Below are 55,288 nucleotides of genomic sequence, written 5' to 3'. Positions count from 1 at the left end.
AATATATATATATTATATATGAAATTTAAATTTAAAAAATTTTTGATATTCTAAGGATATTCTGAGCATCCTACTTACGTATCTTTAACCCTTACGTGATTTTGAGTATCAGCCGAATCACCTATGATTTTAGTTTCGCGCTAAAATATATTGAATGCATAAGCTGCATGAACTGCCTCAGAGGCACTTTATGCAGTCTCATTCACCGAAAGAGGTCAAGCATTTGGCGGTAAGTTGAATCATGCATGCAGCGAGTGTGCAGAGAAACGGAACGAACTTCTATGCGCATCATGCAAGAAACAGAATGCGTCCTCATCTTAAGCGTCCTCACCTGAGACAATAGCATAACGCCGCCTTCACATGAAAAAGATTCTAAGCAAAACGGTCACAGTATAAGTACATATAGTATGAACATTGAACTTTTTTTTGTGGTCTCCAATTTTTAATGCGCATGCGTTGGTTTCTAACCGGAAATATGGCTGCCTTCAGTAAGTTAAAATTGCAGGTTAGGTTAGGTTAGATTAGAGGTTAGGTTAGGGTTAGGTTAGATTAGGTTAACTGGCCCTCCTTCCCATAAAGTACAATTAATCAAATTAAGTTTTACTAAAAAATTAAATCAAATTTTTTCGGAGACGTTATATTGTGTAGACTGTTATATTTGTTTACGATAAAGTATTCTCGTAATAAAGTATGCATTTGTGTACTTATATTATTAAATTACAACTTCACATTTAATTGCAATTTTTATGCAATATATTATATTTTCATACTTAATTATTCAATTACAATTTTCATATAGTATTTAATCAATTATTATAATTTACTTATTACTGTTTAATATTATTATTATTATCAATGTGAATATTATCTATATAATGATTCGTTAACATTATATTATTATATAAATATGATTTAAAAATATATTTGATATAAATAATTTTCATAACACGATCGAATTATGTCTTTTTTTTTAGAAAAATCATTCTGTAGCTTTATAAAAACTCAAATTTATAAGTCTTTCCAGAACATGGCGGTGAGTCTGGGGACCCACTACATCAAAGATGCCGACGCTCAGTGTCCATACTGTATGTACAGAATATACTGTATGTACTGCATTATCAAAATCCGGACAAATCGAACAATTTCTTTGAACAAAATGTTTTTAATGAATAATTAAATATTACAAAAATATTTTTACATGGCACTTGGGGGACATCCCTGTAGAGGGATGCAATTATTCGATATATCTCCCATTAGCTTAAAAACAGCCTCTATTCTCGGTCTAAAGCGTTCGTACGCCCGCTGCAATGTAGCTGTCTGTGCTGTCTCAATAACGGTCCTTAATGCACATTGGGATGCCGAGATTTGTTTATGATCTTTCAACTACGCTCCATACGTAATAGTCCAAGGGATTTAAATCTGGGCTGTTGGGAGAGCCAGAATTCCTTGGACCAAAACATATCGATAACATATGTCTGAGAGCCAATTTTAAATCAAATGACTCGTATGAGCCGGTGCACCGTTCTGCTGAAAAATATATGGCCTTCCGGACGCCACAGTTTCTATCTACGGCTTCACTATATCCATCAGAACGCGAAATACTTCTTTTGTGACAGTTTCCCCTTTTTTAAAGAAATGTGATGGCATGACATCACCTTGATTGGACACAACACCTAGCACGTGAACATTGGCCGGAAATTTCTGGCAACAACAGAGACATCCTTTGGAGTTGTAGGCAAGCCATCGATCATTCCTTCGATTGATTTTGGCATTACAGTAAAAATTTTTTTCGTCAGAAAAGAACCTGATTCGTCCCGACGCTTCGTTTTTCAAAGAATAGCAGATTGCAGTGAGCAACTCGGCTGAGACTGTCAGTCTCCTGGCAGTCTCAGAAAGCATCTGTCGTATATTAATATGTACGATTTGTATTGAAGATTCTCCTCGGCAATTCGACATTGTTGGCTCGCTTACACTAACAATCGATGCTAATTTTCGCAACAATAGCCCTGGGTCATCCGAAATCAACACTTGAACCTTTTCAACTATGGAGGAACTATGGAGGTTCTCGCGGTGCGTTCTTTCGAGTGACTCTTTTTCGGTGGCATATTGAAATCTTCGTTAGACTATTCTAAAGCCGTATATTTTGTCACAATGTCATAAACGGTTGATCTCGAATATCCAAAGAATCGAATTATTTCCGTTGCTGAGCGCCTTCGATCGCGGCTTTTCGATTATACTCCGCATTTGGTTTTAACATCGCGGCCATTTTGAGAATATGACTTTACTAGAAGTTTTTTCGGACGCCAACAACAATCTCTGGCGGAGACACAATATAGCGGAAAATTTAAATTTGTCCGGATTTTGGTAACGCATCCTGTACTAGGGTAAAATCACAGTGCAGGATAGGACTGAAATAGAAAATGCGTCATTGAAACAATCACTCAGCGCTATTCCGCATTTGATATTGCGGAATAGTGAGTGCGTCATTGTTCTTGTAATAAACCATCGTATTTTGATAGGTTAAAATAATTCGATGCTGATATGATGGAATGCGTAATGCCGAGATGAATGAAGCAAAATGACAAAATCTGAGTGCATAAATATAGATACCAAGATTAAAAAAAACAATGACGCATTACACGATTTCAGTGTGCCTTTTTCGTACTTTTCCATCACGCCAGTTTTGTGTGCGTTCACACGATGCGGAAAAATGATAATAAATGCGTTAAAACAGTTCAAAACATTGTTATGAGATTGTAAATATTAATTGTAAAACATTAAATACTACAACAATGATAATTGTTTTTACAATTTGAAAAATTCTATTTCATTTTAATAAGTAAATTATTAACATGAAGTTAGTAGTTTTTAAATTATATTCATGCTGGATACATCTTTGATGCATCATGTGAACATAACGCACAAAACTTGTGTGATGGAAAAGTGCGGAATAGCGCTGTCGTTCGATTGTAACAGGGGAATACTCGACTGTAGTTGGTTCTTACCGGATTCTCATCCGGATTAAACCCTCGGTGGAAACTAGGCCAGTGACGCATTCTGTATTCCGCAGTCCTATTTCGGACCGTGTGATTTCATACTTATACTCTGATGGTCACAGTATAACCAGTAGAAATAATCAGCGAAAAAATGTGTGTTCGCGCAGATATAGCTGCGCAGCTTTTGTTTTGGGCTGGATCCAATGAAATGCAAGATGACAAGAATGTATATATTACACTGCTCCCGTGTGAGCAGATATCCGTGGCAAAAGAAAACAATTTAATAGCTGCGCCATAAATATTTCTAAAAAATATGCATAATACAATATACAATATACAATATATAAAATATACAATATACATAATTATTTATTAATATACTTTTATAATTATGTTTAATTAGGTAAAACCACAAATATAATATTTTTTTTTATTTTATATCTATATTTACATAAGTAAAATTTATATTTTTGATATTTTTTTTACGAAAAATAACTAAATAAAAATGTTTGTTTCATAATTATTAATTAATAATAATTACTTAATAAATTTGATTTATTTACTAGTTTTTACTATTTTTGAATTAATTTTGTTCATTAGTTAGTATTTTTGTAAAATTTTTTAGTGTGGGATTACATTATTACTCAAGGGGCATTCTCTTTCGATCCTGGATTTTTCAAACGTTAACATGGTGGATGCTCACGTGACTTCGACGCGAAGATCAAAGATGCCGACACGGAGTGTCCTGCTGGTTATGCTGTGATATAGTCAATGAGCGCGTAGAATCCGCCTTAAGGAAAATCCTTCCTGTTGCGCAAGAGAGTTTGGAGTGGGGGCATGGGACGCCTAAGGTTATATCCACACAAATTTGCATAGCCGCATAAATGCATACATAAAGAAAATTATCCATAAATTATACTATAAACGGGGAGCACAAACTCTTGCATAACACATAAAACATGAGAATCCTTTATTTCATGGAAAGGAAGGAAATAAAGGATCTTGGTTCATTCTCTTATGCATTATGCAAGAGTCTGTGCTCTCTCTTAGTAGAGGAACTTTATGCCAGGAGTGCCAGAATCAGTGCTCTCATAAACCTACTGCCTACTGTTTCAGACAGGTTATCTACTGTCTTTTTTTTACTTTATTTTACTTGTACATAATATTTTATGTTATTGCTCATTTTACTCAAAGATTGGTATCTAATTGGTATCTTCTATTCGCCGTTATTTACGCATCTCGCGCATCCTTCTGATTGAACGTTAGTATCGTCGTATACGCTACTCGTGTGTCATTGGTCTAGCGTTCAATATTCTGTAACTTTTTAACGATAATTTTATTTTATTTTATAATAATATAATTTTATTTTATATTATTAGGGATGTCGTTGCGCAGGCATTTTACATGGCGCAGAAGAACAAAATAATTAATAATACATAATAAAGTTATAGTTTTCCATTCAATATTACTGTTATGTATAAGGCATATTATATTACAGTTGCATTGTTGAGTGAAAAATTGTAATATTAATGTTATTTTTTTTGTGTTTCTTGGAAAACAAAAAATATATTTTTATAAAATTATAAACTATAATTAAATAAAACATAAATTATAATTTCTGTTCTTCCTATTATTGAGATTATTGAATGTTGTATTATTTTTTATAATAAGTATTTGAATTATTTATTTTATACAGATTAGAATATTTTTTTCTGTTAATTTTTACAAAATTTGTAATACTCATTTTCAAAATGACTAAATAAAGATTAAAGAAAAAAAGTGAATGAGTACATTCTTTTTATTATAATTTCTATTTTATTCGCTACTGAGTTGTTTTCGGTATGTATTACAATATTTTTTTCTATTTTCTAATAGTTTTACGAAATTTCTTGAAAAAAGACTCTACCGATTTGAGTTTGAAATCTACTGCTTTTTTAGTGTACCATCTATCGTTCAATTTTTCAACGTGTGGCCAGGTGCTGCCAGCTAGGACGGGAGGGAGCGACCGAGCGTCGAGGAAGCATCGAGGAAGCGGGTGAAAACAAGCGATGCTCAAGCTGAATGAAGGCTCGTGTCGCGTGCCTTTGTTGATTGCCGCTGTTTCTCGAGAGGGGGAAGCGCGTGAGATCGATTCGTTCCCAGCTTTTCGTTCTCGGCTTTTCTTCCAAGAGATACCTCCCAAGTCTTACGCGTTAGTCGCGTAAGACGTAACAGAACGTGCATCTCCGCGAACAGGCGTCTCTTGCCTGTCACTCTCAATTCTAATAATCGCGCCGGCGCGATTATTCGAGCGACGACGATGTAGACATCCTCGACCGCCGTTTGCGGGGATGTCGACTTCGGCACGACCACTCGTGAATATCACGTCGACGACCACCGCAAACATACGGAATCTTATCTTTCTTAGGAGATGTCTTGCAGCGATGGCGCGCGACCGACCCGTAAGTTCGGCACAAAGTCGCCGAAGAAGTTGTGCGTGACCAAGAGCGAGAACGGCGACAAAACGACGACGACCATCAGCTGTATCGGCCATCGTCACAATCATCACTATCATCACGGGCATCATCGCTTCCTAGACGGCTCCTCGCAGCCCTCGGTACACAAGCGCAATCTCTACATTGTCTCCTTTCCCCTGATACTACTGTTCAATGTGCTGCGCACTCTGCTGTATCAGTTGTTTGTAGTGTTCAAGTATCTGTATACCTCCACGTCTCAGCTGATACAGCGTAGACAGACATCCAAACAAGCTTGTCAATTGGAGATTGTTGTGGGACAAAAGCCAACAGATGGGCGTTTGATCAATGGTAATCGGATAGAAGGCGAGGCCATGTCGCAAGTACCTAGACGTCCTATCGGGCCAGGACCCGGAGATCCATTGCTAGCTAAGCAAAAGCACCATCATCGCAGAGCCTTTGAATTTATTAGCAAAGCACTCAAAATCGATGAGGATAATGAGGGTACATACATTGGGACAAGTTATTTTATATATTGTATATGTGTATAAATTAAAAATTTATTTAAAAGTCTCCTTTTTAGTAGAATTTATATATAGCTTTTGATACTTTTAATTGATAATCTTATTCTCTTACTTACTTATTTACTCATTGGGACAGGACAAAAGGAAATGGCGATAGAATTGTACAAAAAGGGAATTGGAGAATTGGAGAAAGGAATAGCTGTAGAATGCACTGGTGGACACGGCGAAGTATGGGAGCATGCGCAAAGACTTCACGACAAGATGTGTACGAATCTGGCAATGGCAAAAGACAGACTTGATTTCCTTGGTTAGTATACTCGTTCTGTTGTAGTACATCCGCACATTGCCGTGTCCAACTTAAAACTATATTCCAAGCTTCTTTACCTATGATACAATGACAATTTTGTTTCTTACGAATAATAATAATAATTATTATTATTATTGATATGTATTTCCCAACAAGAGTGGATTAAAATGGATTAAACTTTTTCTATCCGAATGCGTATTTTAAATAAATGCGAATATTTCTTTTTTTTTTATTGGATTCAATTGAATGCAATTGGATTCAAAAATTGCATTTCCTATTTAAAATTTTGAATTGAACAGTATTCAATTGTATTTGCACAGAAAAAACTAATATTATTTTTAGATTGAAAGGTATAGAGATATGTTCCATGCGATTCCTATAAATGAATAAAATGCATTCAAGATTGAAAAGTATTCATTTTAACATTCGTGAATCAATATTTCTGAAAATCTGAATCCATTTCAATTATTTATTTCAATCCATTCTCATTTGCTGGGTGTACGTCCACTTTATTCGGCAACAATATCCACAGGTAAATCTTTGGCAATGGCAAGAGAAAGAATTTCAATGTGTATTTAGCATGCTCGTGTGCAATTTACTTTAATTTTTTTTTAAAATACACACGTGCGTGTGTGCATGCATGCGCACGCATGTACGTGTGTGTGTGTGCGTGCGCGCGCGCGCGCGTGTGCGTGTGTGCGTGCGCGCGTGTGTGTGTGCGTGTGTGCGTGTGCGCGCGCGCGCTTGCCGCGTATAATTTTCTTATTATAATTTCCTATGTATAATTATTATTTACCTTGAGCACAAGTCAATCTTTATTTTGCATTTTTTTTTATATTTCTATTCGCAGAAATGTAAATGAAAGAAAAATTGGCGCGAATCTATGTCGATAGACAAAGTACTGAGAGCAAAAAATATTAAAAGTCCAATCTCATTAAATGTCATGCGGCAGCATCTTGATAACAATGAAAACGCGTGCTTTTTGCTCCGAGACATTTAGCGATATTGGCATTTTGTTACATATTTGCTACATTACATACTTGCGCGATACGACTGAAGGATTAGCCTGATTTTCTTTTTTAGCTGTCTATAGCCTTACTGCAGCATGGCAGAGAATGTTTTTTTCCTTTTTGTAGTGAGTGTGCGTGAGCTGAGAAAGCTGGGTATCAACAATAATATCAACAATCGCGCACCTGGAAATAAAACGGACGGCGAACATCCGGGAAAGCATCTGAGGGCTCGCCGCAACACGCACACTTTTCAAAACGCTCGATCTTCACCCAACATTAATCATAATAAGAACACAAACAATATACACACGACAATTAACGCTGGACAGACTATGTGTACCCAGATTCCCAAGTTAAGGCCACGTTCACCAAAAAACTGTTTCGCTCATACTATTGAAGGTATTGTTTGCCTGAGATTCTGAGCCTGAGTGCGAAAGAAAGTCGAATGCAAGTAAATAACACAGTAATGCTATTTAGTCGTTGTTCATTTGGAAGAGATACTCGTTTTATTATAGTTGTATACACATTTCTCATTTGACATGTATGTACAAGGATGAGAATAGAGTAGTTGAATGTGGACTTGCCTTAATTGCTTCTTTGTATTTTTTTTAACATAGATTTTTAAATCTGCTGCATTCCACTTATTATACGATAAAGTTTTTCATAAAGCCTAAAGTAAATTTAGAACATTTATACGTTATTTATCAAATACACATTAAGACAAATTAGACGTACGATCAAAGGTACAACACATGTACACTGTCATGTTATACCCATATATATTTCACATACATATACATTCACAATCACATAAAATTTAAAAATGATGTATAATTTTTTCATAGATTTAATATTTATGCGATTTTCATTAGTGATAGCTAAAGATAATGTGTGACGAGACAATGTATCTTTATTTCTCTTCAAATTTTTCAAATCGAAACAAAAGTTTAAAAAAATCGATATATTTTTTAATATACATACATTAAAATTACCGAATTAAAGAAGAGATTTGATTTGTTTGCTAATTAATTTTTATTACCTGTCGCATGAATATCGCAAACATAACTTATTGTTCCATTGAATTTTACATTGCATCTAAATTATAATTCTGCTTTCGACTGAAGCGAGACACCACACGATACACGTAGTGCAATTGTAACTTTATTAGAAAATGCAAATAGTAGGAAGTATTTTTTATTTGAATGTACATAAAAATCCTAACATAAAATTAATTAGTTTCAACAATTTAATTATGTTATATTAGTGAGATAATATATTGCTGTTGCGATAAACATTTTTACACTCCTACTATTTATTACTAAATCGGACGATACAGATAATAATATTGAAAATAAATCCTGGCTGTGAAAATATTTTTTTCTTATTTTTATGTTTGCGATAGACCCTCTTATCTATTACACAGAAGCTTTAATCATATCAACAACTCTAGTAGCGATTCTTTTACATTATTAAACTGCATTAAATTTTTAAAAATTATCATTTTTAAGATTTATTTCTAAGTACAAGTATTGTTTCAGCATCTGGTAGGAAACTATCAGTCCCTGGTAAACGAATAATAGGAACACCCCTAAGTAAGAGCCAGACATTGCCTCGAAGTATGGGTAGATCGATGCCTATTCAACCTTGCCACAGAACCATGCCTATCAAACCGTCCTCCACACCACCCTCTGTAAAAAGACAATTGTCTGTACCGGGCAACGGTTCACCTATAAGACGTCCAGGAACACCGACCACTTCGAACAGTAACAGGAGTACGCCAACGAGAAAAGTACCTATTTTAAAAGGCGTAGATCCAAAACTCGCGCAAGTGATTCTCGATGAGATCTTGGAAGGAGGAGCATCAGTGCAATGGGAAGACATTGCTGGCCAAGAGGTATGTCACGAATTATCGTCGAATTATCGTCATCACTATTGTTGCTTGATGCAGATTATATTGCAAGAGAACATTGTCTCCATCAATTTCTAATTGTTTTGCTAAATAGATAGATAAATAAATAGATAGATATTTATTTCTTGCTTTACGGTTTTGAAAGAGGTTCTTACGTCGATCTGACATAGGTTTTTTTAACATATAAATACTTTTTCTGGCAAAAGATTTTAGTTGCTTAAATTTATTTTTTCGCTCTACACAAACAGCTCTAATTAAGTTATTCCTATGCTATTTTTTTATCTCTATTATACATTTTGTCACTAAATGTTCCAAAATTTCAACTTTGTTATGGCACAGACTTACAAATATTAAAAATTCAAGAAAAAGGAATTAGTAGTAGGGATATTTTTTTTTAATTTAACATTTTTCAAAAATATAATCACGTCATTACAAAGTATTTACAAAGTATAATCATGAAACTTTTTAACAATAATATAATTTTTATTTGAAACATTTTCTCGTATTTCCAATTATTTCCGAGATATTTGTTTCGAGAAGCATAAAAACCGATTTTATTCAAGAGAGTGCTGTACCTCTAAAATTGTATATCAGTTGAAAAAATTTTTTTTGTGATTTGGTTATCTACTCTAATTTATTTCAAAAAAATTTCAAATTTTTTTGAAATTTTATACCTGCCGATTTTTCTCGTTAGTCCAAAAAATATTTTCCAGCTATTGTGTTATTTAGCTCCATTTTGCAATTCCCTCTTGCTAAATATTTTTATTTAATTTCAACTTTCAGACCGCAAAGCAGGCTTTACAAGAGATGGTAATCCTACCATCGCTAAGACCTGAGCTATTTACCGGTCTGCGAACACCCGCGAGAGGATTATTATTGTTTGGGCCACCGGGAAACGGAAAGACATTGTTGGCACGCGCTGTTGCGACTCAATGCAACGCAACATTTTTTTCGATTTCTGCAGCTAGTCTCACGTCAAAATATGTTGGAGAAGGTGAAAAATTAGTGAGAGCTCTATTTGCCATTGCTCGGGAATTTCAACCCTCTGTTATTTTCATCGATGAAGTAGATTCATTATTGAGCGAGCGTAAAGATAACGAGCACGAAGCTTCGAGGTATGCCTATTCATGTGTTCTCTCTAGATAATCGCACACACACACACACACATCAAATAAATAAAGAAAATACCAAACAGTTGGGGCTAAATTTTGATATTTAATTTTATACATAAATTCTTATGCTTTTTTTAATTATACAGAGTGTCCCATTTTAATCGATCACCTAAAATATTTCTTGAACAGTGCATTTTAAAGAAAAATGTTTCAGGCAAAAGTTTTGGGACTTTGAGAGGGACATGGTATGGGTTTGACCTTGGCGTTATCAAAATTAGGACAAGATCACTTTGAATTTTTTAAATGGAATGCCCGATTTTTCATTATATATTCTTGTAGCTTACCTTGAGAGCTTTTCAAAACACTATAAATAAGGTCATTTTTATTAAATATCTCTTAAAGTGATCGATTAAAATGGGACATCCTATATAAACTGAACGTCAGGCTTACCATCAGATTTAAAACGAAATTATATATACTAAAGCTAAAATAACACAATTCAATTGATCATTTGTTAATGATGTTATTAGCATCTTCAATCATTCAAATATTGTAAAATATAATCTCAGTCAAGTTTCAAATTTGGAATCTCTCAATTATTCGAGGCTGATATCTTTCTCAATGATAGAATTAGAAAATTCATAGTTTCCAGATAGATGGAAGGTGCGAATTTTGGTATAATATTTTTCCCAAATACAGCAGTCTAATTAACTTATTATTGCGTGCGTGCGTGTGTGCGTGTATGTGTGTGTTGTGTGTGTGTGTATGTGTGTGTGTAGATAACATGGACATAGTGTTGATGGAAGAAACATGTATTTCAGGAGGCTAAAAACAGAATTCTTAGTCGAATTTGACGGTTTGCCATGCAATCCGGAAGAAAGAGTACTCGTTATGGCTGCTACAAATAGACCGCAAGAATTAGATGAGGCTGCATTAAGGCGATTCACAAAACGCGTGTATGTTACGTTACCTGATTCACAGACGAGGATTGTGTTACTCCGAAGACTCTTGGCCAAACACAATGATCCATTAACGCTCGAAGAGTTGAATGAGATGGCAGTTTTGACGGAAGGATACTCGGGAAGCGATTTGACTGGACTAGCTAAAGACGCAGCACTTGGGCCTATTAGAGGTAATACTAAAAATTCCTTGTATTTATTTTCAATTTTATATTATGAGTAAAGATATATCCAATTTGGTCACTCATTTTATATAGCACAATTACAATATCCTACAAATGTATTCTATCATTTTAATGAATATATGCACGCATAATGTCTAATATTAGAAATTAATTTTATATTTATATACCATACAAGTGTCAATTCTATTTAATTTATTGTATCAAATCTAACAAAAATATGAAGAAAATTCCATAAAATTTATGTTGTGTATAGAAAAGATTTGTTACTTGTTTCATTACAATATATCAAATTCATTACAATATATGTTATCATATTATTCTCAGAATTGAATCCAGATCAGGTGAAAGAATTGGATCTTAATTCCGTTCGTAATATCACAATGCAAGATTTCCGTGATTCTCTAAAGAGAATTCGTAGATCCGTTTCACCGGCAAGTCTAGCTGCCTATGAGAAATGGAACTTTGAGTATGGAGATGTGAGTCTTTGATTTGAAATAAGCCGCTCAATTAAGAAGCTCCAGAAAAATTTATGTTTCAATCGAATTTAAATCTCGTGATTAGAGAAATATTGGGGTGTCCATTGGGAAAGTTCATGCCGATTTTGAAAGAAAATTTAAACGCAGAAGATTTAAATTTTATACATTTATTAAATTTAAATCTTTTGCAGCACGAACTTTCCGGACAACTCAATATTTCAAACTATCGAAACCATGTAAAAAAAATCATATAATATCGAATGTCGACACAATAGTATAATTCTTATATTTTTATTCTACAATATCTTAGAACAATATTGATGTGTTTACAAAAAAAGAGTAGTGAAAAATTAAGAATTTGTTTCCTTTAAATCCCATAACATGCTTTTGCTTGGTGATGAAAAATCAATATAATATTTAAGGTCATTGTTATTTCACTCAAATCGTATTTCATTTATAACTTTATTAATTGTCTGAACTTTATTATACTTTAACAATGACAGTAGAGCGATCTTTTACGATAAATAAAACTTATGTTCAGGGAATGATTGATTTAACATCAAGTGTGTCTTAAAAAAATATCGCATTGATTTTATGAAATATAATACTCCATGTATTCTACATGTTATATCCAGTGATCGAACATTATAATTTACGGTTCAATACGTAGCTTTAATATTATCTTTAAGTTTAATATTAAAAAAACAGTATTGTTTATGTTTATTTATATATGTTGATTGTCCTTACGATTTATATAGTTCTTTTGTAATAGTTAATATTTGAAATCTATGATGAAATGATGCTGTTTGTTTTACAATAATTTGCATTTAATATTAGGATGCTAATTATCGCAACTAACATGTAATACTTACAATTAGAAGAAAATATGATTAAGCACAGAATCTGCAATTAGAGAGAATATATCTTTTTAAACTTGTAAATACTTTCAATATTATTATTTATAAAATTGACTCGAGTAAGTTGAACACAATGGCATATTATAATCCAATTCATTATTGCAATAGTAGAAAGATTATATTTGCAAATGGAACAGTGCACGTCCTATCAGATAATAAAAAATAAAATCTATCAATAATATATGCAATACGTATAAGAAGAGGATATTATATGTAATTGCGTAATTACTATATTCGTGCGATATGGTAGAATATACATATACAAACAGGTATCTCTGTAAAATCGAGTAGAATATTAAATTTCACTTTACACGCGTTGATTTTGTATAAAATGCACTAAAAAGTGTGTCTTCAAGTAAAGTTGATCTTCAAACGAATGTTAAACTTGTTACGTTTGATATACTATTTCGAAGATATGTTTGTTATTTATTAATATATTAATAATACGTGTTAAATTTGCGCTAGATTATGTACGATTCGAAGCAGTTTGAAATTCTTAATTTGTTATTTGTATGAGATTCGTGAATAGTGATATATTCATCGAATTCACATTTATCGTTTACCATTCGTACAACAATTCGCCAATGGAAAAATATTTTTTTTTATGAAATCAAGGGACGTGAATCATCACGAATCGCACATAATTTAATGCAAGCTTTAGAAATCACGCGGCCATCATGACGCACAGAATCACGTGTAAAGGTAAAGAAATATGATCTGGGAAAGGAGAATTGACATTCTGTTTTAATATAAAATTCTATAAGAGACAACGAACTGAGAATCCAATATGTGCTATATGAAATCCTAAGCATTTATATTTATAAGGAATCATGTATAAGCTCGATGAACATTGCTATCGTATTCACAAAAAAATGAAATTTGCTAATATATGTGTATGCACGTATGTCATGGTCAAAGTGTTAATTCAATAAATGTATACGTTGATTAGTAAGTGTATGCATATATTAGGTGTAGTAAAAAGAAATCCATTATTTTTTCAATTTCATACAAAAATTAATGGATTTCTTTTTACTACACCTAATATTAAAGTTAACATTTCGACTGTGATATATGCATACATATACATGTGTATGCGTACAGACACAAAAAATATGATATTTTTGTGACACTTATCTATTGCTTCCGATGCTCAAAAGTAAAATAATTATGCATGTATAATTAAACAAATTATATATTCAATATGGAACTATATCTTATAATACTCTGCAATGTGACACAAATTTATTGATTATTCCAGATCAAAAGCGATCATTCGTGATATAAAAATAGAATCTAACGTCCCTATAGTTTTTTAGTGTAAGACTTATCGTGCAAAGTAATAATATTAAAAACAGCAAATTATTTTCCAATGAGTTGCAAACAATTTTAAGCAAACAATGCTTCTTTGATACAATGGAAGAATAGAAAATGTTATTTGCAATCGAAATTAATAGTTATTTAATACAGATCTCTCTCTCTCTCTCTCTCTCTCTCTCTCTCTCTCTCTCTCTCTCTCTCTCTCTATCTCTCTCTATGTAGGAATAGAATACGATGCATTTGTTAAATAGATATTGCATAATAGAAAATAAAAATATAATAACAGATAAATGTATAATTCCAACAGTTTATTCTGCGACGCGACGCATAAATATGGCATTTCGAGATTCGCACTGTTATTTATAATTATAAAAATCGTGTGATGCTAAACAGCATTCAAGAGCTGTGATGTTACTGCGACGATAAACTTGATATTTTCACGGCACTTTAATATGTACTTAATGCACAAGAATGCGATATACAAATATTTTCTTTAATCATAATTCTGGGTCTTCTAGAAATTGTGATTTTATTCGTTTTTCTAGATGCGAGCGTATTTATAATGCCGCGATGAGTTCGATTTTTTTAAAATTCTAATTAACATGAAGCATGAACAGAGCTTCAGTATCGCTGTGAGTGGTGCTGACTCAAATTTTATCTCCAAATTACTTTGTGATATTAGTTTTTTATATTAATCTTTATGCACTGCCTATGTAGATTATAATATTATATATATCATATTGTGTATCGTATATATTGCAAAATATGAATTATGTTAGGTCTATTAGTTTGAAATTTATAATAATTTTGCAACAACTGTTCGTATATAAAGGTAGATTATTAAAAGACCCTGGCCTTCTATTGTGGAACACATGCTGAGCCTTGATTAAGTTATTTTGCTACTTTTATAATGTATAATGGTAAAAATTGAGTAAGAATAATCGGGTATAATATTTATACTAAATATTATATTTAATACCATTTAGTATAATGGTAAATATACAAGAGTTACAAGTTAAAAAAAACTTTGTGCTGATTACAAGATTTTTTCCCTTTTAAACATTATTTTTCTGATTTTTAACGTATCATTATATTTAGTTGTTTTATAAGTAATTGTATTGACAACTTTCAAAAAATAATTCATAATCTATTAATCAATATTATTAATAATATTGTATTAATATTATTAATAATATAATGTATTCTCTTGTGGCAAGCTTGTCAAATTACTCCTATGATTTTTACTAAAATAAATACTAATATAAAAAATAACCCGTTCCACGAGAAATGTATGATCTATTTAAACAATAATAAGATTGGAAATAAGACCATTTAAAGTAATGATCCATATACATATTATATATCCAGCAGTATTATGGAATATTTTCAGTAAGCCATGTTGTAAATTAATCAAACGTTAGATTATGCCATACATATACATTTTTATTAAATATCCTTTGGTATATATTATACTTGTTGCGTCGCCAACGACACAGAAATCCACGCGGACTCGGAATAAAGAAATCCGAACCCTGTGTCATTGGCGACATGGCATATTGTGATCGTAAGTTCGTGAGAACATTGAGAACGATAAAGATAATGACTCTTGTACTGAAACATAAAAATATAACGTATATTCTTTCACAAATTTTTTCGTCATTTTTGCTACATATATGTAGACGTATTTTTTTTATAGAGTGTGTTTCGTTTTCACGCTCACACGCCGTAAGCATTCTTTGTCTATCAAATATTGAACAAGGACAAATGATGCTTACAAGCATTACATAAACGAAAAAATGGAACGCATTAATATTTATTCACATTTGCGAACTCACGAACAATAGGATATATCGTCATACTATGGTAGTCAATCATGATAGTCCAATAGAATAATTATACATATCTATTTAATAGATGTTTATCAAAATAACTCGATTAAATCCCTAATATAAGAAATAGCATAACAGAATTGTACAGAAATGTAAAACATTCTAACAGTATTTCATCAGCGTATGGCTGATTTGAGGAATGCGTCTATGAAATATGTAATAAATGTATGTACAGTACAAATTATTTCCCTCATATTTGTGCTTCCTTTTATGTAAACAAAGTTAGAATCTTTAAAGATGCTTGAATCTCAATTTTCTTTCTTTTTTCTTTTCCTTCATTTAGTTTGTGACATTAAAAATTTTTTCTGAATTGAAATGTATTTAGAGGTAATGTTATTTATAACGTCCAAACTTTTTCGTTTATTAAATGATATTGTTATATGCGAATCGCGAAATTTACCAAAAAAAAATCGTAAACTTGAACTAAAAAGATACGAATGTTATTTTTCGCATGAATTGTCGCACAAGTGTGTTGAAACGTTTGCAAATAATTCCTCGAGAATGTCTTTCCAACTATCGTGGAAGGTTGTACAAGTATGTTGCAAAAAAAAAATAAAACCGTACTATACGTATATGTAGTTGAGCATTGTGTTAATTTTACGCTCACAATCGTGTCATTTATCATAGATTGATATACCATACATTACCATACTTCGTTCATTCTATTCAGTAATTATAAGGATCATAAGCAGATAGATTTCACGCAAGTGGAAGAAATTACTGTTGAAACAAACGGTAACACGAAATAATGCACGATATCATGTATTTTAAATATTTATTCCTTTTTTTTTCATTCAAAAGGACAATTTGTTTTTATTATATAAGATAACATTATCCTAAGCATCTTCGAGGGTTCGACACCCTGCCGTACCTAAATTATTCTTTATATAACATCTTTTGTTTCCTCTCTTACGATTTTCCTACCGATTACATCGCAGGCAACTCCGCGGTTTCTCTTAATTGGCTTTTCGTCCGTTATCGTTTTGTCGTAGCCAATCGAATCGTTACCATGCCCCTTTATTCATTTCCCTCGTTTACCTCGCATCTCGTTTATATACTGACTTTATACAAATTGGTTTTGAAATTTTTTATGGCATTTTACCGTCGGTGGTGAACTGAGGTGATAAGCATTCTCACATATTAAGCATCATTGGATATAATCCATTTCGAACCTCTTTACGAACATTCGCAATTAAAATAAAATAATAAGCTTCATTATTCTTGTGAAATGGGGATATTTATTATTCCGTTGGAACGGTAGATACTTGAACTCGATCTTTTTCCGAAAAATGCAATGGACGCGACGCAATCATACAAATCTCGTAAAACAAGTTGTTTCGCAAGAAAAACAACCATGTAATAGGGCTCGTATGTCTAGACACTAAGGTACCGACCAAGATCATATTTATTAATTATATAATTTCATCCTGTGTAATTAACTATACATAACATCATTAATTATACAATTTCATCATGTAATTAATTATATAATTTCAGATTAGAATTGTCAATAAAAGTGCAACACTCGAAGATTGCAATCAACAATGTTCAACAAACTGAAAAAGGAGGGCGATGAACGACGTCCATCCGCAACATATATTGTGTCATTACATGTTAGATAATTGATATTTTCATAGTAAAATTCTCGATTCATATTGATGTGTCACCTATTTAAATACACAACGTACGTAAAGTTTCTTCAGGAATCGGTAAAGCCTGAAAGACTAGTCACCCGAGCCCTAACGAGAATACCGGAGAGAACAAAAGAAACTATCGTTAATAGTGCTACGCGAAAAAAAAAACTTGAGTTACACGTTAACTTGGAAGACACGAAGGAATCGAATCGTGTCATGTACAGACTACGATAATAATAATTCACAAATGTATATATATTATATCACGATTTGATTGTCGATCGAATCGTTTCATACTATGTTGCAAAAACAAGATACCAAGCGATGTTCGTATAACAAGTAACAAATATGCATATGTACGTTTTCAATTTTCATACGCGTGTCTTATCTCGAGACCAAGATATCAATGACTCGTCCCTTGCTGAGAAATCCCGATGGAAGTATGCGTGCGTTTATCGTTATTATTATTTATCGTTAGACTTAAATTACATTTATTTATTTATTTATTTATTATTCTTCGGTCGGCTAGGTCGTCTATACAAACGGCGAGGAGTTATTAATATTACGATATACGACGAAGTACGTTAATACCGATATCTCTTCGGATCTCTAACTATACTCATTTTTAGCGACGCGATCAATCCCTATATTTCTGTTTCTTTTCCAAAACTATGACGAATATTTAGAGGGGGGGGAAAAAAAAAGCACATTGTTATTCGTTTCACATTCAAGAGTGTGATCTACTTAATGCAATGCAATTTGTTGATCAATTAGAAGAATTTTACGAATTAACTAATGCTCTGAAGCATTTGTAATAACAAATTAAATGGATCGCATTTTGAATATAATTTTCGAGATACTCTAAAAACATGATGGAAATTTCCTAGAAGAGACCCAATGCTAAAAATTAATTAACGTACAACGTCGCAGCAATTAATTGAGCTTGCACTCGACAAGGGAATCTCGATTCACTGATGTCTTTAGCAAAAAAAACACTCGCACGCACACACGCACACATACACGCACATGCGGATGCACACGCATACTTTTTCTCTTTCTCCCTTCTATTATTCCTCTTTGAAGAGAATTTATAATTGCAAAATTTTATACATTAACCACCGACGATAAATATCACACAACGAGATAAACTTGTAACTCGTTACAACTCAACTCTCGCACAATTTATTTGTTAGGGAGCCCCGCACACCTTAGCATACACGCGTCCAAAAGTCTAGCTACATCACAGGCGCCGTGTCTAGCTAATCGCTCTTCTACCTTATTAACTATATCCAATATTAGCAATACTCTCCTTATTACTATCTCAAATGAACATTTTTCGCGCGCGTTGTTCGTCGACAATCCGAAATTGATGAGGGAGAAGTGAGAGTCGGAGATATCAGTGGCAAAAATATTAAAAAGGTATATAACAACGCAAAATTGCCGCATACGTACGTCACTTGCGCAGCACAACGGATGCGGGGCTCGGTTGAGTGTCGGGAAGGGGCCGCGAGGAAAAGTTTGGAAATATACCTGGTTCAACGTCGCGCATACATATATGTATACAATATATGTATACAATATATATATATATATGTATATATATATATATATGTGTGTATGTATATTCGAAGCCAAAACCATGATGAAATTCGACCAAATTCTAGCACTACGACGCGCAGCGGTATTATGCGGTGCCATCGTATAAGCATCATCGCAAAGCATCATCATTATGTGAGACTTGGTGTCTCGATATTCCATGAAAGAAAAGAAAATTTATCATAACATCTTGAGCCGTTCGAACAAATCGATTGTGCAAAAACACAGAAAGGAGAGAGAAAAAACCGCTAGCATACCATAACTTTTTTTTTATCTATTTAAAAAAATTTGATTTAAATGGAACCGCATTAATCGTGGAAACAATTAGTTACTCCATCGAAAAAACTCGAATGTAAATGTTGAAATAGGTATATGTCGGAAACGATTTTCGCGATAACCCCGAGACAACTACATCGTACGTAACAATTAGCCGGTGAATGATCAGTTTCATTGCGTAGGGTACTGATGTGGCATGGTATATGTTACCATAGTGGGCTGTTGGCCCGGAGGCAAGGGTGCACTCGCTGTCGGCGGTGCTGCGGTGGCTTGCGTCGGTTGCCAGGCTCCTGCGCCTGGAGTGGGCATCCTCATGCTGTTCATATACTGTGCCTGTTGCCCATAATATTGACCATAGTATTGTGCAGGCTGCAAAAACTGTCCCTGCATCTGCGGATAGCCCTGTGGATACCAATAACTCATCTGTTGACCATAACCATATGCGTATTGTCCTGCTCCTGCTGTCACCTATTTCATGAAAACAACTTAAACTGTTATATCTCTCTATAGTTTTTATGAAATTCCATTTTACACACACACACACACACACACACACACACACACACACACATATGTAAGTTTTTATATTCTATTATTGCACAAATTAATATTTTTGATAAATATTAGGTTATTCATTACATAACTAATTTGACATTTGGATAAAGAAGAACGAATTAAATTGTCGGGAATCATCAACTTGGAATTTGTGTATTTATAATTTTGATTTATATTTTATATTGACAAGGACCCGAATTGGAGGGTCGAAATATATTTTATTCCATTTTATTTATTTTATTATTTATTTATTTTATTACATTCACATGAAAATAAAGAATTTTCTGTGTATCCAAACAGCTAAGCTCTGATGGGCTTTTTACATTTTTCACTGATGAATTCTTTCGAGCCTCATTTTATATATTTGTATACACATATGACAAATGATGTAAAACATGTATAAATTATTAGTCAATACAAGATGAAATAATTTGCATAGATTAAGAGAGAGAGAGAGAGAGAGAATGTAAACAATTACCTGTTGAGCTTGATGATTCGCATTAGGACCCACACTATTTGGATCACCATTTTCTTTACCCCAAAAACATTTAACGATGCTGCCGTTGATTTCTGTATTATGCGTCGATTCAATGGCATGTGTCGCAGCTTCCTTAGTTGTAAACTTGATAAAGGCATATCCCTTGTCTTTGAATACTCTTATGTCTTGAATGGTACCAAAAGGAGAAAAAGTTTTCTTTATCAGCTCATCCGTGATACCGTTCGTAAAACCTCCACAATATACGGTACAATTGGTCGGACTACTTTGGTTATATACCTGTTGAGAAGAAAAGGGACTAAAATTAAGATTGAATTAGGCTTCTGTTGCTTTTTCAATCATCGAGAGTGATTGAAGAGAAGAGTGACATAGAGAGTAAGATTGTAACGCTGCTAGGCGAGGTCGTTTAAGTTTATTTAAGAGGAAGAAGAAAAAAGAAAGAAGATACCTCCTCGTAGTTGGGTTTACTATTGTTGGAATGCCGCGGCCTCTCGGACCTCGGTGGCGGCGGTTTCCTAGTGGACCAGTTGGTTCTGATGCTGCGCGAACCCAGCCACTGACCGTTCATCGCGTTGATCGCCGCTTCGGCCTCGGATTTTTTCACAAACGACACGAACGCGTAGCCCTTGCTCTTGAGCGTCTGCGGGTCGCGGACGATCCTGCAGTTGCTGATTTCGCCAAAGGGCGCGAACGCTTCCTTGAGCGTCTGCGTCTCGATCTCCGGCGAGAGATCGCCGACGAAGATGTGATGGTGGTTGCTGGTGTCGAGTTTCGGCTGATTGCCTGGACTGGTCGCCCAATTAACCTTCATCTCCTTGTCGAGGAAGGAGCGCTTGTTCATGGCGGCCAGCGCCGTGGCCGCGCACTGGTGGTTCGTAAATTCGACGAAAGCATACGGATCGTTGCCGGGCTCGCGGATTATCTTGCATCCCTTCACGGCGCCGATTTGCGAAAAGAGCGCACACAAAAGGTCCTCGGATACCGAGGTGTCCAGGTTGCCCACGTACAGCGTACGTGGATTACTTTCTTCGCTCATGTTCGCACGCGCTCAGCGCTGCTTGGCGCTGTTACGGACGCACTTTCACTTTTCGCTCCCTCGTCCTCTCGTCTGTCCGTCCGTCTGTCAGTTTGTTTGTCGTTCGATCGTTTGCTCGCTCGTTCGCTCGTTCGTTCGTTCGTTCGTTCGTTCGTTCGTTGGTACACTTTCCCCTCTCGCCGAAACTATTCCGCTCTTACCCTCAACGGCCTCCACGCGTTACACGCGTCACAGTTACACAGCTAAACGGCGAGCACGACGCGACGACTATCCACGGGAAAGCGATCGTTGCGGCGACAGTGGCAACTTGACGTCACTCGCAGCTGAGCGTTCGCGATCATCAAACATTCGGACACTTACCAGACACCGATAGTTTTCCGTTAGTTTTTTCCTCGCGCACAACCGAGAATAAGAACGCTAAGCTACACCCAGCCTCTACGTCATACTAATATATAAAATGGCCGCCCCGCGCCTCACCGCGCCACGCCGCTTCGAAACCCGCTTTCCCTTTGACTCGCGCCGCGCCGGGTCGCGAGTGCAATGCACAACTATACTAATTGTAAACGCGACAAACTCAACAGCACTCGCTCCTCCGTGAATCCTGACAAATTCCGGCACCGCGATCGAACTTGCTCGCGTGTATCGCGTGCGCGCGCGCTCGCGCTCGCGCTCGCGATCAACCTGATGTGACTCTCTTGACGACTAAAAATCGGAACTACCGACTGTACCGACTCAACTCTCTATACCGACAGTATAGACGCTTAAAATTCACCCAAGAGGAGACACGTGTTTTTGTATCACCCGTCGAGCTGTCGTAATCCTAACAGGTCTCGTAATCGTACATACATTACGCGAAAACTCACGCGAACCATGCCATTGGCCTTGCGAAACTCACTCTAGGTATTCCTGGTTACTCCAAACTCCAATTTCCAGTTTATTCTTCGACGTTTATCACAACGGAAATCTCCTTGCTATGGAAATGATGCTTTATGAAGTCTTTAAAGTGACTCGCTGCACAGAGACTTTTGCATAACATATAACGCATAGTGCATAAGCGAATCAACTAATCAGAATCTTCCCTTTCCTCCCATTCCGCAGAAAAGAACAATTTCGATTGGTTCATTTCCTCTATGCACTATGCGTTATGCGTTATGCAAGATTCTGTGCCTTAAGGGCAGCCATTCCACAAAAATTCGCACAGCCGCATAATCATGCATAAAGAAAATTATCCAATCATATTTCTGTCATAAAGACAAACATAAAATACGATTAGATGATTTTCTTTATGCACACGTTTGGCTCTAAGTGGGAAGTACAGATACATAAACTCGCATCCTCATATGGACAACAGAGCTCTAACACCGAACGCTGATTGGTGAAAAACGAATAATGGGAGTAAATTTTACTCTCACAATCGACTTTTCACAAATTAGTGTTCTGTGTCAAAGCGCTGTTGCCCACATGAGGATCCGGGTTAATGCATAAGAAAATGTACCAATCAACGTCTTTTGTTTCCTTTCTTTCCATGAAATAAAGAACTCTGATTGGTTGGTTTCTTAAGTCTCATGTGTTATGCGTTATGTAAGAGTCCTCGCTTTAGGTTACATTTCCACTGAGCGCCTCAGGCATCGCATTGTCCGAGTCAACCAATCAAAACATCCCGCTTTATTTTATTAAGCCAGTTCTATATTAGTTGTAAGTTTGTATTTTGAAATCAACATTTCATATTGTCACAACAAACTTGCGATCAACTTGCAATTAATGTAGAATCGGCTTTATTTGACGCGCGACTCTTTGTGTGACATATCATAATTTTGCTCGACATTGTAAAGATAAAAGATTCTAGAGACAAATTGATCAAATTGTTAATGATAATCGAGTTTCTAAACAGAAACAGGCTCTTGAAAATTCGTTGTTTGTTGTATTAGTTATGGTTCAACCAAAGAAAGAATATCTTCAAAAGTTATTTCATCCTTATTGTTTGTCAAATGTTAAACGAAGACAAGCGATGCCCATGAGCGTGTCAGTATGAATCAGATCACGGCCAAAGTTCAATTTATTCCTAATTTTTTTCTAATTCTAGAATTGAAAATCGAACTCCGATTAAAAATAAACCGTGAATTGTGGGACTGGACCTAAAACGCTTTTCTGCCATTATTTACAAAGTCAATCCTGTTGAAAATGAATACAAATCTCTAAATATTCTTCATGTAATTCTCATATATGGTTCAAAGATCTCTTCATCCTCTTCATCTTCAACAAAATTCCTATCATGTATATTACTATTTGATTTTATTTTTGTCTTTGGACTATACAGAATATATTTAACCTTAAAACTGTTAATTCAGTCAGTTCAGTCGACTGTGGTTCCTCTCTCGCTCTATTTCTCAGTCTTTCTTTCTCGGATCTTACCATTCAACAAGAAATTTCTTACCGAACTCCCCTGAGATTGCTCGTAATTGCACCATGATGAAACTTAGGGAATCACGCGATGTGAGATGGCTCACATTTTTATCATGATAAGAGTTAGAGAATCAATACCTGTTTTCAATTCTAGAATTGAAAAAAAATTAAAAATAAATTGAACTTTATGGCCGTGGTTCGATTCATGTTGACAACGCTCATGAGCATTGTTTATATTTGTTTAACATTGACAAACAACAAGGATGAAATGATTTTTAAGTGTTGTAACCTATGTTTCACTTTACATTTTCACATTTTTCCCTACATCGATAAATTTAGTGATTTCGTATTTTTACTTGTCGTTATAAGAGGTTAGTTCGTGTCGTATGCTCCAAATTAACAGAGAGCACTTGGATCACAGGTAAGATAGCGGTTGGAACAGTTGCATTCATATGCTCTAATGTTCAGTGACACGAAGGAATTTAGAACAAGTGAGCATGTCACCTAACCTAATTCGAGTTCCACGAAGTGGCGCATTGAATGTACACATGGGTTCGTTCACTGCGGTATTTTACGAGGCTTTTCTTGCGTAAGTCGTTTGTATAGCGCTTTTTCACTCTAATTTGGCCTACTATTTGAGCTGGCACGAGTCTGTGTTCATTTTTGTGCTCTTTTTTATCGTGTCTTTCCGTAAATCACATTCTCGGTCCCATATCGGGGACCCTCGGCATCGGGAAGAGGAGAGGGGGGAAGTAGAAGCTGCCGTTAAGTGTATAATATCGCGTAATGGCTCTCTATTCCTCAATGGAATCGAGTTCTCTTCTCCTTCTTTTTCATCATCATCCAATTCCGATCCTGATGCGCATTTGGCGGGCGCCTCTTCGAACAAAAATATGAACCGAACTCACAAATATGAGCTCACTAATTTGATGGCGGAAGTCGCTGGCAGTAATGGCGGCGATGGTGCCTCTGTCTTCCCCCCTACCAATCTCTGTCGTCTTTGACCCATCAATTCGCCGCTTCCTATGGACACTGATGATGAAAAATCTAGTCGTAAGCATAGTGCTGAGATAATAAGGAGGTGAAATCGAAGGTCTTGGCCATTGGTCCACCTCATTCTAAGAATAATTTTTCGAACAACGCATCTGAATTCCACTTGAGCATCGGCGCTCGCTAAAACGAGGAATGTCTCGATTAATAAATATTCTTAAAATGACATTTCTCTCTTTGTCTATATGTATCCCAAGTATATATGTATACTTGAACAAGTCTACGCCGACGCATTTTTCTGTACTTTCTCGCGTTGTTTCTGTGTCTATCAAGAATGATATTCTTCTCATGAAGAGATTTGGCAATGGTAAAGCCATAATAGAAGCTAAGACTGCAGACGCGGCTAATCGTTTGATCTCTAATTCTGTCTTTGATAAGAACGGCTTTCGGGCTTTCGTTTCATCCTTTAAAGTTCTCCGCATTGGAATTATTAAGGGAATTAATAAGGGAATTAAGGAATTATATTGATCAGTCTATCTCGCTGGGCTGTCTCAGAGAAAATCTAATCTCAACGATCAAAGTACTTGACGTACAAACTTAAACAGACGCATGACAATCAACAGCCACTTACGCATCCTCGCGAACAGTCTATATAAAATTCGCAGGACAATCACTCCCGAAGGAAGTGATTTTATTTAATGCTTTATTCAAGATCGATGCATATATTCCAAAAGCCAGGATTTGTTACGTTTATTAGAATTGGCCATATCGGTCGCGACTGTAAAAACACCAAACCAAGATGCCTCTTCTGTGGACTCACTAGAGAGGAAGATTACTTTTGCTTAGTTGAGCAGGCGCATGCCAAGTGCATCAATTGCGAGGGAGATCATCTCGCAACTTCGCACATATGCCCTGTCATTATTAAGACTGTCCTCGGCCTGGCCGCGCAGGAAAATATTCCTCTTGTGGAAGCTAGAAAAATAGTTGCTTCTAACAGTCTCCCTCTTCCCGCCTTCTCACAACACGTTTCTTGATTTTAAAAACTTTCCTTACCTCTAAAATCATACTTTTGCTTCTTCTTCTGTGTCAAAATCCTACAACTCTCTCTATATACTACATCTCTCCTCTATGACACTACTAGTTTCATATATCATTTCCAACATCTTGACAACTCAAAGGATCCCTTTTCTTCTAACCTTCTTATAAGCTGTGCCAAGAAGGCAGGTTGTCTCCTCTGAGACATGGTCGATCGACTGTTTCGGATCCTCTCTCAGGGAAACCACCCATCTATAAAATATAATCTGTTGCAGGGAAATGCAAAATTCTTCCTGTATCATCTTTGGATCATTCAATTCAACATACAAATCAGGATACTCTCAGGATCACCTGCTTGCACCAATGACCGTAATGACACTAACTACGATGCGCATTATTATTCACTCAAAGGAACAAGTGATAAAAGGCTTTCATATTCACTAACAGAGAAATCGACTTCAAATATAGGTATGATCATTCAGAAGAATATAAACTTCCTCGAGAACTGTGAATCTCTGGTTAACATTCCTATCATTATTGGCATGATATCCCCCATTATTTCTCTGCTTCAAAAAATCTCCGAAATTCTATCCACTCTTGGTTTTTGTTCCGAATCTAGTACTGACTCTGTAAGTAATCTACATTCCTCCTCTCTTAGTAATGCTGACCTAGCAAGATATAATAATCACCTTTTCCCGCAATAAATATTTACAACCTATTAGAATCCTACCTGGAATTGCTGCGGCATTCGTGGCAAACTTCCTCAATTACAACGTACCAGCCGACAGTTTGACGTTTTCTGCTTGCAAGGTATCCTGCTTTATTCAACTACGCCTTTTAAAGTTATTAGAAAGAACTCAGAGAGCTCTGGCCAGAAAGGAATCTGTATCCTGTTAAGGAACAACATCATATTCAGTCATTTGGACCTTTCGAATCTACATCATTCTTCGGTAGAAGTATAAGTTATAACAATCAATCTTAATGATGAGCAACTAACCTAGTTATTAATTTAGTTATTAACATCTACCCATCCGAATCAACACACATTTCAAGAATGGTTCGACAAACTTTCACAAACTCTTAAACAACAAGTACAAGAACACGCTCATAACAAGTGATTTTAACATCACACCTCTTGAGGATGCTCCAAATCCGATCGTCCCGGCAAAGCGCTTCTAGGCATGGTAGAAATAAACGGAGCCTGCATTATGAATGGTAATCCTACGCTATTCACCCCGCCGGGATCAAACAAATCTGTAACTGTTGACATCACCATTACTTCTGCTAATTTAGCGCTCAGTAGCGATGAAATCACTACTGAATCGGACACCTTTGGCAGTGATCACTTCCCTATCAATACATATCTACGACATGTCTTTCTATACAAATTAATCTTTGACACGGACAAAGCTAACAAATTACACCATTATTTACTATCTACTTCCGAGGAATTTTTTAGCAAGGTTCTTATGGACTCTACTGAGGTATATGAATATTTTGCAGATCATTTACCTTGCCTTACGAGATTGCTCTTCCCCGAAAAGCAACGACTTTCCAGGTCAGTCCCGGTTCTCAGCAACGGGAAGAATCCTCCTTGGACAGAAGAAAGCTCCAAGGCCATTTTAAGTCATAGAAGTGCCGCAAAAATATATCAGCAGTGCTATCGAGAATTTCCTTTCATTCAAGAAAGCAAGAGCGTCAGCGCACTAGGACTTTATATAAGATTAAGAAGAGGCAATTGAAGAAATTCGTGGAATCATTTAACTGTAAGACTCCTACCAGTGACATATGGCGTTTAGTTAAAGCCTTTAAAAGACATAATCTATCAGAGCCTTCCAGTGTGATTTCAGATGACGACAGGCAGAATAACCTTCTGCTTATCGTCATCTGAAAAGGCCAAAGGTAAAAAAGGTCTGTTCTCCTTTCTGCCCTACGAATACTGAAAAAAGCTCAATGATTGCAAAAGATATTCACCATCAAGGAACAGTTTTCAAAGATCTAGACTCGCCTTTTTCTATTAATGAGTTCAATCTCGCTTTATCACAATCTAGAAAAAATTCCTCTCCAGGTCTAGATCAAACAGCTATGCTTTTTGCTTTGCCGGCTAAATACAAAGAACTTTTACTGAACTTATTCAACCGCTTTGTAGAGGACAGAACTATACCACCTTCCTCCAGGAAGGTGGTATAATTCCCACTTAATATGATTTACATGTACCTTTCGAATAAAGATCTAGAGTTATCACCAACCAAATTCAATTGGATCTTATTTTCTAATAGAAAGCATTCTCTTAAAAAAAATTCTACCTTCAAGATCTTTATCAACAATCATTTAATGGAGAGAGTCCTTAGCGTAAAGTTTCTGGGCGTTATTTTGGATTACAAGTTCAAGGGAGAATCACTTCAAGCAAATCATCAAAAAAGGAAAATCATTGATTAATCTGATCCTATCATTTTTGGCAGCGATCTGGTGGAATTCTCCAACTCTTACTCATCATCATCATTTAAAGCTGTTTTTAGAGGATCCATCGTTGCCAGATTTTTGTTCTTCAGAATAAGAAATCGCTTCTCCTGCAGCTAGAACGACTTCAATGCAAGGCGATTAGAATCGCCCTGGCTAACAGACAGTCACCCATCAACGTCATTCTGTTTGAAGTCAAGGAACTCTCACTTAAACTTCGCTTTGCTATTATGTCCGAAAGATATGTGTTGAAATCTATGTCTAGGAATAATATTAGGTGTACAACTTTGCTTCCGCCGTTTTCCTATAGATGGCTTTAGCGATAAGTGGTGGTTGAAATAAATAGATCATAGACGTCATACAATAAACTTGGGCAACTCTGTCAACATAACCCCATAGAAACATTAGTCGATTTGTGTCTGCATCATAAAGTTATTCTCGATTGAAAATATCAATTTACGAGCCAAATTCTCGTTATTTGCGGGAGGTTTTAATTTTTTGCTTCAATATGAAGAAATCTGCGGCTGAGGCTCATCGAATGCTCTCAAATACTTATAGTGAGGCCGCTATTAGTGAACGTGTCGTGGTTTCAACGCTTCAAGAACGGTGATTTTGATGTCGAAGACCGGCATAGCGGTGAAAGAGAGAAGGTTTTCGAAGATGCAGAATTGGAGGCATTACTTAAGCAAGACTCGTGTCAAAATCAAGAAGAATTGGCACGATCATTGGGAGTGACTCAACAAGCCATTTCAAAACGCCTCAAAGCCATGGGAATGATTCAGAAGCAAGGAAATTGGGTGCCGTACGAATTGAAGCCGAGAGATGTTGAACGGCGTTTGTTTGCTTGTGAACAGCTGCTTGAAAGGCAAAGACAGAAGGGATTTCTGCATCGCATTGTGACTGGGGACGAAAAATGGGTTCATTACGATAATCCCAAGCGCAGAAAATCATGGGGAGTTCCCGGCCATGCTTCCACGTCGACGGCCAAACCGAATATTCACGGCTCCAAGGTCATGTTCTGTATTTGGTGGGATCAGCTCGGCGTAGTGTATTATGAACTGTTAAAACCGACTGAAACAATCACAGGCGATCGGTATCGAACGCAATTGATGCGTTTGAGCCGAGCATTGAAAGACAAACGGTCGCAATACAACGAGAGACACGAAGAGCGATAAAGTGATTTTGCAGCATGACAATGCTCGACCTCATGTTGTGAAAGTGGTCAAGACATACTTGGAAACATTGAAATGGGAAGTCCTATCCCATCCGCCGTATTCTCCAGACGTTGCTCTCTCTGACTATCACTTGTTTCGATCAATGGCACACGGCCTGGCTGATCAGCACTTCTGGTCTTATGAAGAAGTAAAAAATTGGATCGATTCCTGGATAGCCTCAAAAGATGACCAGTTTTTTCGACGCGGGATTCATACGCTACCCGAAAGATGGGAGAAAGTAGTGGCCAGCGATGGACAATACTTTGAATCATAAATGTATAACCAGTTTTTTACAATAAAGCTTCGAATTTCGGAAAAAAAACGGCGGAAGCAAAGTTGTACACCTAATATAAAATGATCAAATGATTGATGTATCTTAGCCAAAATTGAATGTCCTGAAATACATCTATGTATACATATAAAAAATTAATTAATTATAAGAAAATTCAATTTAATAACAGATTTTATAAAAAGATTATGTTCAAATAGACCAAACAGTAAAAATGCTTCGTGCCAGAGTAATTCCAAATTTAAAGCTCTTAGACCCAGTTGCACCAATTTTACTTCGACTTTAAGCAAAGGCTTAAAACTCTATCTGTCTCTGTCTCTCTTTCGCTTTAAAACGAGACAGATAGATACTTTAAGTTTCGCTTAAAGTCAAAGTAATGTTGATGCAACTGGATTTTAATGTTTTAGTAGTAATTAAAATAAATAGAAAAGAGAGAGAGAGATAATATGAATTTTATAATGAAAATATTAGGTGTACAACTTTGCTTCCGCCGTTTTCCTATAGATGGCTTTAGCGATAAGTGGTGGTCGAAATAAATCAGACGTCAGATCATAGACGTCATAGAATAAACTTGGGCATCTGTCAACATAATCCCATAGAAACATTAGTCGATTTGTGTCTGCATCATAAAGTTATTCTCGATTGAAATTGTCAGTTTACGAGCCAAATTCTCGTCATTTGCGGGAGGTTTTAATTTTTTGCTTCAATATGAAGAAATCTGCGGCTGAGGCTCATCGAATGAGGCTCAAATACTTATGGTGAGGCCGCTATTAGTGAAAGAACGTGTCGTGAGTGGTTTCAACGCTTCAAGAACGGTGATTTTGACGTCCAAGGTCATGCTCTATATTTGATGGGACCAGCTCGGCGTAGTTTTATGAACTGTTAAAACCGACTGAAACAATCACAGGCGATCGGTATCGAATGCAATTGATGTTTGAGCCGAGCATTGAAAGACGGACGGCCGCAATACAACGAGAGACACGATAAAGTGATTTTGCAGCATGACAATGACCTCATGTTGCGAAAGTAGTCAAGACATAGTTGGAAACGTTGAAATGGGAAATCCTACCCCACCCGCTATATTCTCCAGACGTTGCTCCCTCTGACTATCACTTGTTTCGATCAATGGCACACGGCCTGGCTGACCGCACTTCCGTTCTTATGAAGAAGTAAAAAATTGGATCGATTCGTGGATAGCCTCAAAAGATGACCAATTTTTTCGACGCGGGATTCGTACGCTCCCCGAAAGATGGGAGAAAGTAGTGGCCAGCGATGGACAATACTTTGAATCATAAATGTATAACCAGTTTTTTACAATAAAGCCTCAAATTTCGGAAAAAAATGGCGGAAGCAAAGTTGTACACCTAATATTAATATTTATTTTAAGAATTTATTCGACTAGTCCAGCCAATACAGAGTATTTATAAAATATTTTATAAATATTCTGTGCTGTCTGGAGTAAAGTTAATTAATTTTTACATTTTCAATTCGTTATTTGTTACAAAATTAGTCATTGAAGAAAATACTTTTTATATTGCGCTTTCATTTATAAATTTTTAAAAATGTGCTGGCGTATAATGGTCTCTCTTTAATTTTATTAATATAATTATGTAAAATACAACAAATAATAATTACAAATACTGATTATATAAATAGATTTGTAATCTGTTAAATGACTAATAACAATTGATGTTTAATCTGTCTAATCTGTAGAATTCTTTGATTCGACTAAAAAATTAATAATTCAATAGTCATTAATTATAAAAATTTTTTTACGATGTTTTATTAATTTGTATACAAAATCATTAAGTTTTTTATAAAGCAAATAAAGAATATTTAAAATATCAATATTTTAATATATTAATTATATTTTAATATATTAATATTTTAATATATGAGAACATCATATGAAAAAGTAATTTATTTGCTGTAGAAGGATGAAACATCCATTTATTCTTTTAAAATGAACATTTGATACTCTATAATTATAATTTCCTTTCTAAAGCTCGATTATACGCTATCATATTTAATTGCTCGAAAATAAATTAATATTAAATCATATTGCTACTATTAATTTATTACAAGAAACATTAATTTGTTCATAGAATTTTTTTTTGTAAGCGTAGTTATAAAATAACATTTAAATATACGCAAATAGGTATGTGCATATACAAAAATTCACAATTCGCAATGGAGCCTATTAGCCTTGTTGTTATTGTTTTCTGTTACTTAAGGCTAGAAAGGATTTTTATATCAAATCTTGAGTATATATACGGTGTGATACAATATATCATTACATCATTGTTATTCGACAAGAATGTCACTGTCTTGTATTACTTGTAGGAAGACGCTTTATTGCAATACAAAGTATAAAAAAGTATAAAAAGTATAAAAAGAGTTCGAATTATTACATTGAAAAGAAAATGAGCATTCTGATGAATTTATTAGGTGTACAACTTTGCTTCCGCCGTTTTTTCCGAAATTCGAGGCTTTATTGTAAAAAATTGGTTATACATTTATGATTCAAAGTATTGTCCATCGCTGGCCACTACTTTCTTCCATCTTTCGGATAACATACGAATCCCGCGAAAAAACTGGTCATCTTTTGAGGCTATCCACGAATCGATCCAATTTTTTACTTCTTCATAAGACCGGAAGTGCTGGTCAGCTAGGCCGTGTGCCATTGATCGAAATAAGTGATAGTCAGAGGGAGCAACGTCCGGAGAATACGGCGGATGGGGTAGGACTTACCATTTCAACGTTTCCAATGTCTTGACCACTTTCGCAACATGGGGTCGAGCATTGTCATGCAAAATCACTTTATCGTGTCTCTCGTTGTATTGCGGCCGTTCGTCTTTCAATGCTCGGCTCAAACATCAATTGCATTCGATACCGATCGCCTGTGATTGTTTCAGTCGGTTTTAACAGTTCATAAAACTACGCCGAGCTGGTCCCATCAAATATAGAGCATGACCTTGGACGTCAAAATCACCGTTCTTGAAGCGTTGAAACCACTCACGACACGTTCTTTCACTAATAGCGGCCTCACCATAAGTATTTGAGCTTCATTCGATGAGCCTCAGCCGCAGATTTCTTCATGAAGCAAAAAATTAAAACTTCCCGCAAATGACGAGAATTTGGCTCGTAAACTGACAATTGAGAATAACTTTATGATGCAGACACAAATCGACTAATGTTTCTATGGGGTTATGATGCCCAAGTTTATTGTATGACGTCTATGATTTATTTATTTCGACCACTACTTACCGCTAAAGCCATCTATAGGAAAACGGCGGAAGCAAAGTTGTACATCTAATATTAAAATAATAATAGAATTGTTCTCTCTTTCTCTTGTGATTTTCTTTTTAATTTTGATATAAAAATATAAATAAATATATTATATAAAGTAATAAAATTTTAAAATTAAATAAATTCTTTATCTCCAGTTGCAACATTAGTTAATTTTAAGCGAGACTTAAAATTCTCTTTATTCCTGTCTTTTTTTCGATTTTAAAACGAGATAAAAAGAGTTTTAAATTTCGCTTAAAATCAAAGTAACGGTGCAATCGAACCTTAGTGCATTAATGCAAAAAATATTTTTAATTAAAACCTGTTTTAATAATTTACTAATTTAACAATAACTTCTCTTCATACATTACATATTCAAATGTTAATTAATTAATTCAATGTTTAATTTAATTTATACTGTGCTTTCATTGTAAAAGCTTTTTATCTTGCTACACGTTTATTTATGTGTGAAATAAAAAAAAGCTACTCTCCTGATACTGAAATATTTTCACTAACAAAACAACTTTTAAATAGAAATTGAAATTGACGAATGTGTTCGGGAAAACATTATCGCTATTTATTCCATCTTCTGTTTATTAGATGTAAAACAAGAATAGCATGCCGGGAAAGAGATAAAATAAAATAGTTGATTTCATCATCTAACGTAATTATAAATACTTTAACTCATGATTCCAATTTTTCTCACTTTTCAACAAAGTGTAGGTTCGATTTGAACTTTTTACTACTCACTGACACATAATAAAGATTTAATAAATTAATTTATTTATATTGTGTCCAATCTCTGATGTGGTTTTAATAATTTTATCTATATTCTTTCTAATGTTTGACTATGTTTTGTTGGTTTAAAACTTTTAAAAGTACACGAATAAATTCAATAATTATATAAAAATATGCTCGCCCTAATATATTTATTAATTACTTTATTTCAGAAAAAATATGAAAAAAGGAAAAAAATGTAGAATAGTACGTGAGATCTCCAGCATACTGATCTCGCATCTTACGCAAGCGACCACATAAAATTCTTACAGACTGTGTTTATAAACGCAGTATTATAATTCCCATAAAAAATCGTAAATAATTAATATCTCATAAACTATTACGTTTTGAAATCATTTTTGCTATTATATATTAATGAGAAAGGTATATAATTACTAAAATTTATTAAAACTTATATGTTATCTCGAATGCCCTTATACTGATATACACTGAGCGACCGAGATCGCTGAGAAAGCATTTTCGATCTTCGGTCGTTTCTATTAAGCGCGACAGACTGAAAGATTTTTTTCAACAGGTCTCATGCTGTCTAGTTCGTTATATGTCAGTTTGTTCTCGGTTATTCTCAGCACGCCGAAGGCGAGAATCATTAATGCCATCAAGAAAGACAAGAAAACCTATTATCTTTATATACTATATCTTTCTTTGTTTAACTTAATGTGAAGAATTTCCCTGATTTCCTGATTAGCAATCAGCTGTAGCAGAATGTGCATGCAGTTCTGGTAATCTAAGTTATACTCATTTTTCTTTTCGAAGAAATATTATTTCTTCACTATTATAGTGCAGTTGAGGTGTATACGATCTTATTAATAAAAATTTTCAAGAATCAATTTGCAAAATTCGACTCTATACGAGCCTTCCTAGTAATATAATAGAGTCGAATTTTGCAAATTGATTCTTGAAAATATTTATTAATAAGATCGTAAACACCTCAACTGCACTATAGTACACATCGAGTGAGATATTAGAAAATTTTTATTTCTTCTTTTTACAAAAAATCGCTCTGTACGAGCTTTCAGGAGCCTTTCCTGATGAATTACGAATATCGTAATCCATCCAGTATTTTTAGCCGTAATTCGATATAAAAAAATTTATCTTTGACAAGGGTCTCTCCTTGATCCTTAACGAATCAATTGGATACATTATCATAAATATATAGGTTATGAATTTAATTTAGGCGCGGAAATCTGCATTAGCTCTACGAGCTCGGTCTTCTGGAATCCGGAGTGAATTAAGCAGCTTGATTGGCTCTAAAAATGTTAATACTAAACGCAGATGAGATAACATGTAGCGGAAAAATGTGAGTTGCTGAATGATTTTCGAGGTAAAAGACCAAACGGACGCCTTCGATTTGTAATGCCGAACGCATGTATGTTCTAAAGATATCTTTTCATGGCGGCAATCTTTTCATTAGTCGCAACTTTTGTAGCGATCGAAGATCACATGACTCCACTAGTCGCTTGAAAGTCATCGCTGTCAGTCGCTTCTGTATTCGATTTGATTAAAGTTGTAGCGACAATAGGCGATAATCCCTACAATTTGAATTTATTTTAGCAATGCAATTCCCATGCTGTACAAACAGGGATCCTTCTTTTTTTATATGTTTTTCTATCTGCAGACATAATTGCAACAAATGCACTAAACACTTTGTTTCTTCCTCTTCTTGCCTTTTCATAATTTCTAAACATTTCTTTTGCCACTCATGATATTCCTGTATATATTTAATAGTGCGATTGTACCACTCACTATACTTGACAGTAAGGATATTGTGATTTGGAACAAAAAGAATTGTAATGAAAGTCAATCGTAATGTCTGTAATCGCTACTTTTCATTGCGCATTCCATTTTCATGATTTGGAACAAAGAGAAACAGCGATCGATGAGTTTCGTCGCTAAATTTGGATGCATAAAAAGGCTTTAAGGAGCAAATACATTTCAGACGTACGCCATTTTTAGAGCATGACTAGACTCTGATATTTAGGGACTTTAGGGCAACTTCCGTTTTTGTCTTAATTTAGCGGACCAATCACTGTTACCCTATTATCCATATTTATAGAGTGCGTTCGTTTATGCAGTTCCTGCTGAGGATGCACTGCTCGCAGTACTGCATAAATGAACGACGAACTGCGCTGCAGTTGCCTTTGCAGGTATTTTGAATTAACCTGAGGCTGTGGTGTGATAGGAAATTCGCGATTCCGTATCAAAGAGCGTCGTAGCCGAATTTGTCCTAGTTACCGATTGGTTAAAGATGAGCGTTAAATATTCCGATTATAGTGGATTCCAAATCATTCCACAGTTGCTCTCCCGTTCTCCCTAGATAAGCGACAAATCTTTCTAATATAATACTTCGGAACAGTCGGGACAACTTGCGAGGGCATGCAGAGTGACAGTTAAAATAGAACATACCCTATAGAATTTGAAACGTTCAGGAAACCCCAAATGAATGTTATGCCATAAAATTCCTTGATAATCCTCTTTTCTTTTTCTGATGCGGAATTCATAGTATCAATTATGAAACTTTATCCCTAGGATGGAAAGTAAAAAGTGAAAATTTTAATCATTGAAGTCCTAGGATGGAAAGTAAAAAGTGAAATTTTAATCAATGGAGAAATTTTTCACTTTTTATCCTAGGAAAAAAGTTTCATGAATGATACTCAGGGCATTTGATGGTATCATTTTCCCTATGCTGAAAAAATAGCGAAGATACGCAACATGCACTACGTAACCACATAGAGTACGGACTAACCGCCAAGATTCGAGCATCGATAAGTGCGCGCAAACGTGGGACATATGCTAAGTACAATTCATTGATGGTTAATTTCAATTACCGGAAAGTGGAAAAAAGCTTTCTTACCTTGAAATGTCCGGCTAAGGCTGCTTTCTTTTTAAAAGACACAATCGACACACTTGACACAAATCGACACACGTCGCTTTCCATTTATAATTTTGTTCAAACTCAATCGACACACTTTGCCTCGGGAGAAGAGTCAGAGTGTGTTTCGAGTTCTGTTCAAGTGTGATTTTGATGAATTAAATGATATTAGAACGCACTCGCAAACCAATTTCCACCATTTTGTTCTGTTTTCAATATACAGAATTACTTGTGTCGACGAACAAGTATTATACTTTTAATATAATTTATATTAAGAATAAATAAGAAAATAATTTTATATTAAGATTTTTATTTTCAATAATAAAAAAAACATTCAAATTTTTTAAGGTTAGGTATTAAAAGTTCGTACACACGATACACACTGCACATCGCGTTCCATTTAAGTGTGGCCAACTGTATTCGAGTATATTATACTGTATCGATTTGTGTCTCCTAAAAGGAAAGCTGCCTAAATGTTCTCTGGTGTTCCCGAATGCTAGCGGAAAGAAGTGATCAAGGAGGAAGGTTTTGATAGCTTCTTTAAATTCATCTGTTGACTCGGCCGCGTTGATAGGCTGTTCTCTCGCACGAGTGATCACTTTTCGTTAATGTTTTAACGATGGTTATATTATTAGTATTTTAAGAATTAGCGAGAAAGTAGAGGCATTCGCACACTCGACATTAATCAATTAAATATATATTTAATAGCAATTGATACATTAATTAGTGGGTTGATAATTAATTCTGTGCGAAAACAGATTTATTTCTAAATTAATTAAAAAAGTACAAACTTACAATTAATTCTAAATTTACAAATTGAATCGGTACTTCTAGATTAGAACTTAGAATAATGTTTCTAGATTTAAGGATTGAAATAAAGAAAATAATACTCAGACTTAAGATTGTTTCACATATGGTGCTTAAAAGCTAGAGCAGCGATTGGTCAGACAATGGAAGAAGTCGATATTTCGAACGTGGCCGCTCTAGACGATGTGGACTATTAAGGGCTCCGCACAATAAAAGGAACAGAAAACAGAAAATAAGAATTCCAATCTATTAGAAATCATGTATTGTGAAGTACACAGTTTCTGATAGATTGAAATTTTTATTCTCTGTTCTCTGTTTCCTATTCTTTTTATTATGCGGAGCTCCTAATTCTGACTCTTCTCTACATTTGCCCGTGGTCGTTTCTAAAACCCTCTTCCGTTGACTGCCTCGTCAGCGATGGATAAGCGTTAGGTGCGTCTTTAGGGACTGGTGCATGTACTACTCAGGTCTATGGACTTAGTTAGAGGGCATGTGAATGAGTTCATGCGAGTGCATCTTAGCATCTTCTATCAGCGAGTTTGACGATAAATAGTATCAGCGAGAGGCTCAATTGTGACCTAATTAGCTTGTCAGAAGCGGGATATAAACGCAATTGGAGGAGAGATTTTTGGTGTGTGCGTTAGAAAGTATCGAGCGTGATACATCGAGGTGAGGCAGGTTAGGGCGCGCAATAACAGCGCATAAAAACGACAGGAAGAAAGAGAGATGGCAGGTGTAGGTAAAGTAGGAAAGAGCAAAGTAGATAATAAACAACATTTATTGACAGAGAATAAATCACAGGTAGGTTCGAAAAAAGTGACATTTGACATGCCAGAGGAGAACAGTATAATGGAAAGAGTAAAGGTAGAAGTAAATGAAGAGATTAGAAAAAATTGTACGGAGGAGAGAAAAGAAATGAGAGATTTAGTGGAAAAAGAAGTAGCTAGAATAAGAAGGGACATAGATGTAAATAAAGAAATTAGAAAATTGAGAAGAAATTAGAGGAGGTTATGAAAGAATTGGAAACAGTGATTGGAGAGAAAGAAAGATTTGTCAGAAAATAATAGGAAAATGATAGAGAGTTTGAAGGACAATAAGAAGCTTAGGCAACGTAAGTAGAGAGGGAAATGATTATGATAGCGAGGGAAAGAGTGTAAGTAGTTTTGGAAGGAAAAGAGATAGCTCAAGAGTAGGATTTAGGTAAGAGGGGGAGAGGTTTAAGCTGTAGGGAGGTAAAGGTAAAAAAAATGGGTTTAGATAATGAAAAAGAGGAGAGAAAAAAAATATAATTGTAAAAGAACAGATATAATATATCAAAAGGGATAGAAATATGGGAAAGAAAGAAGAAAATGAATCAAATGGTTTATAAAAGAAAGATTGAGGGATAGAATGTAACATAGTCTTCTCGAGGATAAATGGACCAGTAATAGTGATTAGAGTAAGAAATGAGGAGGAAAAGAGTGAAAAAATGAGGAATAAGCATAAGTTAAAAGAAGAGATTTTTATTAAAAATGATTTGAAATAAGAATAGATGGAATATGGAAGGCATGGAATTGAGAGGAGGATGAAGAAAAGAGGAAAAATAAGATAAGTAAAGAAGGTGAGGAAACAGTGGCAGGTGAAGGTAAGAGGAGAGAAGAAAGGAGGATAGGAAATCAAAATCAAAAGCAAAGTTTTAGCCAAGAAGAATCAAATAATAATTTAAGAAAAGGTAAGGTAGTTAGAAAAGAGAAAAAGTTATGGATAGAAGGAAAAACAAGACAGAATTAAGCAAACGGATAAAAAGCAGTAAATAAGAAAAATAAAGAAAAATATTATTTTATAATAGTAAAACAGATGTAGGAGGAAAGGATTTGGATTTTTGGAGTTATGTCAAAGTGTATGATTTCGTGAGCTTATGCGAGGCATGGAGACAAAAAAGATTGGGATGCAGTGAAGGATAGGTTACCTAGACACATGTATGGGATTGCAGGGTTATAGCAGTTATGCTAGGAAGAAAAGAAACAGGCAGGGCAAGCGGCAGTTTTATAATTTGAAAGAGGAAAGGATGGAGGAATAAGAAAGACAGATTAATTAGCAAAGAGTGGGAAGGAGTAATCGTATCAGAGTTAATGATTGGTGAGGAAAAGATATAGTTTCAGTCGGAGAACAAGGAGGTAAAAATTTAGATATAAAGATGGAAAAGATTAAAGAGGAAATGTACGGAGAGTCCGAATGTAATTATAGGAGGTGATTTTAATAATTAGAATTGGGGAATTAGAAGGAGAAGATTTAGAGGATGGAAAAGATAGATGTAGCAAGAATAAAGTGATAAGAAATGGAGGTAGAGATTTTGTAGAACTGATAACGGAGTATGGCTGGCACATTCTGAATGGAAGATCAAGAGGTGATTGGGAAAGAGAATATACGTATGTAGGAGCAAGAGGTAGCTCGGTAATAAATTATGCGATGGCTAACGATAATATTTGTGATAGAATTGTAGAATTTAGGATCGACACGAGAATGGATTCTATGCCATTGAGCCTGATATTAGAAGAAGGAACTGATATGGGTTAAGAAAAAATGACGCGGAAGATAACCGGGACGAAGAGGATAGTGTCATCAAAGAAGAAGAAATTATCATATGGAATAAAGAGACTATAGAAAATTACAATAAAAACACGGAGTATAAAAGACGAGGAAGATATGGATAAAAACAAGAGAAATAATGAGGAAAAGATAAAAGTTATATAGGAGGAATTAAAACAGATTGTGTTCAACAATGTTGTGAAGAAGAAAGTCAAAAAGAAGAAAAAGTACATAGAATACAAGAACTGATAGGATATTAGTTGTTTCAGGAAAAAAAGAGAGAGAAGTGAAGAGAATATGTAGGAAATGGAAAAATGGAAAAAAAATATTTGGAAAAAAGGAAAGAGTTCAGAGAATTATGGAGAAGAAATAAAAAGAAAAAAGAGAAAAAGAGGAGAAGGAATTGAAAAAAATTGAAGAGAGAAGCAGATATATGGAAATGTATATCTTAATAGGAAGAGAGATAAGAAGATATGGAAAGAGAATAATGTAAAGAACGAGGAATGGAGGAAATATTTTAAGGAGCTATTGGACGAAAATAAAGCATAGCAAAGTACCGGTCAACTTTTTAAGCTAGAAAAAGAAGAAGAAGATATAAATAAAAAAGAAAGTGAAGAAGAAGGCTGAAGAAATTAAGCGTTACGAAAGATAAACAAGAAAAAGGCGGCAAGAATAGATGGTATGGAAGCTTGGATGTATGCAGGGTTTACGGAAGAGGCTAGTGGAACTGTTACAAAAAATATGGAATACAAGATTGGAAGGAAAGTATAATTGTCCCTCTATACAAAAGAGAAGAAGAGGAGAAGATAACAAATTAGGTATTATATCAGGGATATTATATCTCGTTATAGTGTACGTATAAAATATATACAGAAATAATAAAATATAGATTAGAAAAGGAAAGGAAACCAAAGATATGATTTCGGAAAGCCAAGCTAGATTTAGAAGAGGAAGGTCAACAATGGATAATATTTTCATACTAACGCAGTTGATGCAAAAGGAAAGAAATCAGAAAGAAGGAAAGAAAAAAATATGTATGATGTTTGCGGATTTAAAAACTTTGATAAGGTTGATAGACAAACTTTAGGAGACTCTTAAAGGCAAGGATGTAAGTAAATATTTGGTAAAGAAGATAAAAAAGATGTATGAGGAAACGCAGGTGAGGATAAGGTCGAAGCAAGGATACACGCAACAATTCAGAATAACGAAAGAAGTAAGGCAGGGCTGTGTGATGAGTCACTGTTATTTAATTTATATATTGCGGACATAGATAATGAATTAGAGAAAAGAGGAATAGGAGGAATTAGACTAGGAAGTAGAATATGCTCGTTGGTAAAGATGTGTAGTTTTGATAGCTTATAATAGGGAGATGTTACAGGATATGATAGCACGTTCAAAAAATTTTTTGAAGAGGAGAAATTTGGAGCTGTGCACAGAAAAGACGAAAATAATGGTGTCTGGAGGAAGAGAGAAAAAAGGAAAGAGAAATAGAAATGGGGAACTAGAGAAGGAACTAGAGAAGATGCAGGAATTTAAATATTTGGGTTTTAATTTAGATAGGAATGGGGATTATAAAAGGCATATTAAAGAAATAAGTAGAAAAGGAAAAATGGTAGTAAGAAAGGTATGGGGCTTAGGAGGCTTAGGGAAAAAGCTATGCAGAAATGACTTTAGTAGAAGATGGATGCTATTTAAATATCTGGTATAAAGTGTAAGCATGGAGTAGAATTATGAGGCTGGGAGGAAAAAGGTGAACTAGAAAAGATGTTAGACTATGTCAGGACTTAGATTTCTGCACCCCAAGATATGTAATTATGAGAGAGCTGGTAATGGATAAATTCAGAGGGATGGGATTTGAAAAAGGCAAGAAAATATGAGGAAAAGATTAAATCTGGAAACATAGGTAATTTGGTCAGAGAGGATAACAAACCTGTGAATGTTAGATATAGTATGGAGAGAGAGGGTTATTATAATGAGAACAGATGGGGAATTGAATCTAAGGAAGTAATGAGACATGGGAATAAAAGTTTTGAAAAAAATTTAATAAATAGGGAAAGGGATTTACAGAGGCAATGAGAAAGGGAAAAAATAGATAGGTTAAGGTATAATAAAAGATATAAAGAATAATAAGTATGAAGAATAGAGCACCAAATTATTTGAAGTGGAGAAAATGGAATGGAAGAGAGGAGATGAGATGAGATAAAAGCGTTATTTAAATTAAGATGCGATAATTTAGAAGGGAAGAATAAATACTGGCTACGAATAGAAGAGGGAGGATGTCTTTTCTGTTATGAAAGCGAAGATAACCTGGAGCATTATGTTAAAAAATGAGGAGACAAGAGTTTTGAAGAGTTGGAGAAGGATAAGGACAAGATTCTAAGGAAATTATGAGGAGAAGATTTTAATGAACTTAAAGGAAAAAATAAAACTATTGAAGGATAGAGAAAAGGAAATAAAAAGAAAAAAAAAGAAAGAAGAAAGCAAGGAAAAGATATAAATAGAGACTATATATAATGATAAAGATAATGTGAAGACAAGGAATGAGTATTTTATAAAGTGTAGTAAAAAGAAATCCATTATTTTTGCATGAAATTGAAGGCTTTATTTAGTATAGTTAGAATGATCCGATTTAGGTCAAATATGCACCGTTTTGTTCGACAACTTGTTGCTATTTTAAAGGTAATTTCATTATGCCTCTCTCATAGAAACCCTCGTCCCTATTGGCAAAAAACTGGGACAGTCGATTTTCACAAGTTTCTCTTGAGGCGAATTTTTCACCAGCAAAATTATTCGCCATAGACAGGAACAGGTGGTAATCACCGGAGCCAGGTCCGGACTATAAGGTGCATAAGAACCTCCCAACCAAGCTCCCGGAGCTGGCGAGTCACTATCGATGTGTGTGGCCTTGCGTTGTCCTGATGGAACAATTCCTCTCCTATTGGCCAACGCTGGCCGCTTCTGGGCGATTGCTTTCTTCAGACGATCCAATTGTTGACAGTACAGATCCGAATTAAGAGTCTGGCCATAGGGGAGCAGCTCATAGATGATTCCCTGCCGATCCCACCAAACACACAGCAAAACCTTCCTGGCCGTCAATCCTGGCTTGGCCACCGTTTGCGCTGGCTCACCGCGATTCGACCGTTTTCGCTTGATGTTGTCGTAAGTGACCCACTTTTCATCACCAATCACTATCCGCTTCAGAAATGGGTCGATTTTATTGCGATTCAGCAGCGATTCGCAGAAATGGAAATTTGATCCATGAGATTTTTTTGCGTTAACTCGTATGGCACCCATACATTGAGCTTCTTTTTATATCCAACCTTATTCAAGTGGTTCCAAATGGTTTTTTGTACAATGTTCAGCTCCTGGACAATCGAAACAGTGCTTACATGACGGTTGGACTCAACGATTTCCATTATTTTATCACCATTTTCGACAATTGGCCTTCCAGAGCGTGGTGCATCTTTGATATGAAAATTATCGGAACGAAATCGACGAAACCAAAATTGCACGTGATTGGCTGTTACAGTATCAGGACTATAAACACTATTCACATTTTCAGCCGCCTGGCTTGCGTTTTCGTCTTTATCGAAGAAAAATTGTAAAATATGACGTATTTTCTCTTTGCTGGTGTCCATCTTTGACGCGCACTCAAACAATACTGAGTTAAGCAATCACAAAACTGTCTGAGAAGTTTTTTTAGTACGAAATCTTATCTTTCTAACGCCATTTAGCGTAACCCGATCGCACTTATACAACGCGAGATGCAGATTACTAAAGCCATCTACTGGAAAAATAATTGATTTCTTTTTACTACATCTTATATAAGACTACAAGGCTATGAGTATAAGATTGTAATGTAGCATATTATAGTTGGACAATAATAATAGATGTGATAGATTGTGATAGGGTTATGATAGAGATTATGTATAGGTAAAAGAGAATGTATAATAATAGTTTAGGTTTGTAGTTGTAAGATAAATGTGAGAGAGGAATGTAAGTGTGAATGAATTATAAGTATTTCTGTAAACCAAGTCCCCTTTTTGTATATGCTGAATATGCTGAAGTGTAAATAAATTCTATTACTCAAGCCTGTTAGCAAGTTTGTTCAAAAATAATTATTAGACAAGAAAAATGAAGTTGTTGCGCGTGACATTACGTACTCGACAATTGTGTCCTTAATATTGTTACGCACTATGGAACATTAAGACACAATTGTCGCGTAAACGGCAGATTGTCAGTGATTGGTTGGATTCTTCAATATGCGAATATGCGCTTACAGTGACACGCGTCATGGGATGACACTCTAATAGAAGAGAAAAGAAGCAAGCGGCACGGTTTACGCAATTTCTGTAGTTACCTAGTTAGTTTCTGTACCGCATACTGCGTACCGCGCTACATGTAATCGTAAAAATTTCTCCATTAATGATAAAAATTTTCACTTTTCACTTTCCATCCTAGGGATAAAGTTTCATTAATACTCAGTATTGATTGATATTAACGCAGTACAATAATTCTAAACTTACATTATTAATTATTAGACGCAAAATAAAACTTGAAATATTGTTTCTATATGTATGTTGTGCAAAATTAACACTCTAAGCACAGATGTATCAACTTAATGCCTCAGGGCTTTTGATTACATAATTCATTACTATCCTCGTAATCGCTAATCTTTAAACATTTAAATCAGCTTCAGGCTTCAGGATCGAGATCAATTTTTATCTACATATACTTATAAAAACTAACCTCGATTAACTGGTTTAAACGTTTAAATGGAGACTGTTTTCTTCAGCATAGTTCTCAGCAAACGAAAATGAATTAAAATGGATTAAAAATTTTTTAATGTGTCCTTTAAATCCATGAAAATAGGTTGAATGAGTTGAAATGGATTGGATCCAAGCTGACACTAGTTTAATATTCAAAAAAAAAAAACGTTCATTTTTAAGGGTTACAAATTTTATTCCTAAGACATTTATAATAATTATACCTGAAATTAACTACTTCAAATTGATATTAAAAAACGCATCTTATTGGGATTCAAATCTTAAAACCTCTGGATTATGAATCTTCTATGTTAGCCGCTACACCGCTTCTTCAATTGGAAAGTGTGTTATTCATTCTCTACTTCAATTACAACCAACTAAATTAATAACGAAATTATATAGATATAATAAAAATATCATCATTTAACGTATGTAAACAATTTATATTATTATGAGACAACATTGGGTAAATATCGGATAATCTAATCTCGCTGATGTCGCGCGCAGTGATTAGTCTAATATTCGGGCTTGTTCGACTTGCTGTGTTCACATCGATCATTCATTTTAATCAAAAATAAACAAATGAACGTAGCTCAATTATTTTTACACTACAATTTTTTTGAATTTAGTTGGATTAAAACAAAAAATTTCCTTTTTAATTTATAATTTTAAATAATTTAAATAGCATTTATGGTCCATGTTTAAATAAAAACTGTTTTTATTCAATTAGATTGAAAAACTGCATTTCATATTCAGAATATTGAATTGAATAGTATTCATGTTGCACAGAAATTGTTGATATTATTTTTGAATTTAACTGAATTAAAAAAATCGTACTTTCTATTCACAATTCTGAAACGAGTAGTATTCACGATGCACAGAAAATGCTAATATTACCTTTAGATTAAAAAGCATAGAGATATGCTCTATACAATTCGTATAAATAAATAAAAATGTATTCAGGATTGAAAAACATAGAGATATGCTCTACACAATTCGTATAAATGAATAAAAATGTATTCAGGATTGAAAAGACATTTGCTTTATGCAATTCCTATAAATGAATAAAAATGCATTCAGGATTGAAAAGGATTTAACATTCATGAATCCGTATTTCTGAAAATCTAAATCCATTTTAATCCATTTCAATCCGTTCCATTTGTTGGATTAATTAATATGTTGAGACCTATTCGGATTACCTGGGTGTTCTCCGGGTGTTATATCATCCTTGTTTAACATTCGCTAAATAACAAGAATGGAATAATACCATAGGAATTTGAACATAACTCTGAAAATAATTAATTAAGTGTCTAGAAATACGGAAGTCAATATGCTCAAAACACGAATGTTGTATATATATATATACTATATATATATATATATATATAGTATACAAAAAGGCGAAAATGTAAATCAAAATTAAAATGGATACACAAAACGAAGTCGGGGCAATGCTCCTGTATGTATGTGTTTCCGATCCGCAGAAATTCATTTTCCTATTGAAATGTGTCTTCCTATGTTCCATTGGAATCAATGCATTGCGCAATCAATGCAAGCTAATGACAAACGTTATTCTGATAGATCTAATAAAAATGATCTACGGGAAGAATTTGCGAATTGGTCAGAGCTATTTGCGCATTCCACAAATTCCGCTTAATCGGAAGACATAGGAAGACACATTTCAACGGAACGGAATCAACGGAATAAAACCACGACCAATCACGAACGTTTCGCCGAAAAACAGCACGAAATCTGATTAGAAAATATATTTCATTAATTACAATTTAATATTTTAGAGAACTCATAACAAAGTTATCAGCAAGTTAATTGCACAAATAATATATATATATATATATATATATTATTGCTTCAACTATTCAAAATAACGAAATATCGATAAATCAAGCACATTTATTTACGATCGACGAGATAATCCGTTTCGTTTTTACTGAATGGGACGGGTAAAGAAAATTGTTACGGAAACTGGAACTGGAACGGAAAGTCAATTCTACTTAGAAATCTGATTCGTCATTCAGATCCATGCTTAATGAAACGGCACTCTAACGCGGAACGAGAGCGGAATCAATCACCAATTGCAGTTGGTGAGGCACGCTTATATTTAGTTTCGTTCCACGTTACGTTATTCCGCTGCATAGTAGTCACTCTAAGAATTGACTGATCACAGTCGAGTATTTTTCTCTAATTCGATTGTAAGAAGCGAATACTCGAAGGTGATTAGTCAATTTTTACAGATTACGACATATGCCATACGATTACGGTCAATATAAACGTTCCCTAAAGCGGGAAGTACAGCATAACGTATGTTGTGTTATTATTTTTTATGCCTCATGTGTTATTATTTTATAATGTGAGGCATAAGAAATTGAACCAATCAAAGTTCTTTATTTCATGAAAAGGAAGAAAACGAAGGCCTTCTTAATACATTTTCTTAAGTCGGTTCTACATTAGTTGCAAGCTGATCGCAAGTTTATTGTGACAGCCAATCTGAAGTTTTTGAAATCAACGCTTTATATTGGCTGTCACAACAAACTTGCGATCAGCTTGCAACTAATGTAAAACAGAATTGCTAAGTCTCGGGAAATTTCCTGAGATTCAATGAAATTTAATGAATTGATAAGAAAACAAAATTTTAATCGAAATCTATTGAAATTTTTAAACTTTTCCAGTATTTAAGGAAAAATATCAAGAAATTTTATAATTTTTTTAAATACGAAAAAAAGTTACAACACAATTGTTATGAAATGTATAAAACTACATATTTTGCAACTACATGTGCGTAAAGATTCTCTAACGAATTTTAATAGATACTTATAGATGTCGCAGTCGCCATCCAGCGTATATAGAGGCCCTATTTTTGAACAAATATCGCATACAAAAATAATAATTGCATATACAATCATCAATCACAATCGAGAAACTGTCATTTTCATATGCAAAAATTATTCACATGTACTCAAGAATAACGATCTTGATTTACTTTTTATGATTGAATTAGTGTATGTACACATAATAAATTAACATATAATATAAAGTTCCTATTTCTATTAAGTAAATGTGATTTCAAATTTGATATTACTTTGTTAAGTTTGCTAAAAGTATATTTCTTTCTAAAAACGTCTAAAAATATTTTAATATATTTTAATTTGTTTTTAGTTATACAATTCGCAACATTATATAAATAATACTATATTTGTGTATTTGTGAAGTACTTTTATTATTAAAATAAAATAATTTGTTTACATTCCAGTTTGTGCCATTATTTACTAAACATATTGTAAAATAAAAAAATAATTTTTGGAAATTTTTTCTCAGGAATTTTGTGATTTTTCCCTAAATTTTTATAAAATTTTCTACTTTTTCAGAAATTTCTCGGGAATTTCTTACATTTTATTTTCAAGAATTTCTCGGGAAATTTTATTGTAAATTTTAAGGAAATTATTTTTTTAGACTTGGAAATTTTGATCACGTGATTTCATATGCTACTCACTCATATAAATGGATTAGCAGCGATAAATTTTTGATTTTTAAAAATTTTAGTTAAATTAATTGTGTTGTGTAAAGTTTAAAATGTCATATCAAAAACACTATTATGATTGTACTGTCAAGTTGATGCGATTGTGCACAACAAAAATAAAACGGAACTATGACAAAATAGACTAATAGCATCTGTATGCATTAATGATTGTACAAATTTAAAAAGAAAATATAAAAAAAGAGATTTTGGATTGATCCTTTATTTGAAAGATGACGTGGATTAAACATGGAAAAAAAAATTATTATTAAAGAATTATCAACGAATAATCGGTTATATTATATACTTCCATAAATCAATGAATCGAAATGCTCTTTTCGTCTATGATCATTTCACGTATGCCACAATATATACAACAGCTATCTGAAAAATTCATGAAATTATCGCAAATAATAACGTAATAATTAAATAATATAATAATTAAATTGATATATTATAATGTATTGAATAATCATAAAGAAAAGTCGGTATAAATAAAATTGGAAATAAAAATAAAAAATAATCAGAGTTAAATGAGATAAAATCGCAACAAATATTTATTGATAAGAAATTTGTGTTTATTTATTTATTGAATATTTAGAATACAGACATCACTACGAAACCTGATAAAAGTATATTTATTTGACACGTTTTTACTCAAAATGAAAGAATCTGGCAGAAAATGTGGTATGCTTCACGAAGCGAATTATTAAATGTTAGAGTTGGGCTACGTTCGGAAATATTACCCGAATGCTCTCACGTATCATTTTATCTTTGTCTTTAACATTGGATAATACACTCGAGTGACGTTTTCATTACACAGTTCTAGTAACTATTCAGATAAGGAAAACTCGTTTTCCTAATCTGAATAATCGCTTCGTAAAACAGACTGTCGCATTTTTTTACTTAATTCTATTACATTTTCTCATTTCGTATGGAAATGTAGTTTCTTGAATGTATATTTTTATCAAGTTTTGCAATGATATCCATATTCTAAGGCTACATTTCAAAACGTCCTCTCCAAAGAAAATTTTACTCGAAATACTATAGTATATAATACGTTACATGTCTTATATATATTTCGAGTAAAATTTTTCTCAGAAAGGAATTTTGGAATATAACTTAAATAAATACCCTTATTATGTTTACATTCTGCTGTTCTCACGTTTAAATCTTTGCATAGCAAAGCGATATCGCTAAAAGTTGGATGAATCCAAGTTTTGAACAGTTTGCTGCCGACAAGAAAGTGGATAAATTGAAGGAGAATTCAGTCACGTGATCATTTATCACTGCAACATCAAGAAATTGTACCTTAAAGATATAATTATGCTATCATATGGTAGCCAGTTTTTATTGTCTTATTAGATTTTGTTAATTTCCGCTTATATTTGAATCACACTAATTTATCACACTATTTTAAGTGTACAAACGTATGTTATATTTCAGCATAATATATTTCAATATAAATATGAAATGAGCCTTAGATGAAGAATTATTATAAAACAGTGATGCACATCTATTTTTTAAATCTATTTTTACGTAGATTTATTACGTATATTTTTTGTAACAAATATCTAGTCGTAAACATGCGTAAACAGTCGTTTCAGAAGTTAAAGAAAGTTAGATAAAGATTAAAGAAAGAGAAATAATGCAAATATATATCCTTCTCGCTCGCAAGATTTTGACAAAAACACCTTATAGTATGACTCTTATTATATAAGTAACTTACATATGAATAAAAAAATTAAATTTATTAGATGTACAATTTTGCTTCCGCCGTTTTTTTTCCGAAATTCGAGGCTTTATTGTAAAAAACTGGTTATACATTTAAATTCAAAGTATTGTCCCTCGCTGGCCACTACTTTCTCCCATCTTTCGGGTAGCGTACGAATCCCACGTCGAAAAAACTGATCATCTTTTGAGGCTATCCACGAATTGATCCAATTTTTTACTTCTTCATAAGACCGGAAGTGCTGGTCAGCCAGGCCGTGTGCCATTGATCGAAACAAGTGATAATCAGAGGGAACAACTGGAGAATACGGCGGGTGGGGTAGGACTTACCATTTCAACGTTTCCAATGTCTTGACCACTTTCGCAACATGGGATCGAGCATTGTCATGCTGCAAAATCATTTTATCGTGTCTCTCGTTGTATTGCGGCTGTTTGTCTTTCAATGCTCGGCTCAAACGCATCAATTGCGTTCGATACCGATCGCCTGTGATTGTTTCAGTCGGTTTTAACAGTTCATAATACACTACGCCGAGCTGGTCCCATCAAATACAGAGCATGACCTTGGACGTCAAAATCACCGTTCTTGAAGCGTTGAAACCACTCACGACACGTTCTTTCACTAATAGCGGCCTCACCATAAGTATTTGAGAACATTCGATGAGCCTCAGCCGCAGATTTCTTCATATTGAAGCAAAAAATTAAAACTTCCCGCAAATGACGAGAATTTGGCTCATAAACTGACATTTTCAATCGAGAATAACTTTATGATGCAGACACAAATCGACTAATGTTTCTATGGGGTTATGTTGACAGATGCCCAAGTTTATTGTATGACGTCTATGATCTATTTATTTCGACCACCACTTACCGCTAAAGCCATCTATAGGAAAACGGCGGAAGCAAAGTTGTACACCTAATACCTAATAATCTATATTTTAATTGTTAAAAGTAAATTGTTTAAAGTGAAATAATTTTTTTCAAAATTAATTTTTTTTAAACTTAAGTTAATTCAATCTTAATTTAACTTTCATTGAGTTAATTTTTTATTCTTTCAACTTATAATTTAATTTTATTAATTTTATAAGTTATTAACTTTAATTTAATTTAGTTAAAGAAAACATAAACTTACTCAATTCTAATTGTATCCAAACTCGATATTATCTTTTGATTTCATATTTAAAATAAATATAAAATTTAGCTAATGAGGCCATCAAATAATAGATTAATAAATTTTTTATTTGAAATATAAAAATGGATTAATTATTATATCATAAAAACGATTGTTAAACTGTACTACATAAATGTTACAAAAACTTATATTTTATATTATTATTATATTAACAATTAACAAAAAAAGAAAATTACAGTTTTGTAATGTTTCTGGAATATTACTGACATCTTGCAAGCATATTGTTAATTTACATTTCTGTAATATCTCTACAATATTACATTGCATTCAATCTGCTGTATAGTAAGATTCTAGTCCAGCTAGCAAAACAAGTATCGTATGCAGCAACTTTTAAAATGCATTTTGCTGATCTCGATGCTCATTTTCGACGTCAATGAGCGTCGAGCATCAACATGAAAATGATGACATAAAAAGGCACCTTTAGTTACGAATATATCATATCTAATTGTATGGATTACATTATAATCTATGATCTGTATGCCGGTTCATTGCAGGACAACGCTTTTTTATTGTCAAAACTTAATTTTTACGCGAAAACGCATCAATTAAGTGTATTTTTATCAAAATTTGAGATGATCAGGATATTCCTCACACATTCCCTTCTTCTGAAGTTATCGAGTTAGAATATGTATAACAATATTATAGAGAAGAATAACATAACCTATACTTGAACAAAAGAGGCACAATATCCGAAATTTAAACGTTAATAATGCCGGTCAGTTATGTGATCGCGTTTAAAGTGTTCCCATAAAATGTCAGAAAAATTTAATTTTAAATTCTTGCATTTTTTTTTAAGAAGAGTGCTAGAAAAACAAGGCGTCAGTTTTTGACAGAAAAGGCAATGACGCAGCGACTATTGATAAATAAAGCAAATGCTTTAACAAACCCTTTGGAGACTTTGCATAAGTTCCATGAATATATCACGAAGGATAATAAAATGATCAAGCTTGCTTGTGTTAAGGCAAAGGATGCAACATCAGATTGTTTATCGTGGATCTTAGATATTATGGAGAGGAACATGAAGAAAATGTATGAACAATCTAGTTGGGGCTGGAATGCAACTGAGAAACAGACGGAACTAACAGAAGAAATGGCGTGGTACTTGGTAGCATCGTGTGATGACAAATTTCTTGGCTTCTCACACTTTCGATTTGACATTGACAATGGCGACGTAGTATTATATTGGTGTGTATATTTCCATTGCCTATACTCTTCTTACATACGTGAGTACTTAATAAAAAAAATTAAATTCTAATGAGATATTATTTCCTCTATTACGAATAACGTCTGTGAAATGTTTATCACTGGATTGCTGTCTGTGGAATTTAATGCTAAATTCCACAGACAGTAATCTAATGAAGCATAAATATACATCAACATAAAAGTATATTATTTATTTAATAGAGGCAACATTATTTTATACTAAAAGTTTATTTTTTTTATTATGTATTTACATGGGCATTCACACACATGCATACATATAAGTAAATCCGACTGCAAAATTTCCACATGATGTTTTAGATAATGCCAATGTCATTAATGATCGTCTGCTACAATACAAAAATAGAATCAATAGAGCGATTGCCAAAGTCGTAACTTAGAACAACATGAAAGACATTAAGTAAAACATGTCACAATCACTTTGTTTTGGTCTTACTAAAATTAGTAGATTCTAAAGTTGAAACCTGTTAATAAAGGATTCCTTTCCCTTTATGCATAGATTTAAATTAAATAGTAAAACATAATTATTTTGATTTTCAACTTTACTTAAATTTTTGTATAAAAAGCTTATTAGTATCTAAAAAATCATAAGAGCATTTTGAAACCTGTAAAAAGTTAACTTCTCCCCTCCCTTCCCCACTTTTGGAATTAATTAACTTATTTCGAGAATTGTGCTGAATTGTGTTAGGTTTGTGCTACATTATGCCTGAATATTAAAGTCAAAATACGAAAAATACATTAGAAAATAAAAAAAAAAGATTTTTTAGGCCAACCTCCTTTGTGGTTTTTTTCAATTTTTATGATTGTGCTAAATTGTGCTAATATTGTGCCAAAGTGATATCTTTAAATAATGACAACAATAGAAATTATAATAAAATTTTTGACAACTTGGAAGAAAAATAACACTTACATAGTAATCAGTCATTCAAATACCATAAAGTTGCATATCTAAGTTGTGCTAGCCCTTTTTTTTTTAAGGTGAGAAAAATCTTCTGACCTCCTTCAAAGAGGATGGAGATCCCTGAAGGAGATCATCCCACTATGAAGATGAAGACACCTCCAAGATTGGCCTAATCCCACTAGTGTAAGATTCGATGCTCTTGTCCTTTGAAGAGGAGATTCAAGGATTGGATCTCATATACTCACTAAAAACCTCATCACTGTCGTCTGGCAGACTAAATGGGGAAGGGCCTGAAATCATCGGCATTCTTCCAGTTTGCCTTCAATCTGTGGCACCCGTCACCGCTTTTGCCAATTTAGCTATCTTGTCGCGGAGGATCGATGGTTGCCCCGCGCTCTTGAATCATCAGCAGAAACTTAGTGTTGTTGCCGTCGCCTCCCCCCCCCCTCCCACTCCTTATGGGGGGACGATGGCCGTTGCATCGACCTCCCTGCGAGATTGGGAAAAGCCCTCCTCTCATCTTTCTCTTTCGACCTCCTATCACATCATAATATTATCGCAAAAGGAGAAGATCACCTTCCAATTCCCGTCCCTCCTTAACCATCTTTTGGATGAAAGGGACAGGTCATCGCTTATCTTCTCAGTAAGGGTACAGCACTCCACGAACTATGCTGGACATTATGCCAGCGTGGGGAACGTCGTATCCATCTCGGTGTCACAATGATGATACCGGGGTGTCTCTGCCTATACGGTGCAGAAATTCCCCGAAGTATCCATAACTGGAGAGTATCTATACTATGTGGAAGAACAGACCGCCCCAGGCTCGGTCCGCTCATTGTTTGAGACATGGCTGAATTACCTCGAAGGTCCGGCGGCCCGGGGGAGACAGGATTTAGGAGTAACTTCTCCCACTCCTTGATAGTCCTCTCCCTTTCGCTAGCCTAGCACAAGTTAGCACAACCTTAAAAATTCTTGACACAACGATATTAAGGGCCCTTTATTCTTACGTGCGGACTTTGGCGTTCGGCTTTTTTATTCATAATAGTTTTGTAATTTTTCGACGTCGACAATACTGTATACAAGGAAACATGAAGACAAGGAAACCGTCGAAGTTGTCCCTCTGCCCCTGCCGATTTTGATATGAGCTTTGGATATGTTGTAGAGTATAAAAAATATTAAACCCATATTTTTTTATCATAGCATATCTCAAGATTAGGGGATGAAACCCTCTCTCGAAAAAATGGATTTTATTGTTTTTAGCAAATATCTTAGAAAAAAATTTGATATTAAAAAAAGTGAATACATCATTACTATATAGAACAAAGCTGGGATTTAGTTGCACATTTCGACTCGATTTCATTGGCGACACCCACTATTCCCTTCTTGCCGCGCATTGCCTAGCAATGAATCGTCGGATGCTTATAATCAATCGCGCGTATTGCTTCATCTCAGAAACATTTCTACTATTAATTACTATACGAATGGAACTGATGAATCTCCTTCAACTTAAATAATGAATAAAAACTTTTTAGAATAATTTTAATAATTGAAAATATTTTTATTATTAATATTAATAATAT

General features: G+C 34.4%; 4 protein-coding genes across 6 annotated transcripts in view; 2 read left to right on the top strand and 2 right to left on the bottom strand.

The window, feature by feature from the left end:
• The first annotated feature begins 5,015 nt into the window (after positions 1-5,015).
• LOC108688275 (spastin) lies at positions 5,016-11,952 on the top strand. Of its 2 annotated transcripts, XM_018194461.1 has the most exons (7): positions 5,016-5,953; positions 6,110-6,280; positions 7,417-7,689; positions 8,829-9,184; positions 9,983-10,314; positions 11,133-11,443; positions 11,780-11,952. In XM_018194461.1, exons 1-7 carry the CDS (start codon positions 5,407-5,409, stop codon positions 11,941-11,943), a joined length of 2,154 nt encoding a protein of 717 aa, XP_018049950.1. In that variant the 5' UTR covers positions 5,016-5,406; the 3' UTR covers positions 11,944-11,952. The 2 variants fall into 2 exon arrangements, with proteins under 2 accessions (XP_018049950.1, XP_018049959.1); XM_018194470.1 differs by lacking the exon at positions 7,417-7,689 and having other exon boundaries at positions 11,780-11,943.
• Positions 11,953-18,750: 6,798 nt separating this feature from the next.
• Positions 18,751-22,520, bottom strand: LOC108688264 (nucleolysin TIAR). Its single transcript, XM_018194450.1, has 3 exons — positions 21,060-22,520; positions 20,594-20,890; positions 18,751-20,028 (listed from the first exon to the last, which is right to left on the bottom strand). Exons 1-3 carry the CDS (start codon positions 21,645-21,647, stop codon positions 19,732-19,734), a joined length of 1,182 nt encoding a protein of 393 aa, XP_018049939.1. The 5' UTR covers positions 21,648-22,520; the 3' UTR covers positions 18,751-19,731.
• A 21,072-nt stretch (positions 22,521-43,592) lies between these two features.
• LOC108688256 (histone-lysine N-methyltransferase SETMAR-like) lies at positions 43,593-44,006 on the bottom strand. The gene has a single exon (XM_018194438.1). The coding sequence runs from the start codon at positions 44,004-44,006 to the stop codon at positions 43,593-43,595; it is 414 nt and encodes a 137-aa protein (XP_018049927.1).
• Positions 44,007-52,070: 8,064 nt separating this feature from the next.
• The window catches only part of LOC108688320 (N-alpha-acetyltransferase 40), a 10,870-nt gene continuing 7,652 nt past the window's right edge, over positions 52,071-55,288 (top strand). The window contains exons 1-2 of one of the 2 annotated variants that reach the window (XM_018194529.1): positions 52,071-52,301; positions 52,386-52,771. In XM_018194529.1, coding sequence (XP_018050018.1) covers positions 52,296-52,301; positions 52,386-52,771 — 392 coding nt within the window. In that variant the 5' untranslated portion in view covers positions 52,071-52,295. Of the gene's footprint in view, positions 52,302-52,382; positions 52,772-55,288 lie in introns of both variants that reach the window. The other variant, XM_018194520.1, reaches the window with a different exon arrangement.

Source organism: Atta colombica, unplaced genomic scaffold (genome assembly GCF_001594045.1).
Source record: "Atta colombica isolate Treedump-2 unplaced genomic scaffold, Acol1.0 scaffold104, whole genome shotgun sequence".
NCBI classification, from domain to species: domain Eukaryota; kingdom Metazoa; phylum Arthropoda; class Insecta; order Hymenoptera; family Formicidae; genus Atta; species Atta colombica.
Note: the sequence above shows the minus strand (reverse complement) of the source record. Positions and strands in the feature narration are given on the sequence as shown.

What these genes read in the sequence shown, in the direction of transcription:
- LOC108688275 (XM_018194461.1), top strand. Translation starts at nt 5,407, where the DNA reads ATGTCTTGCAGCGATGGCGCGCGACCGACCCGTAAGTTCGGCACAAAG. An exon ending in AATCGATGAGGATAATGAGG is followed by an intron (nt 5,954 to 6,109) that starts GTACATACATTG and finishes TCATTGGGACAG; the next exon opens with GACAAAAGGAAATGGCGATA. An exon ending in TTTCGCTCATACTATTGAAG is followed by an intron (nt 7,690 to 8,828) that starts GTATTGTTTGCC and finishes GTATTGTTTCAG; the next exon opens with CATCTGGTAGGAAACTATCA.
- LOC108688264 (XM_018194450.1), bottom strand. Translation starts at nt 21,647, where the DNA reads ATGAGCGAAGAAAGTAATCCACGTACGCTGTACGTGGGCAACCTGGAC. An exon ending in GTAAACCCAACTACGAGGAG is followed by an intron (nt 20,891 to 21,059) that starts GTATCTTCTTTC and finishes TCTTCTCAACAG; the next exon opens with GTATATAACCAAAGTAGTCC. An exon ending in CGAATCATCAAGCTCAACAG is followed by an intron (nt 20,029 to 20,593) that starts GTAATTGTTTAC and finishes TTCATGAAATAG; the next exon opens with GTGACAGCAGGAGCAGGACA.
- LOC108688256 (XM_018194438.1), bottom strand. Translation starts at nt 44,006, where the DNA reads ATGGACACCAGCAAAGAGAAAATACGTCATATTTTACAATTTTTCTTC.